General features: G+C 36.8%; 5 protein-coding genes across 7 annotated transcripts; 2 read left to right on the top strand and 3 right to left on the bottom strand.

The window, feature by feature from the left end:
• The first annotated feature begins 6704 nt into the window (after positions 1–6704).
• LOC109008119 (putative disease resistance protein At1g50180) lies at positions 6705–11512 on the top strand. The gene is made up of 3 exons (XM_018988101.2): positions 6705–6869; positions 7461–8524; positions 9676–11512. Exons 2-3 carry the CDS (start codon positions 7468–7470, stop codon positions 10914–10916), a joined length of 2298 nt encoding a protein of 765 aa, XP_018843646.1. The 5' UTR covers positions 6705–6869; positions 7461–7467; the 3' UTR covers positions 10917–11512.
• Positions 11513–36789: 25277 nt separating this feature from the next.
• On the bottom strand, positions 36790–37194 carry LOC109015229. Its single transcript, XM_018997708.1, has one exon. It carries the CDS (start codon positions 37192–37194, stop codon positions 36790–36792), a length of 405 nt encoding a protein of 134 aa, XP_018853253.1.
• Positions 37195–50286: 13092 nt separating this feature from the next.
• Positions 50287–52813, bottom strand: LOC108988706 (laccase-11-like). The gene is made up of 6 exons (XM_035691770.1): positions 52680–52813; positions 52424–52575; positions 52081–52325; positions 51881–52009; positions 50792–51715; positions 50287–50603 (listed from the first exon to the last, which is right to left on the bottom strand). Exons 1-6 carry the CDS (start codon positions 52776–52778, stop codon positions 50473–50475), a joined length of 1680 nt encoding a protein of 559 aa, XP_035547663.1. The 5' UTR covers positions 52779–52813; the 3' UTR covers positions 50287–50472.
• A 7268-nt stretch (positions 52814–60081) lies between these two features.
• Positions 60082–63246, top strand: LOC109019593 (tubby-like F-box protein 5). Of its 2 annotated transcripts, none has more exons than XM_019001921.2 (5): positions 60082–60504; positions 61135–61529; positions 61624–61711; positions 62085–62214; positions 62302–63246. In XM_019001921.2, exons 2-5 carry the CDS (start codon positions 61173–61175, stop codon positions 62975–62977), a joined length of 1251 nt encoding a protein of 416 aa, XP_018857466.1. In that variant the 5' UTR covers positions 60082–60504; positions 61135–61172; the 3' UTR covers positions 62978–63246. The 2 variants fall into 2 exon arrangements, with proteins under 2 accessions (XP_018857466.1, XP_035548181.1); XM_035692288.1 differs by having other exon boundaries at positions 60111–60504; positions 61095–61529; positions 62302–63198.
• Positions 63247–65472: 2226 nt separating this feature from the next.
• Positions 65473–71517, bottom strand: LOC109019592 (U-box domain-containing protein 5-like). Of its 2 annotated transcripts, XM_019001919.2 has the most exons (6): positions 70928–71517; positions 70048–70125; positions 69248–69433; positions 68681–68788; positions 66849–68017; positions 65473–66538 (listed from the first exon to the last, which is right to left on the bottom strand). In XM_019001919.2, exons 2-6 carry the CDS (start codon positions 70102–70104, stop codon positions 65776–65778), a joined length of 2283 nt encoding a protein of 760 aa, XP_018857464.2. In that variant the 5' UTR covers positions 70105–70125; positions 70928–71517; the 3' UTR covers positions 65473–65775. The 2 variants fall into 2 exon arrangements, with proteins under 2 accessions (XP_018857464.2, XP_018857465.2); XM_019001920.2 differs by lacking the exon at positions 69248–69433.
• Positions 71518–72089: the final 572 nt, after the last annotated feature.

Below are 72089 nucleotides of genomic sequence, written 5' to 3'. Positions count from 1 at the left end.
TTTAATTCGATGGAAGGTGGAGGCCCGAGTTCTTCGAGTGGAAGATAAGAGAGCAAAGGCAAACTTATGCGCATGTTGAACATGATCATGTTGTTATTGGATTGGACGATAACCTGAAGGAAGTGGTGGCATGTTTGACAGAAGAGGTCAAATATAAGTACAGAGTCGTTTCCACATGTGGTATGGGTGGTCTTGGAGAGACTACTCTTGCTAGGAAGGCTTATCATCATCCACAAGTCAAGAGTCACTTCGAATGCCGAGCTTGGGCATGTATCTCTCAACGATGTCAAAGAAGAGATGTTTGGGATGGAGTTTTGATTAGTCTTATCTCTCCATCAAAGAGGAGAGAGATACAATTCGAAACTTGAGAGATGAAGAGCTTGCTCAGAAACTTTGTGAAATTCAGCAGCAAAAGAAATGTTTGGTGGTTCTAGATGATATCTGGAATGCTGAGGATTGGAACAGTTTACGGGCTGCCTTCCCAATTGATGCAAACAGCAGAATATTGCTTACGTTTTGTAATGAAGACTTGGCTTTGCAAGTAGCTCCAAGGGGCCCCCTTCACAAATTAAAGTTTCTAAACGATGAAAACAGTTGGGAATTGCTTCAGAATTTAGCAATATCATGGAGATCAGAAGGTATATAAACAATATCTAATTCTCATTCGCTAGATTTTCTGACAGTGCATTTTTTATATGAAATGATTGCTGGTTTAGTCACGGTATTATGTTTTTCCCCGTTATTTGACTAACATATTGAACAGGACTTAAGAGAGAGAGAGAGAAAAAAGTGGTTTGCACTTTCTTTAACAGTCTAGTGCTTTAACCTTTGTTTGTTAAAAGAATGAAATTTGTTGATAACCCACCCCTTATCTCCACAATATTTCTTTAGATGATTTGAATATTTCAGCTGAGGATCAAGATTACGGAGCATGGGTGAGATGATTTAAGCCTAATGGATTAAGCCTTGAAGGTTTATATGAGTATTGAGGAATTTTATTAAGTAAGTTTGTTGTGTTCTGATAACTTGATATTTTGGGAGGTTGATTATATTGAGGTAGTTGATTTGAAACAATAATTTTTCTATGGCAATGAGAATTTGGAGTCTATAAATATATAATCGATATATGTTCACTTGTACATGTATTGACACGTGTAGGAGTTAGGAAACAAATTCCAACTCTCTTCAGTGCAAATGCTTTATCATCGCTACCCTATCACGATATTCCCGAAATAGAGCACGATTGTGATATGGGTTCTCAAAATTAGAGTTAGATTCATGATCATCCCTCTGACCCTCTAGGTTTTGTGCTTCTAGATGTTGTTTTAATTCTGCTATATGCCTTTGCAAATATGCAATAATCATGTCCTGTAAGTTATGATTGAGGTGAGGGACTTCCTTATTCAAAACCTGCCCAAACCAACCACGACCTCTACCACTTGTCATGAAAACTAAGTGTAGACCACACCAAAAAGATGAAAAATAAATATATCATGTTTGTCTTTCCAAGTCTAAAGTACTTGGTCCCTTACACTTCCCATACTTGGTGTTGGAACATCTCTCTATTCTTTTTAGTCTACAATCTAATTGTAGACCACATGGCTCGTTTTGACAAAGTTATATTCTAGTGCATTTTGAAGAACTTATTTTCCACATTCTATTCATAAAGTATGTTCCATAAAGTCTCATAAATGCTATCCAAAGGTAGGGGTGGGCAGCGGGGCCCCGCCCCCCGCTACCCTGCCCTTGCATGGGCGAGGGGTGGATTGACCACAACGGGGCCCCGCCCCGCACTCCTCCCATTTTTAATGTAAAAATTTATAATTTATAATATTTATATAAATAATTTATACAAATATATTGTATATAGATATATGCAATTTGTTAAAAACTTGAATTCAATTTCAAGTTAATGGATTGCCTTGGCCTCTTAGGTCAATCATTATATAGGAGGTCAAAGCAATACAATAGTGATAGTTAAGCAATGTGGGACTTAACCGTCAAGTCTCATGTTGCTTAACTATCACTATTATATTGCATTGACCTCCTATATAATGGTTGGCCTAGGAGGCTAAGGCAATCCAAAATATAACTCTAATGAGTTTATATTTTTTTTAATGTATAAATTTCAATTTATACTTTAAATTATATTATAATTTAGGTCTAAAAAATATTTTTAGACTAAAATTTTTTAGACAATGGGTTGAGCAGGGGGCGGGGTAGGGTGTGGTTTCAACCCCTCCCCCTGGTAGCGACCGGGGGCGGGGGGCGAGGTATAAACCCCCCACCCGCATGGTGTGGGGCGGGAGGCCGGGAGGGGGTGCCCCCGCCCCGCACCATGCGGGTAGCACCCCTATCTAAATGGGGAGAGTCTACACCTTAAATTGACTAATAGTAGTTGAACCAAAACTAAAGAGGTCTCTTCTTGCTAGACATATAGGTTTGATCAATATAGAGAGATTCAGTGTCTCTTTATTGCCAAAACAGGCAAGCAAACTACATGGATCTTATTCCTTAAGTTCTTATAGAAAAAAATCATTATTCTATTCATTATAAAAAAGGATAAGTAATAAAATGGACATACAAAGAGTTGAGCAATGTTATGTTCAAAGGAGATTCTATTTCCAAGTATTTAGGCACTAGTATAAAGTTTGACTTTTGAGGTCAATGATAACTCATTTGGGAGTAAGTTTCCTCACTCACACACTCACATAGACTTTGGCCATGATGAATTTGTGATGTGTCCACACTTACTTTTTTGCTCTTTATTTCAAATAAGAAAGTATGAACATCTTTCAAGGTTGGTTGTGTGATTGGTACATTGTGCTTGGACACTTGGTGCATTTAGGCAAGTGATTTGGCTTTAAGGCAGTTAAGTTTCTTAAAATTGTTTTTGAGGGTGTCGGTCAACATTTATGTTATTTTATTTATCTTTCATTTTTGTGATTTTTTTTACTTCTCATGTTTTTAGCATTTGGACATTTTCTACATGTGCATAAAATATTTTTTTGGCCCTCATGCTTATGGTGTCTGAGAGCTTTCACTGAATTTTTTTTTCTTATTATTTGGAAGTCTAAGTCCCATTGGGACTCAAAGTCTTACTGTTGTAAATGGCATAGTCACTTAAGAGGGACCACCAGCCACTTTGAAACACTCATGCCTGATACTTCCTAAGACCCATATCCCCCACAGCTTCACATTACCCCCACGCTTCACACCCTTCACATCTCTGCGTGCCCTAGCTAAACACTATATTGCACGTCTCTTGTGCTCTGGAGTTGGTTGTGCGTTCAAAATTGAGAAGACCTCATCTTCTACTTGAGTCTTAGTCATGATAAGTGCTCTATTGTATTATCTTTTCTCTTCCTTTCTAGTTCTAAGCCACGACGTACACCCATTTGGGATTGTTAGCTTTTGGTGTGATTTGAAGCTTGGAGTTTTGTGTTTGGGCTGTGTTTCATGCCTATTGTGATTTGGTCATACATTCTTAATGTATTTAGGAAGGATTTTTGTGGGTTAGTGCATTATATAATTCGGTTTTCATGGGTTGCGCACCAGGTGTTTGATCTTTTGTCTCAACTAAAAGTTTTAGGCATGCTGTCAATTTCTTTACATGCATTCATGCTCATTCATCATTTTACTCCCATTGCATTGTAGAATTGAGGTTATTTGTGGTTGTGGGAAGGTCTTCGATTTTTGTGTTTGGGCTATGTTTTGTGCCTATTGTGATTTGGTCATACAAACTTAATGTATTTAGGAAGGATTTTTGTGGGTTAGTGCGTTATATAATTTAGTTTTCATGGGTTGCCCACCAAGTGTTTGATCTTTTGTCTCAACTAAAAGTTTTAGGCATTCTGTCAATTTGTTTACATGCATTCATTCTCATTCATCATTTTACTCCCATTGCATTGTAGAATTGAGGTTCTTCATGGTTGTGGGAAGGTCTTCTCAAGAGTTTTACTCTCATATTCCCACACGATAGTCAACACGAGTCTAATTCTAATGACGAGAAGGTTTGAGCCTTGGCAGATTTGTGACAAAAACGGGTAGTCATAAATGAATTTGCTTAGGGAGAGTTGAATGAATTTGCTATTGAGGGGGAGCTGAATATCTTTCGGTTGTTGTTCTGTTTAAGATAATTTTATATTGAGAGGGAAACTAAATTTTTTAGTTCATTTTTGAGCTAGTTTGCAAAAATTACTTTAGAAACTTTTTAATCTGTCGCGATTTCATTTAAGTTTATTTTTCTAGACATTATTTTGATGGTCCACTAGAACATACTTAAATCTAAATATTTAAACTTGTGGATGTCGATGACACTAATCTTAGTCATTGTTTTATGTTAGTATTTTTTATTTGTGATTGTTTACTTGAGATTTCTACTCAGTTTCTTGGTTTGCTGGTTGTGTTTTGACAGGTGTATGTTACATTCATCAAATGTTGATTTTGTTACCAATCTGTCAAAGGGAGAGATTGAAAATGCAAAGTTCAAGAGTTTGACTAGAACTAGGTGACTAAGATGATAGACATCATCTTATGTTGAAATTTGTATTTTGGATGAATGTAAAACAATTTGAGTTTATCTAAAGTTTGTTTTTATTTTATCTAGAGGTTGTTAGGAAGTATTTTAGATAAGTCAAAGCAGTAACATTCGAGTTCCAAGATATTGATTTTATCTAGAGAAGAGTTCAAATGTGAAACTGCCATTATTGAGAAGATAAGTTTCAAGCGTCAGCAAAACTGTCAGTAGAGTTTGATTGTGACTTGGAAACTATTCCAAAAAGATATTTAAGTTGTCCTATGAATTAGGATCTGTAGAGATTCAGTTATGGAGATTTTTTAGAGCACTTTACAGTGCTTATTTTGGTGGAAAAATTCCCTTGAGAATTTTCCTGTTGTTTCTCTCATAAAGTGTGATTGTGCTCCATGTTGGAGATAGAGTGATCTTGTTTTAGCCATTGGATTAGTTCCAGAAGAAAAGTCAATATGTGAATATCGTCAGAGGTTCTGGCTACTACTACTGTAGAGACAAACGAATGTTTTGTCGTGTCAAATAAGATAGTCAATTGACAAATATTTTATAAATGAAACTTACTTGTAATTGATTTTTAAATAATAAAATTGATTTTTCTGAATTTGGCTATCTCGTAGGGTTTTACCTTTAAATAGTTTTTTAAAGGGTTTCCTTTCGTTTTTAATATTGGTGTTATGTAATTAATTTATTTTTTGTTAAGCATTTTCTTATTATATTATTGCATGAATGTCAACTAACCAATTATTTGAGTGAATTGGTAGATCTTTCATTGTAAGAAAACTGCTTAGTTGTGGACAGTTGTTTCCTGCAAATGTGACTATTTCTTGTTAAAATGAATTTATTTTTGTCGCAATTAGTTATTTTTATCGTAAATAATTCGTCACAAATACTCATTTATTTTTAGTGAATTTACGTTACAATACAAGAATATTTAAGGAATTTTAGTGGAGTTTAGGGGCTTGAACTTGAACTATAGGTGCAAGGAAGAAGAATAGCAAGCAACAACAATTCATCAAGCTGAGCTTTCGCTCCTAAAGATCTCACTCTCATCTTCGAAAAGCTCATTTGCTTCTTACTATTTGGCGCTTCTTTAACTCCCTTTTCCGTCCATGGAAAACCTTTTGTTTTTCAATTTATTTTCTTGCCCTCTTCTTGGATTCCAATTAGTTCGTAGCAATTTTTGTCTTTAACCTTTGTTATATACTAATAAATTAGTTAGTTAGTTTGAGTTTTATTTTATTAATTTGTACTAAATAAATAAATCAACCGTGTTTGGTATGAACTTTGCAAGAGGTAGCAAAAAGATGAGATCTTAGTAGAATATATGCTTCACGGAAAAGAAAGTTTTCTTTCTTCGGGATCTATCCTCTGTGAACTATTTTCAGGAATATGGCTCCAGTTTTTATATTTTAATTAAAAATAATGTTATTTTATCTTTCTATTTTAATTTTTTATTTTGACCGTTTATATATTTATTTATTTATTTTTAATTTTTTTCTTTTATTTACGGATTATGTAAGTGATTATTAGTATATTAATATATTTTTTAATTTTTTTAAAAATTTAAAAATATTAAAAAATATAAAAAGAAAAAATGATAAAAATTAAAAAAGAGAATTTGACATATAGGCATGCTTAGCAGTGACTCTTTAATTAATAGCCATGCAGTTAAGTTGGTATGCCACCACAATTGGTACCCTTTTTCCGTACAGTTTCTCAATAACTGTAACACAGCCCTTTCTCTTAATTTGAATGGGTAGAGATAGGTTTTTATTCTATTATTATTTATCTACTATTTAAATGTATTTTAAAATTTTTATTATTTTTTAAAAATATTTTTTAACATTTTTAATTATTAAGAAAAAATTAAAAAATATATATAATTTTATTAAACCTTACTTCTTTAATTATTAAATAAAATATAAAATTAAATATAAAAAAATAATAAATTGATAGTAACAGAATAATAACCTATTATTATTCAACTTGAATTCGGTTTCCAAGGTTTTCAAATAATTATAGAAAATGCTAGTGCGTTCTATAAATTTATTTTCTCATTTTAATTTTAATTGCTCATATATTTTATTTTATTTACTTAATAGATAGTTGGATCAAGACCTCGATATAAAATATTGTACGTATCCAATCGCCGCCTTTTAGAGATTTTAATTTTTCCTTCCCCCTTCCTTCCCTTCCATCCCCCTCCCTCCCTCTCACGAATTCTTCAAGCGAGTCCTCATCCCTCGAACTTCACCGATTGCAGCGTCTTTTCCCTTCCCCACCCCCTCCCTCGCACGCAGCACTGATTGCAGCGAACATCTTCTCACTGTCGTTGGTAAATTTTTTATTTTTTCACATGCCATTTTCTTTTAGATTTTAGGGTTTGATTTATGGGTTACAGTCGTGCGTTTGATTTATGAGTTAGCTGTCGTGGGTTTGATTTATGGGTTAGCAGTCGTTTGATTTTCTCACTGTCGTGGGTTTTCTTGGTTTTCTGGTTTGATTTTCCCATCTTTGCCCAAGGTGACCTTGCCTCCACCAGCAAGAATTTGTCCTGCAGGCTTCTTTCTTCATTGCAATTTCGTATGTACCGATTAATGAGATGATGGACACAAACATGTTCCTTTCTCTTCTTAATTTACTAGTGATTCAGTTACTGAACTATTAACTGGTTTTAACATTAGAATTGCCAAATATTGCACGTATCCAATGGCCGCCTTTAAGAGATTTTCTTATTTTTGAAACCGCGAGGACCCTCCTTGCTGGACGATCTGTTTGCACGCAGTTTTGGTTGAATCCTCTCTTGGCGTGATACCAAGCGTTGCACATCAATAACATTATACTTTCTTGCAAAACTTGAGCCGAGAGTTTCATCCAAATCTCTAATATATCTTCTTCTATTATTCCTATTTTTTGTGACGAGCAGAAGAGAAATGGCAGAGGCTATCGTCTCTATTGCTATTGTGGTGGAAAGGCTTGATGATTTGCTCGTACTAAAAACAATATCCTTGCACGGGGTGAGTGACCGAGTTAAACTGCTACAGGATGAGCTCAAACTGATCCAAAGTCTCCTAAAAGTTGCAGATGCGAGGCAAAATGAAAGAAATAATAGTGTACGCCAGTGGGTTGCAGATATCAGAGATGTTGCTTATGACGCCGAAGATATTATTGAGAGGCATGCCCTCGAAGTTGGCTCCAGAAAGGGAGGAGGCAAACAAAACCTCCTCAAGAGGTTTGCTTGCATCTTGGGAGAAGCAAAAGCTATTTTCCAAACTAACTCAGAGATTGGTAAAATAACAAAGAGAATTTCTACATTGAACTCACGTTTACAAAATTATGGCATAAAATTTGATTCGATGGAAGGTGGAGGCCCGAGTTCTTTGAGCGAGAAGATAAGAGAGCAAAGGCAAACTTATGCGCATGTTGAACATGATCATGTTGTTGTTGGATTGGAGGATAACCTGAAGGAAGTGGTGGCATGTTTGACAGAAGAGGTCAAATACAAGTACAGAGTCGTTTCTATATGTGGTATGGGTGGTCTTGGAAAGACTACTCTTGCTAGGAAGGCTTATCATCATCCACAAGTCAAGAGTCACTTCGAATGCCGAGCTTGGGCATGTATCTCTCAACGATGTCAAAGAAGAGATGTTTGGGAAGAAGTTATGACCGGTCTTATGATCTCTCCATCTAAAGAGCAGATAGATGAAATTCGAAGCATGACAGATGCAGAGCTTGCTCAGAAACTTTGTGAAACTCAGCAGCAAAAGAAATGTTTGGTGGTTCTAGATGATATCTGGAAAGTTGGGGATTGGAACAGTTTACGTGCTGCCTTCCCAATGAATAATACGGACAGCAGAATATTACTTACCTCTCGTAATGAAGACTTGGCTTTGCAAGCAGATCCAAGGGGCCGCCTTCACAGATTAAAGTTTCTAAACGATGACAACAGCCGGGAATTGCTTCAAAATTTAGCAATATCATGGAGAGAAGGTATATAGACAGTATCTAATTCTCATTCGCTAGATTTTCTAAGAGTGCATTTTTTATATGTAATGATTGCTGGTTTAGTCACGGTATTATTTTTTTCCCCGTTATTTGACTAACATATTGAATAGGACTTAAGAGAGAGATCAGAAAAAAAGGTGGTTTACACTTGCTTTAACCTTTGTTTGTTAAAAGAATGAAATTGGCCCATATTATGACAATACTAGGTAGCTTATTTATCATTACCGTAGAAGTTGATTGTTGAAATGATAATTTATGCATGCAACGGAAATACAAGATATCATTGCTTTTGCCGATTGGACAAAACTACCTTTCCAATGGAAATCTTTCTTCCATCTAGAGAAGATACTAGCTAGTTTATTTAGTATCGGACCATCCATATATAGCAGTCATTTTGATTTTGCTAAGTTATGCCGAAATTCTTTTTGACTATAATCTTGTTTTGGATTATAGTTTTGAAACATGTTTCCTTTTTGGCTATTTTTACTTTTGGGCAATAATTAATTTGCAACTTAATGATCAAGAATTTTTGCCGTCTTGCGGCTAGAATTGGTTGGTTTCACTACGAAAAATGAAAAAACCTATTAGGTTGGTCAATGATGAGTTTATGTTATTAGTCTGAATGAAAAATTGACACATTTGTTTTTTGAAAATTACACATGTATTTATAAGTATGAGAACATACATGTTGATTTTTGTGATGAGAGGATTCAAGAATATCCCATGAATCACTACATATGAAGACCTTATCTCTTTGTAAGTGGAAGAGATATAGTCATATGAGTGAGGAACAACAATATTTATATAAATACTGTAGGGCTCACACTGCATATGTCTATCTCTCTTAATTGAAGGGATATTTTTTTTTAATACAAGACAATATTACATTGGCTGAAAGTGAAAACCATTTAATAACGCAAGTATTTGATTGATCAGGAGGGACAATCTTTCAATAACTATGCATACTCTGCTTTTAGTCCATATTTTTCAATGGTTTAGTCACTTTATAATTAGACATTGAAAGCTTTCGAGCCTTAAACTAGGGCCATTATTTTTTTTTTCTTTTTTTTTTTTTTTTATGTTGGCTCAATATGCAAGATGGAATGATATTGTTTACGTTGTTGTTGGCTATGCAGATTCTGAAATCAAGGAAGAAATGAGATTTTTAGGAAACGAGATGGTTATCTATTGTAAGGGTTTACCATTGGCGGTCATTGTATTAGGAGGACTTTTGGCAACAAAACAGACATTAGAAGAGTGGGAACAAGTGCAGAGAAATTTTAAATCATACCTTCATCAACAGAAAGATCTTGGAATAAGCATGATTTTAGATCTAAGTTATGATGATTTGCCTTCACACTTAAAATTATGCTTCCTATATTTAGCCCATTTCCCAGAGGATTTTGAGATACGGACTAAGGAGTTAATTCATATGTGGATGGCCGAAGGTCTTATACCTCAAATGCAACACACTGGAAAGGAAACACTGGAGGATGTTGGAGAACGATATTTACAGGAGCTAGTTCAAAGGTGTATGGTACAAGTAGGAAAAAAGAGTTCAGTTGCAAGGATCAAAACTTGTTGTCTCCATGATCTTATGCGAGGCTTTTGTGTGGAAAAAGCTAAATTGGAAAACTTTCTCAACGCCATCAATATTAATCACGAGTCCAATGAAGAAATAGAAGCTCCCATTGGTGTAGTTCGAAGAGTTGCTATCACTGGTGGATCAAGTGATCCCGTGAGACTTGGATTTATACTTCAATCGACATCCCAAAAATATTTTCAACTAAGGTCTCTTCTAACATTCTCTGTGCCTTTGAAAGATCAGAAGTCTATGCTAAGGAACTTCAAATATCTTAGAGTCTTTAATTTATTAATGAATCGCGAAGGCTCTGCGGTGATGGATTTCCCCCCTGAGATCAATAGTCTCATACACTTGAGATTCTTATCTATGAGGAATACTGGTGTAAGAAGTATCCCATCTCTAAGAAATTTGAAGTGCTTGCAAACACTAGATTTGCGATCGACACATGAGGAAGTTAATGTGCCAAATGATGTATTCAGAAATATGGAGCACTTGCGGCATCTGTATCTACCTCGGTTATCCAAAGTCAGTGGGAAGTTGCAACTACCTAATACTAGTAAGCTGCAAACACTTGTGAATACTCCTGTTTTCATATGTGATGTTAAAGATCCGACGGCTGGATTTGACGAGTTTGGAAAGAACATAATGCCTTCAAATCTCACATTCAACTCTCTTCGTGTTCTTAAGATCGTTCATCATAGAACTCTCATTCAATCTTCATATGACAGGAGAGTGGATATTATACCAATAGTAACAAGTTGTCCTAACTTATATAAGTTACTCTTTGGGTAAATAGAGAAATTGCCAGAACATGACAAAATCTCTCCATATCTTGTCCAGTTAAAGTTAATTGAGACTCGTCTTGAAGAAGACCCAATGCTGACTTTGGAGAAGTTAAATTAGGATTGTCCACCTTGGGTCTCTTGCCTGCACAGGGAAGAAGATGATCTGTTCTGTAAGAGGATTTCCTAAACTTCAATCTCTCATTCTTTCTCATTTAGATAACTTGGAGGAGTGGTTGGTGGAGGAAGGATCCTTGCCCAGCCTCTGCCATTTGAAGATTGAAAGTAGCGACAATCTCAGGATGGTTCCAGAAGGACTTCAGTTCGTCACTACTCTGCAAAAATTAGAAATCATAGGCATGCCCGTGTCATTCAGAGATAGACTTGGCGAAAGTGGACAGGATTTCTACAAAATCCGACACGTGTCTTCCCTTCAAATTCAAGATTAAAGATTTTACTCAAAAGGAAATATTAATGCTAAATATATATTACATAGCGGAGACTTCATGTACTTAAAATTTTTCAAAAACTTGAACGGAATGCGCAACTGCACGCATGCTATATTCTAATTTCAATGTCTTTCGTACATTTAATTAATTACTTATTTCTTAAGAGCTTCTCTAATCTTGTCTTCATTTGGTATCTTTTGCAGCTCTATATATATAGATATATCTGTAATGAAAATATCTTGATTTGATTATATATAAATACTTGCAAAATTTGAAATCAGTTTTCATGGTGATTTGGGTCTGCATGTCTTGATGATTTGTTGATCCAATGGTCGTTTGGTTTTAAATACCTCATTTAAAGGGAAAATTAAATGAATCCTTATATATTGATATAATTTGATATTTATAATCTTATATGAGCTTGTTGCAAAATCTCAATATGATCTTGTGATGTTGCATTGATGATTTTTTATTAAAGTCATGAATTTTGCTACTTATTGAATGTGTTGTAGCTAACTCTTTTTATTTTTGTCCTTTCAGATGTTTGAGCAACCTCTTATTATCACTTCATTTACGTCCCCTGTACTTTCCGTAAGTTATTGTTAATTTTATTTATTTATTGATTTTTATTAAGGCAAGATAGTTATATTGTATTAAACTAAACAAAGAGAATTCTTGGTAGACAAAGCTACCTTAGTTACAGACATATAACCTAAGGGTCTTTTCCACTATGAAAATTCAAAAGACGGTATACTTCCAAATAGACATTTTGAAGCCGCCCATTACATTATATTATGCACATATCGATTATGATCTCGATGAAGTTTTTTATTTAATACACTAACTCTCAAAAGATCGAAGTAATCTTGTGTCTTTATCTATAGGTTCGATGATCCAATCAGTAGCTTTCTCAGAATTTTTAATCAATTTAATAACTTCTGAATCAGCTAATTTCTTTATCCGGTGTGCCCTACTGCATGCTATATTTTAATATAATGTCTTTCGTACATTTAATTAATTCCTTCTTTCTTAAGAGCATCTCTAATCTTGTCTTAATTTGGTATCTTTTGCAGCTCTATATATCTGTAATGAAAATATCTTGATTTGATTAATTATAAATACTTGCAAAACTTGAAATCAGTTTTCATGGAACTAAAATAAGTTGGGACGTCGTTATCACAATCTAGGCGTTGGAATTTGGAATAAACTTTATGTAATATAATACTTTCAGTGTCTCGAGGTTTAATTTTATGTAGGATGGACCAAACTTTTTAGGACTGGACTCGTCTATTGTGCCTCATTCGGGTTCGATGAGCCTTTTGGGCTAATGGTAAAGAAAAGATCAGTCGAAATAGTTGGGATAAGAGAGTGGATTTAATAACACCAATGGTAACGAGTTGTCCTCACATATATCAACTACGACTCCTTTAAGAAAATAGATAAATTGCCACCACAAATTTTGTCCACATCGTGCCCAGTTTTTTATTTTTATTTTTCGAAAAAGGACCAAAACTATGAACGAGAACATAAACCAACCAACAAAAACAACCCAACCCAAAAGGAAAAAAAAAAAAAAAAAAAACCTACCTCCTACATTTCCTGATATACGAATAACCTCCCTTATCCAATCTAATGATCCCTCTAACGATGGAAGGGAGATCTGACAATGAGGACCAAAAGCCCCGAGTATCCTTTAGCACCCCGTTTTGCAAGACCATCTGCAATTCCATTTACCTCTTTGTAAACATGAGCTAGAGAAAAATTAATACCATTTAACCAGTGCTGAATCTCTTCCTAATAGTCCTCCATATACCATAAACCACATCGCTGCATCTTCAACCAGTTGATAACAAGAAGCGAGTCCATCTCGATTTCAACTCTCTGCCAGCCCAACCCATTAAGTTGATACAGCAAAAGCACTAAGCATTAAGTTGGCCCAATTTCGCTGAATTACGAGCACGTCTATGCCAACTTTCAACCCTTTCTCTCCAGGTTCTACCCTCCAAACACGGCATGCCAATGGACAGAGAGACTATACGCCAAATTTTCTCCGCAAACTCACCACGCGCAAAGACATGATCAAGGTCTTCATAGCCACGAGATCCACAGCAATCACACCGAGACACTAAAGGTATACCAACCCGTCGAATTCGATCATCCAGAGGTAAGCACGCATGCATTGCCTTCCACATGGTTACTGAAATTTTCTTTGGTAGAGCCGCATGCCACACCCATTTCTACCAAGGAAAATTCGGGTCTTTTGTGCGTATATAATTCCAAGCACTACGAGTCGTAAATCTTCCATCTGAATTCGGCAACCATATTAACAAATCAGTACCACTTTTTATGCTTCCCAACTGCTCAAGCAATTCCTTTGTTTTTTCATACCCCACAAGCTCAATGAATAGCTCCACATTCCATGACCTTCCAGACTTGCACTCCTCCAATTTAAGATTCGGCAAATCTGTGACCTGTTGATTATCACAAAGAGGCGCATCACCAAACCATCGATCTTGCCAAAAATTGACTTTACCATCTCTTACTTTCCGCTTTGAGTTTTCATGCACCCGAGGAATTGAAAAAAACTATAGAGGAAAATAAAATGCTAACTGTTTTTCTTTACAATGCAGCAGAGCTGCTTAAATACACATGTTCCCATAATTGTAGGGATTGAGACATAGAAAGAAACAATGTGATTAGATTACATTCAATCAGAATAAATCTAGATAAGGAAACTAAATAGAGAATAAATCTATACAAGGAAAGTTGATATCTATACAAGGAAAGCATCAACTGTCTTGCTGTCTTGAGCATGGTCTGCATGCGGGCCTCCATCTGAGGCTGAATTAGTGGCTGAGATCAAGCCTTTATCTTTGTCAATTGAGCCTTGATCTTGGTCAGCTGAGTTTCTTCTAACATCTCCCTGCAAGCTGATGGGTGAGGTGGTCACTCTCAGCTTGTCTCTAAGTAGTAGAAATCGTGCTGAAGTAAGTCCCTTAGTGAATATGTCTGCCACTTGATCAATGGTAGAGAGATACCTGGTTGTGATGTCTTTATTAACAACTTTCTCTCGAATAAAGTGATAGTCCACCTCTATATGTTTAGTCCTTGCATGATACACTGGATTTGTTGCCAAGGACAGTGCCCCTAAGTTATCACACCATAGGGTAGGAGCTGTACCGAGAGGCACTTGCAGTTCTTTTAGAAGCATCCTGAGCCAATAAACTTCAGCTGTGGTAAGTGCTAAAGATCGATATTCAGCTTCTGTACTTGATTTAGAAACCACAGTTTGTTTCTTGGCACTCCAGCTGATTAGACATGGTCCTAGATATATGGCATAGCCAGTGGTTGACCTTCTGTCATCTGGGTTACTAGCCCAATCTGAGTCACTGTATGCATTAAGAGTGAGTGATCCCTTGGTGAATAACAGTCCATGATTGAGTGATCCTTTGAGATACCGTAGCACTCTTTTGGCTGCTGTCCAGTGGACTGTGGAGGGATTGTGCATAAACTGACAAAGCTGATTGACAGTGAAGCTTATGTCTGGTCTTGTCAAAGTGAGGTATTGCAAAGCTCCAACAAGTTGTCTATATTCAGTGACATTTTCCAATGGATCACCATGATGCTTAGATAACTGAGAGCCTGCTGGAATAGGGGTTTTAGCTGGTTTGGCTTCTGTCATTTTGAACCGAGAGAGAAGGTCCAATGCATACTTGGACTGTGATAACAACATCCCATTGGTCAGATATTGAACATGTATCCCAAGAAAGAAGCTAAGAGAGCCAAGATCCTTCATTGCAAAATGTTGCTTAAGACAATTTATGAGACCTCTCATTGCTGCAGTATTATTTCCTGTGAGAATTATGTCATCTACATACACTAGCAGAAATATGTGTATGTCAGAACAATGATAAACAAAGAGAGAGTAGTCCACTTTAGATTCTTGAAATCCAAAAGCAATTAAAGTGGTGGCAAGCTTGTTGAACCAGGCACGAGGGGCCTGTTTAAGGCCATAGATGGATTTGTGTAGCTTGCAAACATGATTTGGATATTTTTTATTTTTAAAACCAGCTGGCTGTTCCATATAAACCTCCTCTTCAAGTGTCCCATGGAGAAAAGCATTTGAGACATCAAGTTGTCTCAATGGCCAATTGTAATGAACAGCGATTGCTAAGATTGTTCTGATTGTTGACACTTTGACTACTGGACTGAAAGTTTCAGTGTAGTCAATCCCATCTTGTTGCTCATACCCTTTGGCTACAAGTCTAGCCTTAAATCTGTCTAGAGATCCATCAGCTTTCTGTTTTATTTTGTACACCCAATTATTATGAATGACATTCTTGGTGGGAGGTCTTGGACACAAAGTCCAAGTGTGATTGCATAAGAGAGCATCAAACTCTTCTTGCATGGCTTGAATCCAGTGGGGTGACTTGATGGCTTGAGAATAAAGATGTGGTGTAGTTGGTAAGGTGGTATTAGGAGTCACTGTATGCAAAGCCATGAGAGGGTGTTTGATGACTGAAAAGACTTTGTAATCAGGAAATGCTTTAGTTTTCCTAGAACCATCCTTGGACCTGGTAGTCATAGGATGTGTAGAAGCAGCTATGGTCTCAATTGGGGGTGCAGTAGGGACTGCTGTGTCCTCTACTTGAAGTGTTTCTGGTATGGAGCAGGCAGTAGAACTCATTTGTTCCTCAACTTGAGGTGGTTCTAAAGGAGAACTGAAGTTGGGAGACATTTGTGGTTCAACAGAGGGATCAACAGATTCAGCAGGTGGTGCAATATTGACAGAGACATCAGAACTTTGTGTTGATGTAGTGTGGTAAACAGGTAAGATAACATCATTTGAGTGTAAAGTACTAACCTGTTGGGGGAGGTCTCGTGCAGAAGACTTGAGCAGAGATGGTTTCCAATCCTGTGCTGGAAAGGATTGCTCATCAAAGATGACATTCCTGCTGGTCAGAATTTTTCCTGTCATGGGATCAAGACATCTATACCCTCGATAATTGGAGCAATAGCCTATGAATATGCACTTTTTGGATCTGTACATAAGCTTGTGGGTGTTATAAGGTTTGAAAAGAGGATAGCAACAGCAACCAAACACTTTGAGAAAGGAATAATCAGGGACTTTGTTTAGCAGTTTGGTATATGGACAGTTATCTTTCAACACAAGGCTAGGCAATCTGTTTATGAGGTAAACAGAGGTGTTGAAGGCATCTGTCCAGTAGGTATTTGGCAATTTAGATTGAGCTAAGAGAGCAAGACCCATCTCAACTATGTGTCTATGCTTTCTTTCAGCAAGACCATTTTGTTGGGCAGTATATGGACAAGATATTCGATGGTGGATCCCATTGGCAGTGAGAAATTTTTTGAATTGAGTAGAAAGAAATTCACCTCCACCATCAGATTGAAAATTTTTAATTTTCTTAGACAAAAGATTTTCAGCTTGGCATTTAAATTTCACAAAACTGTCAAAGGTCTCAGATTTTGTCTTGAGAGGATAAATCCAAGTGAACCTTGAGTAGTTGTCAATGAACACAACATAGTATTTAAACCCAGTTGTAGAAAGAACAGGAGAAGTCCACAAATCAGAATGTATTATTTCCAAAGGTTCATTGGTTACAATTGTGGAAGCAGGAAAAGGAAGATTTTTGGCCTTGGCTAATTGACAGGCCTCACACAAGACAGAATGTTCAGTAGACTGAATGACAGGAATGTGAGCAAATTTTCTAATTTTATCTAAGACTAGAGAAGCAGGATGTCCTAGTCTTCGATGCCAAATATTGGCATTTGCAGAGACTCCAAGGAAACTAGTGAATTTCTTGACTTTATTGATAGACTTGGAAAGTTTGATTGGATAGAGGCCATCTCTACTTGGTCCTTGCATGAGAGTCTGCCCTGTGATGTTGTCCTTCACAAAAAAAATGAGTATCAGTCAGTTTAAACCAACAGTTATTATCAACACAAAATTTCTGAATAGAAAGCAAATTGGCTGCTGCATTAGGACAATGAAGAATATTTTTGAACTTGAAAGGTTTTTGAGAATGAAAAAGTGTTGAGGAACCAATGTTTAGGATAGATAAACCTGAACCATTTCCTACAGCAACTTCTTCATCACCCTTGAATTGTTCTTGAAGAGTGAGATTCTCTAAATCTGCTGTGACATGATTGTTTGCTCCACTGTCAGCAAACCAGGGTTGTTCTTTTGGTTCAACAGAATTCATTCTTGCAGCCATGGCAGCCAACTGAGAAGGAGGATGCCTCCCTTGATAAGAATAGTTCATCCTATGGTAGCAGTCTAGAGCTTGATGTCCCATCTTTCCACAGATTTGGCAAGGTCCTCTCTGGTTTGTTTCATTCTTGGGCTTGTGCCCTTCTGATTTCTTAGAATAAGAGTGTTGCCTCTGCTGTCCAAGATTCTTTCCCTTGTAGTTAAAAGATTTGGGCTTTTGTGAGTAAAGGGCAAAATTACCAGAGTCACTTGTTTGCTGCTGTTGTTGATTCCCAAGAAGAATTTCATGGTTTAATAGCTCAGCTTGAAAGTCTTCAAAGGCCATAACAGACTCTCTAGTAGCAAAGTGAAAAGATGTGATGAAGGCAGTGTAAGTGGGATTGAGACCACCCAAGACATAGGAAATAAGGTCATCATCATCCACTGCCTTTCCTGCTGCAGTAAGTTGATCAGCAAGGATTTTGGCTTGTCCTAAGTATTGAGTACAGGTTTGTGATCCCTGACTCAAGGATTGAAGCTGTCTTTTTAGGTAGGCTATTCGGGACCTAGACTGTGAGGCAAATCTAGTTGCCAAAGAGGTCCAAACTTGCCTAGAAGTGTGTAAGCCATAAACTGAAGACAACACACTATCTGACAAGGTGGTATTGAACCAACTGAGAAGGTATTGATCCTTCTTTTGCCAAGATAAAAAAAAATGGGTTGATCTCGGTTGACAAGTTTCCTGAATTATCAGAGAGAAACTTTGGTGGGCATGGCTCAGTGCCATCAACAATACCCATGAGATCATGACTACGCAACACAGGTAGGAACTGTGATACCCAATTTAGATAGTTGTTACCATCTAGTTTGATAGAAATAAAATGAGTGATACTTGGTAGAGATAGAGTAGAAGAGGAGGAGGAATTACCAGAGTTTGACATGATGTTAAAAGGAAAAGGATCAGAAAAGGTATTAACCCTCGAGGGGCTCTGATACCATGAAAAAAACTATAGAGGAAAATAAAATGCAAACTGTTTTTCTTTACAATGCAGCAGAGCTGCTTAAATACACATGTTCCCATAATTGTAGGGATTGAGACATAGAAAGAAACAATGTGATTAGATTACATTCAATCAGAATAAATCTAGATAAGGAAACTAAATAGAGAATAAATCTATACAAGGAAAGTTGATATCTATACAAGGAAAGCATCAACTATCTTGCTGTCTTGAGCATGGTCTGCATGCGGGCCTCCATCTGAGGCTGAATTAGTGGCTGAGATCAAGCCTTTATCTTTGTCAATTGAGCCTTGATCTTGGTCAGCTGAGTTTCTTCTAATAGGAATATGCTTCAGGATTATTTTCCAGAAATTTGTGCCTTTTTGAGGATTGATCACTCTAATATGGTTATTTCCAACATATTTAGCAAGAAAAAATTTAGACCATAGAGAGGAACCATTTAATATATTCCAAGCCAATTTCATGTGGAGTGAACTTTGTACTTCATGCAGATCATGAAGCCCCAAACCCCCTTCTAAAATTGGTTTACAAAGCTCTAACCATGCACACCATTTTTTCTTAGCTTTGCCATCCTTTACTCCCCCTAAAAAGGTGCTCATAAGCCTTGTAATTTTCTGAATAACAGCCTTTGGAGTCTTCAATATAGATAAAGAATGCACTGGAATACTTTGCAGGACATGCTTTATTAGCAATAACCAAGCCCCACTGGAAAGGAGTCTAGCCTGCCAACCTTCTAGCCGAACACGGATTTTATTTATCAAAGCTTCAAAATGAGATGTCAACAATCTGCCAGAAACAATTGGCACACCCAAGTATATAAAGGGAAAAGACCCTTCCGAGAAACCAGTAGTGCGAAGCAATAACCGCCATCGAATAGTTGAGATGTGTTTGGAAAAGAAAATGGAAGACTTTCATTTATTCACCACTTGGCCAGACCAGCTATCATATACCTTTAGCACCTTCATAATGTAACGTGTGGATCTCTTTCCCCCATTAGAAAATAACACCACATCATCCACATAAAAGCGAGTGTAAAACAATCCGTAGTGTACCTCTTGGATGGTAAAACGGCACAATCATACCCAACTCCACCTGTTTTTTAATCATTCTAGTAAATATTTCTTCAACTAGTGTAAAATTGCTAGGAATTGTGAATTGAAAAACAGAAAAAGAATTGGAAAACAGAAGATATGGAAGAGAGAACTTTGCTTCTTCTCGTTAGACGAATGAAAAACATAACTTGATCATTTTAAACTATACAAAGCAACCTAGTTATTGTAGGTTGTTTCTTTGATTTCCATGAGATGAGTGAGTCACCAATAAAAACTGTAAAGCCTGTGATACTTTTCCTTGAGTCGAGACAACCCCCCAATCACTGTCTGAGTATGCCTTCAAATGCAATGGTGCTGCTGCAGCCAAGAAAATACCCTGTCTAGGTGTGGCTTTAATGTACCTAAGTACTCTTTCAGCTGCTTGAAGATGTAATGTACTAGGATTAGCCATGAATTGACTCAAAGCTTGGACTGAGTATGCCAGATTAGGTCTGGTAATAGTTAGATATAGAAGTCGACCTACAAGCCTCCTGTAGGCAGCAACATCAGTTAAGAGTGGAGAGGAATCATGTGCACTCAATTTGAGGTTTGATTCCATGGGGAATGCCACTGGTTTGGAAGCAGAAATCCACTATCTTCTAGTATATCGAGAGCATACTTCCTTTGACATAAGGCAATACCTTTCTTTGATCTTGCTACCTCAATGCCCAAAAAATATTTTAATTCACCCAAATCTTTAATTGTGAATGAATCATGCAAATACTTTTTGACAATAGCAATCTGCTCAAGGTTATTGGATGCTAAGATCACATCATCAACATAGATTAATAGAACCATGAAACTGTTTGAAGTCTGCTTAGTGAAGAGTGAAGAGTCTGATTTGCCTTGAATTAAACCAAACTGGATTAATGAGGCTGACAGTTTTGGGAACCACTGTCTTGAAGCCTGTTTTAATCAATACAAACTCTTTTTAAGTTTGCAAACTCGTGGATCATTAGGAGAAGCAAAACCAGGTGGTAAGTACATATAAACTTCCTCATTTAATTCTCCATGCAAAAATGCATTATTTACATCAAGTTGATGTAAATACCAACCTTTTATTGCTGCCACAGCTAACAGCACTCTAACTGTTGTCATTTTAGCTACAGGAGAGTAGGTATCAAAAAAATATAATCCCTCTTGTTGAGTATATCCCTTAGCTACTAATCTAGTTTTACATCTCTTAACACTACCATCAGCTTTGAACTTAACACGATAAACCCATTTGCATCCTATGACAATTTTGTTTGGAGGTAAGATAGCAAGATCCCAAGTTTTGTTAATTTCAATGGCTTTTATTTCTTCTGCCATAGCATGTTTTCACTCAGGTTGAGAGATGGCCTGTTTAAAGGTTTTGGGTTCAAATATGGTGGAAACAGCAGATACAAAGATTTTGTATTTATGAGACAATTTGGAATTAGAAAGAAAGATTGAGTAAGGCTTACTAGAAGAACAACTAGGAGATGATTGTGCAGCTGAATGTTTGTGAGTATTGTAGTTTGGTAAATTTTGAAAACAGCAGAAAGTATGGTGTTTGATTATTAAGAATCAAGGAAGGAGTTCTATTGATTATATGTGTGGCAGTTAACACACAGTCAGACTAGTATGTTAAAGGTAATTTTGACTAAAATAAGAGAGCTCTTGCAACATTGAGTAGATGTTGATGCTTTCTTTCAATTCTACCATTCTATTGAGGAGTTTCTACACAAGATGATTGGTGTATGATGCCATATTTTTAATAGAAATCTGGCATATTGAACTCTTGACCATTGTCAGTCCGAATGGTTTGAACTTGTGTATTGAATTGATTTTGAACATAGGAAATGAAATTGTTAATCAGAACTCGAGTATCTGATTTAGATTTCATAAGATATAACCAAGTAAATCTTGAATAATCATCTACAACAGTAAGGAAATAGGAATATCCAGAATAAGATATTGTGGGAAAGGGGCCCCAAATGTCAAAGTGCACCAACTGAAAGGCTTTATTTGATTGAGTAGTTGATATAGAAAAGGGAAGTTTCTTTTGCTTGGCTAATGGACATACTTCACATATATGATTCTTTGAAGATGTTACAGAAGAATTAAATGAATTACTTTTATTCTAGAATTTAGAAGATGTCCTAACCTAAGATGCCATATCTCAGAAATGGCATTACAAGCTTTAGTAGAATTTGAAATATAAGGTAAACTGATTGGATTAGACTTCTCAATTTTTGTAGCAGCATGTACGTGTTGTAAGTGGTATAAACCTGACTTGACTTCAGCAAGTCCAATCATCTTCCATTTGTTGAGATCCTGCAAAACACATTTGGATTCAAAGAAGAACAAACCAAGTGGGTTATCTTTTGTCAATCTTGAAGAAGAAATAAGAATGATATTGAATGCAAGAACATAAAGTGCATTATATAGTGTTATATCAGGTAAAAAAATGACATTTCCAGTAAAATTAACTGGAACAAATTGGCCATTTGGAAGGTGGACTTTGTAAGGTTCAGTGGACATTTTTATAGAGGTAAAAAGATTAGGACAGCAGATCATATGATCTGTTGCCTCGATATCTAAAATCCAAGTAAAGGCGTTCTTTGAATTATATGTTGTATTACATATTGGAGAAATACCTGAAATTGTTGCAATATTAGGAACTGGAGTGGAGTTGATGTTTGAATTGGACAAGCTATAGGCAAGAGTAATTAAATTTTGAATTTGCTCTTGAGAGAAAATAGTATTAGGATTACTTGCATCTTGCTCCAAATATGAAACATTGTTTGCAATAGGTAATTGTGAAGTTCCATTTCCAGATTGAGCAGAAATTGATCTTTTGCCTCGAGGACCTTTCCAGCCAGGGGGATAGCCAATGAGTTGGAAGCACTTATATCTACTAAGTGACCATAACAGTGGGAACATATTGCATCTGTTTTGCCTCTTGGTTTCTGAAACTTGGTAAGATTTGATGAATTTTGCCTCTGAGGCTGTGTAGCAAACATGGCATGTGAGTCAAGAGAAATACCAACAGTATTTGATAATGATCTTTGGCTTTCTTCTTGCAGTAACAGAGAAAAGACCTTGCTCATTGAAGGTAATGGAGATTGAAGCAGCAGTTGACTACGCAATGCTGAATAAGAATCATACAGACCAACCAAGAATTTCATTACATAATCAGCTTGCTGGCGCTCGGATAGATTCTTCAAAATTTCATAAGAACATCTTTCAAGATTTCCACAATGACAAACTGGAATTGGGCGGTAGTTGATGTATTCATCCCATAGGGTTTTGAACTCACTGAAATATTCAGTGGCAGACTTTGATATTTGAGAAATAGAGCTAAGCAATTTTTCCAAAGTGAAAACTCTAGGACCATCACTACGAAGATATCGAATCTTGAGGTCCTCCCAAATCTCGAAGGCACTTGTGAAGTAAAGAAGGCTTCCACGAATTTCTTTGGAGATTGAATTCATTAGCCAGGACAAAACCAGGTTGTTTGCCATAAGCCAAGCAACTCGAAGTGTTTGATTCTCAAAAGATGGTTGAGATAAGCTACCATCAATAAATGCAATCTTGTTCTTCACTGTAAGTGCAATGGAAACAGAGCAACTCCATGCTACATAATGCTCTCCAGTGAAGATTTCAGAGACCAACAAAGCACCTGGATTATCAGATGGATGCAAGAAATAAAAGCTTGAAGAATTCTCAAAAGGATTCATTCTTGGAGGAGAAGAACTTGAAGAATTTTGGATAGGAGGAACAGAATTAGAATTAGATTCTGTCATAAAAGCAGACAGAGGAATCAAAGTTGCAACGGAAACTTTATACACGATGATACCATGAAAAATTACTAGGAATTGTGAATTGAAAAATAGAAAAAGAAATGGAAAACAGAAGATGTGGAAGAGAGAACTTTGCTTCTTCTCATTAGACAAATGAAAAAATGACTTGATCATTTTAAACTATACAAAGTAACCTATTTATACAACTTGAGGTACAATAAAGTAGGTTATTCTGAGGCTAACTAACTTAACTGTCAAACTGGATTAGGAATTAATAAAGTCCCTTGTTTGGCTTCTTAGGATTTCCTTTCCAATTCCTTGATATGGTTTTCTATATTCCAACAACTAGAATAAATAAGTACGGGGAGATGGGATCCCCTTGTCTCAACCCTCTCCTGCCTTTAAAGAAACCCTTAGGAATCTCATTCACAACCACATAGAACCATGAAGAGGAGATGCATTGCCTAATAAGAGAGCAAACAAATTCGAAAAAAGCAAACACTCTCAAAATATCCAAGAGAAAACCCCAATCAACACTATCATATGCCTTCGCCATATTAATCTTTATAACCACATTCACCCAAAACGTAGGCTTGTTAATGGAATGTATTAATTCTTGAGTCAAGCTTATGTCAAAATGCTTCTACCCGGAAGAAAGGCCACTTGTTTCGGAGATATTATTTTGGTTAAAAATGGAGAAAGCCTATTAACCAAAATTTTAGAACACACCTTATAGAACATCGACCATAAACTTATAGGTCGATATTTGTCAAAAGTTGTCGGATTCTCTACTTTCAGAATAAGAACCAAAAAAGTAGCATTGAAAAAATGTGGAAGCTCCATACCTGTAAAAAATTCTGCCACTGCTTCAACAACCTTTTCACCCACAATTTGCCAGTAGGCTCGATAGAATCCCGAACCAAAACCGTCAGGACCCAGGCTACTATCAATTGGAATGAAACAAAATGCTTTGAAAACTTCCTGCGAACTTGGCCTTCGACTCAACAACTCATTCTCCTCCTACGTTATCACCTCTTGAACCAAACCATGAAGAATCAGTTCCACCTGCCTATCAAAAGCTTTCAAAAAATTAGTACAAAAACTTATGGCCCCATCATGAATCTGCTTAGGTGTAGAGAGTCTAGATCCGTCTTCTAGAATCATTTCCTTCACAATTTTATGATTTCGACGACTCACTCATGAAAAAATGCACTACTTCCTTCCCCTACTTTAATCCATCCGTGTTTCGCCTATTCTGCTAGACGTTGCTCTTCTCTTTCCTACCAAATTGAAAGTTCAATTTGAGAAGTAGTTAAATCCAACTCCACCTCCTCCGAGAACTGAACTTGTAGACTCTCCTCCAGTCTTTTGATTCTATCTTCTAGCATAGCAATATTAGTCTCAGTCCAGCCAAACACTTGTTTATTCCATAATCTAAGAGCCCCTTTTAAACGTTTAAGCTTCACTACAAGGTTATTTAACCTTGATCCCGGCAACTCACCATTGCAAGCTTGTGAAACACAATCAAGGAAAGTCGGATGGGACACCCACATTTGTTGAAATTTGAAAGAAGGGTACCCATAAAGAACCACCTCCTTTTCCAACATAACCTGCATTGGAGAGTGATCTGAAGATGTACGCAGTAGATAAATCAAATGAGCATCCGCAAAGACATCAAGAGCAGCAACATTAAGAAAACATCGGTCTAAACGTGCCCAGCTTCTAACATGGGCAGCATGCCCATTACACCGTGATAAATATTAGCCTTGATAAGTCTGTAACCCATTCCATATCATCATCACCGCAGACACACACATCACAGTAGTGTTTTCATACTTATTCTAGAAGCTCACTGTAGGTACGGTAGTTGGTTATTCTCTGCTGTAAATTGTTGATCTCTGCTGTAATTAGTTACGTCCGTATCTTGTGATTTGCTTGTACTGAAGTCTATATATAGACTCTGTTAAGACTGAATAATATTGTATTGAAGTATTCCTTCTTTTAGTCATTTTATCAAACATGGTATCAAGAGCCTTTTGACAAAACTGTCCATATTGATCCATGGCTCCTTCTTCTCCTTCTTCCAACAACTCCTCCTTCTCCCACATAGTCACCACCAAATTAAACACTGATAATTATCTTTTATGGAAGGTTCAAACATCTGCATATTTACGGGGTCAAGACTTATACTCCTATGTAGATGGTTCTCTCCCTCCTCCACCAGAATTTCTTCCTCCTCCACAAGAATTTCTCACTACTAGCACCGATTCAATACCCAAACCCAATCCCCAATTTCTGTCCTGGCGTCGCACTGATCAATTTGTTCTCAGTGTCCTTTTCTCGTCTTTATCAGAGTCCATTCTGGGTCATGTTCTCTCTTCCATCACAGCTTGCGATCTCTGGACCAAACTCTCCTCCATGTTCTCATCTCACTCACAAGCAAAAGAGTTTCAGGTAAGATTTCAGCTCACCAATCTCTCCCGTGGAGACCAATCAATCTCCGAATACTTTGGCAAGGTACGTCTACTTGTTGATACCTTGGCTGCTACTGGAAGTATTATCTCCGATAAAGAACTTGTAACCTACCTCTTAAATGGGTTAGGATCATCTTATGAGAATTTTGTCACTTCCATTACTACAAGAACTGACCCTCTGTCTTCTCATGAACTCTATCAACTGCTTCTCATACATGAGACTCGTCTTTCTCACAATACCATCTCTACGGCTGAAATGTCTGCAAATTTTAGTTCCTCAACACCCCGTGATCAGAGGGGTCGTGGCTCTTATAGAAGTGGTCGTCAAGGACGAAGCCGAGGTCGTTTCACCTCCAATGGCAGAGGTCGCCCTTCCACCACTTCAACACCACAGCAGAACTCCTCCCGAACTATCTGTCAAGTGTGCAACAAACCAGGCCATGTAGCACTTCAATGCAGAAATCGTTTTAACCTCTCGTATCAATATGAAGCTGCTCCAACCTTCTCAGCAAACTACACTGCTCCGAGCTCCATTCCAAATACATCTTGGTATCCAGATTCTGCAGCAACACACCATATAACAAATGACATGGCCAACTTGAATCTATCCTCAGAACAGTATACTGGTGATGAAACAATTCGTGTAGGTGATGGTACGGGTCTCCCCATTCATAGTTTCGGTAACTCTTCCCTATCCACCTCAACTTCTTCTTTTTCTCTGCGCAACCTATTACATGTCCCTTCTATAACAAAGAACCTTGTCTCTGTGCTTAAATTTTGCATTGATAATAGCTGTTTCTTCGAATTTCACTCCTCTCACTTTTCTGTAAAGGACTCTCAGACAGGGAAAACCCTCCTCACCGGACCAACACGTAACGGCCTCTACATATTCCCCACCACGGTCACCAGATCCTGTTTCAAATCCTCCTCTCCTTCTGCGCATGTTGGTGAACGTACATCCATTGCACAATGGCACAGGCGGATGGGTCATCCTTCTCTTACACAAGTGTCTCGCATCTTGCACAACAGACGTTTGCCCGTGTGTCCAACTGATTCTCTTTTTCAATGTCCCGAGTGTCCTCTAGCAAAATCACATCAGTTGCCTTTTACTTCAAGTCGGACTATGTATAATGGGCCCTTAGAGTTAGTTTGTTCAGACTTATGGGGTCCAGCCCCTTATGTTTCTCATTCTGGCTTTAAATATTACATATCCTTCGTTGATCATTTTACTCGTTTCACATGGATCTTTCCTCTTAAACTCAAATCTGATGCTCTTCATATATTCTCAATATTTTTACCTCTTGTTGAACGCATGTTTAAAACCAAGTTGATTACCTTGCAAACAGATGGAGGTGGTGAATTTAAACCCATCACCTCTATGTGTCAAAAACTTGGTATTACACATCGTCTCTCATGTCCTCACACCCATCAACAAAATGGGCTTGTCGAGAGAAAACACCGCCACATTGTGGAAACTGGCCTAGCCTTATTGGCTCACTCATCTCTTCCTTTTACCTATTGGGCCGAAGCCTTTGAGACTGCAGTTTATTTAATTAATCTGCTTCCCACTCCAACTCTCAAAAATAAATCACCCTATTTCATGGTCCACAAACGAGAGCCCAATTATAATTCTTTAAAAATATTTGGTTGTGAGTGTTGGCCAAATTTAAGACCATATATACAAAATAAACTCAATTTTCGGTCAACTTCATGTCTCTTTCTAGGATACAGTACCACCCATAAAGGGTACAAGTGTCTAGATCTGAAAACAAAGCGTCTTTACATTTCTCGTGATGTCCTTTTCAATGAAACATCATTTCCCTTTCACAACACTCGGCCCAATACCACATCTGCTCCCATCTCTTCAACACAAGCTTCCTTACCCATTCTTAATTCTTCCTTACTCGGCCCATTTCCAACTACTCAACCATCTAACCCTCCCTCTTTACTTGGGCCCGCTCCAAATCAACTTTCACATTCTCCCTCTTCGTCTTTACTCGGACCCGCTCCAACCCAACACCCACATCCACTCTTATCATCTTCAACCTCGAGACCCACTACGACTTCACCAAATCCCGAATCCTCTGCACTCGCTCAATCCACTCAAGCTCCACTTGCTTCTCCACCTATTCTTGTTCCTCCACGGTCGCCCATTATCACTCGTGCCACAACAAATTCCTCTCGACCCCGTGTTTTCACTGACGGCACCATTCCATATCCTACTCGACAGTGTTTCATCACCACTACCTCTGTTCCTGATGATCCTTCCAGCTACTCCATTGCTTCGAAATTCTCAGAATGGCGAGATGCCATGGCTCAAGAGCACGCTGCACTTCTCCATAATAATACCTGGAGTCTAGTTCCTCCTATCACTGGTTCTAATGTGCTTGGATGCAGGTGGGTATTCCGGACGAAAACCAACGCTGATGGGTCATTTGAGAGACGGAAAGCACGGCTTGTTGCCAAAGGATTTCATCAGCAGCCTGGAATTGACTACAATGAGACCTTCAGTCCCGTAGTCAAGCCCACCACTATACGCCTCATTTTATCCATTGCTGTTACTCGCAAATGGCCACTGCAACAATTAGACATCCAGAATGCCTTTTTGCATGGCACCCTCACTGACAATGTCTACATGCAGCAACCTCAAGGGTTCATCGACACAGCTCGACCTACGTACGTGTGCAAGCTCCACAAAGCCATTTATGGCCTCAAGCAAGCTCCAAGAGCCTGGTTTGCTCAACTCAGCTCATGGCTTCTACATTACGGCTTCACTGCATCTAAGGCTGACCCGTCCTTGTTCTTTCTTCATCATTCTGATCTTACCATGTTTTTGTTGGTTTACGTTGATGACATTGTCATCACTGCCTCTAACCCGACAGTTGTTTCCTCTCTTACACAAGCTCTAGGCACTGCATTTCCTGTGAAGGATCTCGGCGCCCTCTCCTTCTTCCTTGGTCTTGAGGTAGACTACATCACCAATGGTATTCTGTTAACTCAAAGAAAATATATTAAGTCCCTTCTTGCTCGCAGTAACATGTTACATGCTAAACCGATATCTTCACCCATGGCTGCTTCTCTCAAGCTTTCCAAGTTTGATGCACCAGCTTTCGATGATGTTACATTGTACAGAAGTCTGGTTGGGGGCTTACAGTATTTATCTTTAACTAGACCCGATATCTCCTTCGCCGTTAACAAAGTATGTAAATTCCTTCACTCACCAAAAGAGTCACACTGGCGTGCAGTTAAAAGAATTCTCAGATATCTCAAGGCCACTGTTAATCACGGACTCATCTTTCATCCCCAATCCAGCTTCACTCTTCAAGCCTACTCTGATGCAGACTGGGGTGGCTGTCCTGATGACAGACGTTCTACAGGAGGATATTGCATTTATCTCGGCAAGCACCTAATTTCATGGAGCTCTAAGAAGCAGAAAACTGTGGCCAGGTCTTCAACAGAAGCGGAATACAAGGCCATTGCTGCCTCAGCTGCCGAACTCATCTGGATTCAAACTCTTACTCGTGAGCTTGGAATTCATCTTCATCACACTCCCATTCTCTGGTGTGACAACCTTGGAGCAACTTATCTCTCAGCCAATCCCGTCTACCATTCAAAGACAAAACACATGGACATCGATTACCACTTTGTCCGAGATAGAGTTGCTGCTAAAACACTCCATGTCTCCTTCATCAGCTCTAAGGACCAGATTGCAGATGTTCTTACCAAGCCTCTGGTTGCAGACAAGTTCTTACACTTTAGATCGACTCTCAACGTGGTTGACACCCCCTTGGATTCGAGGGGGCGTATTAGCCTTGATAAGTCTGTAACCCATTCCATATCATCATCACCGCAGACACACACATCACAGTAGTGTTTTCATACTTATTCTAGAAGCTCACTGTAGGTACGGTAGTTGGTTATTCTCTGCTGTAAATTGTTGATCTCTGCTGTAATTAGTTACGTCCGTATCTTGTGATTTGCTTGTACTGAAGTCTATATATAGACTCTGTTAAGACTGAATAATATTGTATTGAAGTATTCCTTCTTTCAGTCATTTTATCAAACAATAAAATCTGTCCACTCGCCTGCATGTCAAACAAGCCACAAGCATCCACCCAGCTGTTAAATTCCTCTATAGCAATATCTGATCTTGGCCTACCCCTGGTCAGATCGAATTATATTGAAATCACCCATAACTAACCAGGGGAAATTTTGAGTATAACCAACCAGTAAAGACTCCCAAAGCCGCCAACGCTCAACATAATAGCATTTAGCATACGCAAAAGTGACCCGAAATTCCTTCATATTTTCCTTTATCCGAACAGTCACAAACTGATCACCCATAGCCTCAATTGTAACATCAGTGTCCTGAGACCAAAAAATCCATAACTTGCCACCTAAATTTTCATTTGAACAACAATTCTCAAATCTACATCTATATCGCCACAATAAGATTCTGGACTGACTTACCATCGGCTCAGCAATAGGCAGCACTTTCGGACTCCGCTTATCAATCAACTTTTTTAGACGCCTACGCAAGGTACCAAGTCCATTGATGTTCCAATACATAAATGGAGTCTTCATAGATTAAGTTTAACGGGCCTGCTAATAACCCAAGATGATCCCCTTAACCTTGCTCCTCCCCCTTTGCCGTTATTTCCTTGAGAGACCTCAAAATCAGACATCACATGTTTTCCTTTAGTTTATGGTGGGTTGAAAATTTTGTTTTTCAAAATTACGCTTGTATTTATTGTAAGTATGAGAACAAACATGCGTATTGATTTTTTTTTTATGAGGTGATTCAAGAATATCCCATGAATCAACTTCTTGTCAAGATTTTGAAGACCTCAAGTGGAAGAGACAGACTCATATGAATTAGGTCCTACAATGTTTATATAAATACTTAAGGGCTAACTACATATGTCTATCTCTCCTAATTGAAGGGATAATGTTTTTAATATAAGATAACATTACATTGGCTGATAGTGAAAACCATATAATAACGGAAGTATTGAATTGATCAGGAGGGATAATCTCTCAATAACAATGCATACTCTGCTTTTAGTCCATATTTTTCAATGGTTTAGTCACTTTATAATTACACATTGAAAGCTTCCGAGTCTCAAAATAGGGTCGATTTCTTCTTTTTCTTTTTTTATATGTTGGCTCAATATGCAAGACGGAATGATATTGTTTACATTGTTGTTGGCTTTGCAGATTCTAAAATCAAGGAAGATATGAGCTTTTTTAGGAATAGAGATGGTTAGATATTGTAAGGGTTTTCCATTGGCCATCGTACGAGGAGCACATTTGGCAACAAAGCAAACGTTAGAAGAGTGGGAACAGTGTATCAAAATGTTAAATCATACCTCCATCAACAAAAAGATCTTCAAATCAGCACGGTGCTAGCTTTAAGTTATGATGATTTGCCCTTCACACTTGAAATTGTGCTTCCTATATTGAGGCTATTTCCCAGAGAATTTTGAGATACACAAAATTTTGAGAATTTTGTGCTTCCTATAATCAAATGCCTACAAAGGGAAGAAGATGATTTGTTCTGTAAGAGGATTTCCTCAACTTCAATCTCTCATCCTTGCTTATTTAATTAACTTAGAGGAGTGGGAGGTGGAGGAAGGATCCTTGCCCAACCTCTGCCATTTGAAGATTGGAAGTTGCACACAACTCAGGATGGTTCCAAATGGACTTCAGTTGGTCACTACCCTGCAAAAATTGGAAATCATAGGCATGCCCATGTCATTCACAGATAGACTTGGCGAAGGAGGACAAGATTTCTACAAAATCCGACACGTGTCTTCCCTTCAGATTTTACTCAAAAGATAATAATGCTAAAACAAGTAATCTATATAGCAGTGTACATATATATTATATAGCGGAGACTTCATGTACTTAAATTTTTCAAAAACTTTATCGGAATCCTCAACCAATGTAATAACGAGTACTTGTATAAAAAAATATGTTTGAAGTTCTTTTTTTTTTAAATATATATCTGAATTTAAACTCAAAACGACAACGTCCCACCTGATTTTCGTTCCATGAAACTGATTTCAAATTTTGCAAGTATTTATATATAATCAAATCAAGATATATATTTTCATTACAGATATATAGATACCAAATTAAGACAAGATTAGAGATGCTCTTAAGAAAGAAGTAATTAATTAAATGTACGAAAGGCATTGAAACATTATTCTAATAAAAAAGGTTATAGGTTATATATGGTCGTAATAGGAAGATTTTAAGATCTATTTTGGGTCTGCATTTCCTGAAGATTTGTTGATGCAATGGTCGTTTGCTTTTAAGTACCTCATTTAAAGGGAAAATTAAATGAATCCTTATTGATATAATTTGATACTTATCTTATATGAGTTTGTTGCAAAATCTCAATATCTTGTGATGTTGCATTGATGATTTGTGATAATTAAATTCAATTTTTATTGAATGTGTTGTAGCTAACTCTTTTATTTTTGTCCTTTCAGATCAGCTGGAAGTGTATTCATGTTCTAATTAATTGAGATTTGCAGGTGATCGATGAGATGAAAAATGCTCGAGTTATATATATAAATATAAATATAAATATATATATATATATATATATATATATTCTATCTAAATAAGAGGTTTGTAGCTGATCTCTAACATGATCATGATATCATTTCATGTGGGTGCTTAATTGAAAATTATATTTATTTTAAACTTTGATGTCGTTGTAAATTATGATACTTTATGCTTGAGAATATATATATATCTATATATATAAATATATATATATATATATATATTTGTGAGAAGAGAGTCATCTTTTACTGAAAACTATATATGTTCGTATTGGAAAGTATGTTTGAATCGTGAAAGTTTTATTATTTTAGTCGAATTTTGACTCAATTTTTTTAACATTTTTTAAACTAGAAAAATAAAAATATTTTCTTTCAATTAATTAGGTTGGCATTCGGCCGTGGTTGGTTAGTTGGACTTTCAGTGTCCTAGAGTGATTACAACTTGTTAAGGAATTGTTAAAGCATTTTTAATGTATAAACTGTAGGAATTGAAAGGCCAAGTCATTATTATTCGCCTACTCTTTTTTTTCGTTTGTTTTTTATTTATCCAAACAAATTTCATCTTTCGTTTGCATATGGTTTTCATTTTGAAGAACCCATCGATATGAGTTTTAAGTAAGGAATATTTTATATACCACACCATCATTTTATCTTCATTCTATTATATAAAATGTAATATATTTATCATCATTAAATAATTCTTTATTGAATAATTCTTTATCACCCAACGGTGATAAATGTGCTACATCTTGTATAGTGAAATAAAAATGAGATGATAGTATAGAATATAACGTTACTCAATTAGAATTCATAAGCACGCGCGTACTCTTCATTCAAAGATAGACTTAGCAAAGGATGACGAGATTTTTACAAAATACGACACGTGCCTTCCCTCGAAGTTAAACGTATAAATCTTGTAAGGTAATAACGCTAAAACAAAAGTTGTATTTTATATTTAAATAATATTTAAAAATAAAATACCTCAAAATACTTCGTTACCCAAAATTCCTCTTATAGATAAGTCAAAAATAATATGTTTTCCTTATCTCGAGGTTTAATTTTATGTAAGATGGTTGAAACTCTTCTTGGAACAGGCTTGTTTCACTTGATGGCATTACCTCTTGTGTCCCTTATCTCCAAACTTTGTTTGTTTTTAGCATTAAAATCTTATAAATCTTGTGGAGAGAGAAAAGATGACAAGCCTACTCTTTTGTTTTTGTTTTTTTTTTTTTTAAGGAAACTTTTCCATATATCATAAGTTCAAATCCGATCGTGAATATAATTGGGAATAATCCCACCTTCAACAGATGAAATAGAACTCAAAAGAGCACTTTTTGCAAGAGCATGAGCAGCCTTATTTCCCTCTCTTCTAACATGTCTTTCTGATCATGTCTCAAAATGAGTCAATTGAACATGTGTATCTGCTATAAACATTCCTGTGGCATTCATATCAGCACCCCTCTTGTTGATAACTTGAATAACAAGCTGAGAGTCACCCTCTAGGATGATGTGTTTAAGATCCAGTTGAATACCAAAACAGGTTGCCTCCATAGCCCCCATTGCCTCGGCAAGAAGTGCATTAGGGAAAAGAGACCTATTAATTCTAGAGGTTGCCAAAACCATCCCATTCCAATCGCTGATTATGATACCAATAACAATCTTGTAGCTAAATTTGTCCATAGCAGCATCCCAATTTATCTTGTAGACATGAGCAAGGGGAGGGTTCCAAGTAGTGTCACCTGCACTTGTGTCTCAGTCACGTCTGTTGCCTTAGCGTTCAAGTCTCTCAAATCTTGCAACATAACCTTAGCCTGCTTAGCAACTAAATTTGGGCACTTAACTCATTTTGAAAGAGATAACTGTTTCTTCTTATCCATACTCTTTTAGCAACCACTACTAACTCCTCCACTAACACCTTGCCACCAATCGAGTTCAGTTCTGTAATGAGGTCCCTGAAAGACTCTATTGCAGAAGAGCTTTTCTGTTGCTGTTTAGAACACTAATGCCAAACATCTTGGGCAGCTGGGCAAGTCCACAAGGCATTAATTAATGATTCCTCCTCTTGCAAACAGATAGGACAAGTAGACTGCTCAACTATTTTCCTCTTGTGTAGGTTTTGATAAGTAGGCAAATCATCATTACAGGCTCTCCAAAGAAAAATTTTATCTGGAAGAGTGATTTGCAATTTCCATAAGCTTGACCAAAACTAATCTTGTTGGTTACTACTCGATGCCTACCCTTTGTCAAAATCTCTTTTATCTCCTTGTGCAAATGATATGCACTTTTGACAGAGAAGGATCCATTAGCAGTCCCTAGCTAAATAATCTTGTCAGCACTGTATTGAGACTGATAGGAATATGCTTGATCAATTATGCTTGTTCATGTGAAAACAAACTCTCCACCACATCATTCTTCCAATGCTTTGTATTTTGATCAATAAGCACACTAACAGTAGCCTTAGAATCCAAGTGCCTCACTGCAGATTGGAACTCTGTAAGTATATGGCCTTGGGATCCACCTGTCCTCCAGGATTTTTATGTCAACACCATTCCCTACCCTCCATCTTGTGCCTCTTTCCAAAATGATTATGCTCCTCCAAATAAACGAAGGTTTGTATCCCACCATGGCCTGAAACATCAGTACCTTCGGAAAGTATTTTGCTTTCAGCACTTTGGAAGCTAAAGCTTGAGGATATTGAAGCAATCTCCGCCCTTGTTTAGCCAACATAGCTAGATTAAAACTGTGTAAGTCTCAAAATCCAAGACCTCCAACAGCTTTTGCCTTTCCCGTAGTACTCCAAAAGATCAAATGAACCTTTCTTTCATTTTCAAGCTGTCCCCACTAGTAGTTCTTCATTACTTGTTCATCTCTTTCAAAAGGGACCAAGGAAGCTTAAAAACAGCCATGTTGTAGGTTGGCATTGATTGCACCGCTGTCTTGAGGAAAATTTCCTTGCCTGCTTGAGATAGCAGGTTAATCCTATTGCTGCTGAGCTTTTATCTAATTCTATTCAATATAACCTTGAAAGAATGGGTTCTTGATCTCCCTAAAAAAGTTGGGAGACCTAGGTATTTTTCATAAGGCTAGGTGGACCTCACTCCTGCAATGCTTAGAATAGTCTCCTTGTTCTACTTAGGGGTGTTCCTACTAAACTGGATGGTTGTCTTCTCTTTGTTCAATCATTGGCCAGAGGCTCTTTCATATGAGTTAAGCAAGAAAATCAATCTACTACATTCAAGTGAATTAGTCTTGCAAAAGAGTAGGCAATCATCTGCACAAAGCAGATGGTTAATGTGAACACTGCCTCTAACAATAAGGTTCCGAGCTATGACTTTAGGCTTTTCAGCATTATTGAGCATGGTGCTCAAGACCTCAGCACAAAGAATAAAGAGGTAGAGAGACAAAGGATCTCCCTGTCTAGCACCTCTAGAAGGCCTAAAAGGCTCTTGAGGGACACCTTTCAATAATATAGAGTAGGACACTGTTTCAACACATTTCATTACCAACACTATCCACTTTTGAGCAAAACCCATCTTCCTTATCACCTCCCACAAAAAGTCCCATCCAATTGTCATAAGCCTTACTCATGCCCATTTTTAATACCCTGTAGCCCTCTTTTCCACTCAACCTGCTATTCATGGTATGCAAAGCCTCAAATGATACAATAATGTTATCTGAGATTAGCCTTTCTGGTAGAAAAGCTGATTGTGTTTCAAAGATGATATCATGTAGAACAATCTTCAATCTGTTGGACAATCTTGTAGATAACATTACAAAGTCTTATGGGTCAAAAATCAAATACTTTGGAGGGGCTTTTTAACTTAGGAATGAGGGCAATATTAGTAGAATTAATGTCATCTAGCAAGCCATCATAATTAAGAATGAAAAGGGCAACCTTACATACCTCATTTTCCACTGAGCTCCAACGATTTTGATAGAAGGCAGGTGGGGAACCATCTGGCCCAGGAGAACTGAGGGGACTCGAACTAAATATGGCTTTTCCACCTCTTGTTTTGTGAATTTCCTTAACAGAATAGCATTCATATCTTCTAATACCTATCTATCTAAATGCTACAGGCAATCTAAAATCTGATTAGGGCATGTAGTTGTAAATAAGTCTTTGAAAAAGGATTGGAACTTTGCATTGATGTCTTCAGGAGTTACAGCCATTGAACCAGCCTCATCTGCTACCTTCCTTATGGTATTTCTTTTTCCCCTTGTCAGCTTTTTGAAGTGTTGAAATCTGGTTGAGCATAGCATGGATCAGTTTTTTAGAATTACCCACTACATCCTTGTTCTAGCTTCTAAGCTTTTCTTTAAATCTCTTTAAACCCTTTGTCGCCATCTCCAGTTTATTGTTAACCAACCAAGGCCTTTTCCAAGCTTCCTCCACTACTTGGTGGCAATCCTTTCTTTGAGCCCAACAAGCCTCATATCTGAATGGCCTCTCACCCCTCACAAACTCCTGTCCACCTAAAGCAATTGACACAAGAATGGATCTGTGATCAGAGCTACTGGCAACTTCTGTTGTCACATTTGCCCTACAAAACATCTCAAGCCATTTGACATTAGCACAAGCCCTGTCCAATCTTTCCTTGGTAAAGTGAGAGCCTTCCCTATTATTGAACCACATAAACTTATCACCTTTGCAACCCATGTCACTCAAGCCACTATCAATAAGAGCCAATCTGAAATCTTCCATTTGAGGGTAAGGCCTGGAACCACACCAAACGTTTCACCATTGTGAAATATTTCATTGAAGTCCCCTAAGCAAAGCCATGCTTTACTGTCCTCAGGTTTAACAGCTTGTAATAAGTCCCAGCTTTGCTTTCTTTTCAAGGCCATAGAATGGCCATAAAAACCAGTAAGAAACCATTCAGTCATAGCACCCCCTATTTAATCTTGAGAGAGATGTGATGATGGGAATAAGACTCCAATCCCACCTCCACTAAATCATTCCAAAGAAAGGCCAAACCACCACTAGCACCTTTGCTGTCAACTACAAAACAGTTAGGAATGCCTAACTTATTCCTCAGTTTCTCCACCTTATATCTACCACACTTAGTCTCCATTAAGAAAATGAGACTATGGAACTTAGAATTCACCAAAAGGTGATGTTCATGAACTGTCCGAGGGTTCTCAAGCCCTCGACAGTTCCAACTTAGGTAATTCATGGCTGTTAGTGGTGCTGTAAAGCAGCCACCACCAATTATTCTTGCTTGACAACCATTTCAGGACCACCCTCATGTTTAAGTCTTTTCAGTGGAACTGAACTACCAAAATGACATCCCCCTCAACTTTTCAAAGGGGTTGAAGCACATCCCTTGCTTATTTCATCATTGTCACTGTCCAATAAAAGAAGATGCTGCTCTCTAGCTCTCCTCTTCCATGTAGCATGTTTTTAGGAGCAGTCAGTTGCTTAATCTGGTTTGAAAAGAATTGGTTAAGGGAGTTCACCTGAGATGCAATCAAAGGGCCTAGTACAGCAGAATAAAGGCTCTCTTTTTGAACATTAGAAAACATGTCCACATCAGCATACACCCCCGAGGTCCCACTTTCCTTTTCCACATCAATGTACTCAGGACCACTTTGAGATTCAGGCTTGACGGATTCCTTTTTGGTCAGATTCTCATTGAGATTGGCTTTTACCTTAAACTAAGCCACAATAGGATCCTAAACAATCATTTCCTCCCTTAGCTCCTTTCTAGCCAAGTCAAAATTCCTTTCCTGTAATAGTTCCTCCTTTGTCTCCTTGACAGTAGGCTTGATAGAAGAAGCTTCCTTAAAATCAGGAACCTGTTAGCATTACCAAAAAAAACACTTTTCTCCATTGCCAGCGCCCTCTTCTGGTCAGGTTGCTCATCCCTTCGGCCACCACCCTCATACCTCTTCGTGGTGGTGCTACCAGCTTTTGGGGGGGTGGGGTAGCTCTCAGCCAAGAACCTACTCCATTTTGTTTGCCTCCCTACTACCTCGAGACTCCTTGGTACAGCCACCCTCCTTATGCTTTATGGCTCCACAGTTAAAACAAAAAGATGACAGCCTTTCATATTTAACAGGAAGTCATAATTGTTTATTATCCATCTTCTGGAATCTACCTCTGATAAGGGGCTTGGTAATGTTGATTATGACTTTTACACGTAGAAACTATCCCCAAGCATTGCCTGCAGCACCAGCATCAATCTCTAAAATTTCTCCAATTCCATAACTAAGTTGCATGCCAACATCACTTGTCATACAACCCAAAGGCATGTTATGGATTTGTATCCAAAAGGACTCTGCAGAAAAAGACATCTCCTTTGGAGGAATAGACCAATCAAGATCCTCCATACAAACCAGCATTCTATCAAAAGTCCATGGTCTATCCCTGTAGAACTTTAGATTTATCATTTTCATATTGGAACTCTACCAAAAACTTGTTAGAACCCATCTTCTTGAATTGTATCCAACGTATAGTTTTCCAAACCTTTGACATGGTTACCTGAAGTGCTTCTTTGTTGATAAGTTTGTCAAAGATAACCAAGGCCAGAAAACAGAACTTCCCTTGGAATACATCCCTATCCACTTCTATGTTGGTAACTGCCACTTCTTGCTTCTCCTGAGCAGTAAGATTGAAGCCTTACAATAGTTCCTGCAATTTTGTTGCCATCTTTGCCTCTCTAGACCAAATCTGAGAGACACCCTTTGCAAGAAGCAAAGACAAACCTCACCCTTCAGAAGGAGAGGACCGATCTAACCAAAAAGCATCCATTTGAATCTACAACTTTCTAACCGTGAAAAATTCACTTGTTTTTGTGGATCTACTTTTTTTATAACAAACTTACGTGAGGATGACAAACATACTTAAAGATGTTTTATTGGTTTTATACTTTTACACTTTGGACAACATTTAAAAAGCAATTAATCATTTGAGAATCACCAAAACCATATTTCATTCACAAGATGTAACACCCTGATACCCAATAAAGACATTTTTAGAATTTTCAGGAACCGGAGTTCTACTAAACAATTTCTTCGTAACAACGCACCAAGTACAAAAGATCCCATAAATAAACAAATTAATCTTGATTAAATATTTAAAATCCAAATGAGACTTTGTGGAAGCACTTATTTAAAATCACTAAAGTCTCGGGTGCTTATCAAAATAATTTGCTAAACAAAAATCATAATTAAGCAAAACATAATCTGTCTAGGCCTCTGCCTAGCCTCCTTGGGTCAAGTCTTGTCCTGCAGTCTCATCCTCATAAAGATCATCACCTGAGGTGGTTTAAAAGCATAAAAATATAAAAATGAGTCGAATACTCAATAAGCAATACATCATACAGTAAACATAATAAACATAAGGTTTATTAAAAATATGCATACTCTTAAAAACATACGTAAATAACATGAACATGAACATGAACTTATCTTTCACTTGTCATAGGTCGGTACCCAATGTTGACCCCCGTGAGTAAGAGTTAGCAAATCTAAGTAGACTCTGATTGCGCCCGTGGCCGCTGGTTGTAGAATCCATATATAAGGAATACATATTGGGTGCACTACCAGCATGTACAACCTGGCAATGTAATATGTCCATAACATATTGTACTGTCTTCATAGCATAACATAGACCGTTATATATCATATCATTCATACGTCATCATAATCATACTTACATACTTGTCATATCATATATTTCAAATGAAATCGCATTCCTTCATAACATTCCGTGATACATATTTTCTCACATAAAATCATGATTTTTCATAAATATTTTAATGCATAAATCTTCACATAAAATCATGCATGGCTTTTTATAAATTATTTTAATACATAACTCTCATATAAAATCATGACTTTTCATAAATCTTTGAATGCATAACTCCTTTCATAAAATCATGATTTTTCATAAATAATTTAATGCATAAATCTTCACATAAAATCATAGATTTTCATAATTTTATCATGACTTGGGTAAGTAAAAATGGGCTTCCAATGGAGGGCATACATGCATAATATGTTTATAAAAGACATGTCGTTTACCATACATACATGTAAAGATATGATCATGTTAGTTACCTTGCAGCGCTAATCCACTATTTCCGACTCGTAATCGGTCACCTATACAATAAACGTGTAATTTCTATAAATTTTTCAATTGTACACGTATTTAACTATTTAACCCTGAAATACTAAAATTAACATATTTTAATTCCTCAATACTTAAAATTCTCCTAATCCCTAAAATACCATCATTTCCCTAAATTCAACGACATCCAACTGATATTTACTTACCCTAATTTTAGTTCAATACAAGTCTATTTAAGAAACAAGCCTATCCCACTTAAGTGATATAATCGTTGCTCTAATAAAATATTACCTAGCACAAAATGATTCAGAACCCAAATATAGCCTAATAACATCATGTTTATCTTCATGATAATTTAAAAAAAAAAAAAACCAAGCTCCAAAGAAAACAAGCCTAGTATGTAAACAAACCCGACTATAATTAAGATCCTAATACACATGCTTAGGTTCATTACATTACAAACTAAACTAAAAGGGCAAAATTGTCATATTGTTACAAACTAGAATCTAATATTTTCAGAGCCTGGAGCTTCTTTCTTTTGAAACCATGTAACTACGTAAAGGGATAGCATAGGCTTACCGAGAGCTAGGCAATGCAACGTGAGGCTGGGTTGCACTCGACGGTGGCAAGTGCAATGGCAAATCTAGCGAGTTGGGCGACTATGCAACTCTGAGAGAGAGAGAGAGAGAGAGAGAGAGAGAGAGAGAGAGAGAGAGAGAGTGATGAAAGAGAGAGACAACGTGATGAGAGAGAGAAAAAGAGAGAGATAATGGAAGAAGGAAGCATGGTGTGAGGGAGAGAGAGGACTCACCGTGTGACCATGAGAGGCTTGCAACGGACAGTGGGTGCCGAAAAACTCTTGGCGGTAGTTTTTTTATGGGGTCCCAACTAGTTGGCCTCTCGTGAGGGTGGTGTGCAGTGGCTCTTGTTAGGGACATACTTGCTCCATTTTGAGGGGCCAAGAATAGGGGAGGATGGCAGCAGCTTGTTGGCTCTCCAAGGGCAGTTGCGTAGTGTCTCCGCTAGCTGGGCAATGAGGTGGTCAAAGAGAGGAGTTGCGACGTGATTGGCTTGGCTTCAGGGTAGCGAGGCTGCGAGACGTGCCTGGTGGCTGCCATGGCCAATGTAACTAATCTGTGTCGTTTGCTACACTTCATGTGTGGTGGACGTTCTCGCAGAACAGCTTGGCTGCGATCGTGAAGAAGGTGTCTTGCGAGACAGTTGTTTGTCTCTTACGAGGCTATTATGTCGTGCGACAATGGTCGACATGTAGTCTCGACAAATTGTGGAGCTTCCGTCATCGGCAATGGGGTGCAAGCATAGGTTTGACTACCTATTGTGATGTGGAGTTTCCTTCAGGCTAGTTCTATGCAGTGGGTTCCCGGTGGCATGCAATGGTTTGATGCATGAAAGAAAGACTCACGGTGGAGGACTTGGGGGCCTGGGCGTGCTGCGTGTTGTGCTTGCTAGTTCAGGTTTCATAGTGACTTATTCGATAGGCTCTTTATGGGTTTTAACTCATTTATTAAGTCTAATAAAATTATCCATATTTTATCCCTAATAATATACGAGTCTTTACTCAAGGTCCCCAACTTGTAGCTTTTACTTCGAGGTCAACCCGAAACAAAATCTCTCATCAATTACATGTACACTATTATTTATCATTAGAGAATATCTTCTAATCAATGCTTCCGTTAAAGTCTTAAAAACAGCCCAAATAAATGGTTGTCATGTCATTATCCCATGATACTTATACTGAACCACATAACACATGATCCTCCACTTTGCAAATGCTCATGGCCTTGCCCAAGAACATCCTCAAAACTAAGTTTCTATTCTAAAAATTTCCAAGACCCTCTCTATCCCAAGACCCTTGATTTCTTCTCAAACAAGTTCTGTCACCCACCAAGCTCCCTCACCGCAGTCCTTTCTGCAGTTTCTACACAAGAAATATTCTTGTGTGTTTTGTTTTGTGGTTTGCTAATTAATTTTAATGGAGAAAAGAAATTATTTTTAGCATTTTTTATTGGAGACTGGGGCTACGAAAGCAACCAGACCTCTTCGATGGTGATTGCTCATGGTATTTCATGAAAAGGGCAACTTTTAGAGGTTTAAATTTGCAAATTCACATATGGGTTAGATTTGTAAAAGGTTGGTTTTTAGGCTAAACTTCACTGGTGTCTATCACCCAGATCATGAGACTGTTCCTTGATTTTTTGTGAATACTTATCTTCTTTAAGTGCAAAAAACAAAAAAAAAACAAAAAAAAAAAAAGATGAAGAATGGAGAAAAAGGGTTAGGAGCTTGATGGAGGACTTAAGCTTGAGGAAGAAGATGAGAAAAGAACCTGCAAACGAGAGCCCCTGCCAGTTTTTATTTTGATTTTTTTTTTAATATAAGCCGATTACCCGGTGGTTCCCCACCGCGGTTGTACGTAGCAAAACTGCTCACGATATTCTTAAAAATTGATCATGTAATATCACATCACTCTACATATCCATTTCTTGCACATCTTTGTCTTAATTTGCACCTCCTCTCTCTTGTACTTTCCATCAACTTGTATCTATCTTTATTACAACTTCATTAGCTATCTCTTGAACTTACTCATTTCTTTTACTTCCTATCAGTTTTCTCTTTATATATATTTGCTTAAATCTGTTCGGTTTTCAAGTAATAAAAAATACTCAATATTTAGGTTATTAAGACAATTAGATAACCGGCCATCTTAGTATTAATTTTTGTCCATATATAAATGTCGTTCGGTTTCAAGGTTGTTCAGCTCCAACTCACTTGATTTCCAGCTTTCATTTCTTTTACATTTTCGCTTATTTCTATATAAATCTTGGTCTTATTATTGAATAAGGATAACCAATTGTGATCTTTGAAGTCATTGATCCTACTCTGAACAACAATTTGAAGTCATTAATTAATGATATTTCAATCAACGCTTCAATTTTTTTTAAAAAAATCCATCAGATTGGATGGTTGTGAAATTGTCCTAAAACGTGTTTCCAGAGGAAACTCTTTGCGGCAATGTTGGTGGTTATGGTGACCATTTCTTCTGTATTAAAAGCTATAACAACTGAGAGTCTGAGACCGCGTACTCTAGTGTTTATGCTACAGTCACCGAATCTTGTCCCGAAAGATGTCCTGAACAGTGTATTTTATTTTTTCATTTTTCTTTTCATTTTTTTCATATATTTTTTTAATCATCATAAAAATTTAAAAAAAATAAAAAAAAATTCACAATGTCATTAAAAAACACTTCCTTAATCATTAAGTTAAAAAAAAATTCGGGAGAAATGTTCGGGACCGATTTTCGGGATCCTAAGCATTTCTCTTAGCGCAAAATCAGAAGTTGTCGTCTTGGTGCCTACTTTCTTTACATCTCTCAAGGTTTTGACTTTCAAGTTGTTCTTTGGATCAGCTATAATGGTCCATTTCTCATGACTACGAGAATGTTAGGGTTCCTTGAGGAAGGGATAGAGGAGGATGAAAGGATGATTCTGTGTAAGGGGAAGAAGCTTCGGGACTTAGGGGAACTGAAGTGAAAGTGAAAGTGAAGTGAAATAGGAGGAACTCTATACACATCATTTGCTCCAAGACTGGAATGCACCGTTTGGGAAGAGACTTGGAGCGCACCGTTTAGTAAGAAGACTTGTCGTTTAGTAAGCAGGCAGCAGTGCCGTTTAATGGCTTTTTCATTATCGTTTTCATTTGCTTTCTATTTGCTTTCTGTTAGAATAAGGGACACGTGTAAGCAGCTTAGGTGATGGTTTGTTAGGCTGCAGAGTATGTAACCCGTAGTGGGACGCTGAAGGAATCATCTGAAAAACGTTTGAAAGAATTGTCCTTTGTTTTGGAGGTTAAGGGATGCCTCGAAGTACCCTAATGGCTCACTGGTTTTCTTAGTGCCTTTTATCAAACAGTTTGTTTGCATCTTCCTTTCCATCCATATTACATTTTACTCACTAGATTTCTCCATTACACTCATACACGAAACAATATCCTTACAATTGGTATCAAAAGCCTACGATTCTAATGGCAGAAAATACACATTCCAGCAAGCAAACCTAGGAGACTCTTAATCAACATGACCAACGTTTACATGAGTTACAAGAACAGATGAAGCAAATGAATGATATGCTCAGAACTATGATGGGAACTAAAACACAACTACAAGCCCAGCTGGCTCTCCGTGAGCCACCACCTAAGATGGAAAATGAAAACAAAAGGCCATTGTAGCGTGGAGTCAGGCTCGAGTTTCCTCACTTTGATGGTCAGGATCCGGCAGCTTGGATCTTCAAGGCTTCTCATTATTTTGAATGCCATCAAACAGCTCCTGCTCATCGACTCCTTATGGCATCATACCACATGAATGGTGAAGCTCTTGTTTGGTATCAAGATGCTGCAAACACGGGGCAATTTCAGTGTTGGCAATCCTTCATTGAGACCCTCCAGCTGAGGTTCGGCCCCACAGCTTATGATGGCCCCATGGAGGCCATCACAAGGTTGAAGCAAACCTCCTCTCTTACAGAATATAAGTGTCGGTTTGAAGCTCTCTCCAATCATCTAAAGGGTTTACTCGATTCTCATAAGTTAAGTTGCTTCCTCAGTGGCCTCAAGGATGAGATCAGACTCCCTCTTCGCATGTTCAATCCCATTAACTTGAATGTAGCATATCGCCTCGCACGAATTCAGGAAGAGTATTTGGTTAGTTCCAGCAAACCAATAAAACAATGGGGAGAAAAAAGTAGTTCGTCTACTTTTAATGGGGGTCAAGGGGCCTATGCAAGTTCAATTTACAACAAATATAATAAACTAGCAACACTGCCAACAAGAGTTTATTCCACACAAATGGATGAAAAGAGACGCAAGGGGCTATGTTACCACTGTGGAGATAAGTGAAATCCCTCACATGTTTGTAAGTCCCCTAAAATTTACCTTATGCATGTTGTTGATGATACTATTGCTGAGAAAATAGAAGAGGTTTTTTATGATTCACATTATTTGGTGGATAATGTACCCAAAATACAACTTGAAATCAACCCAGAAATTTCACTTAATACCCTCACGAGTACACCCGGTCCTACCACTATGAGATTGAAGGGAAAATTTGGCTCATCTTTGGTGATCATTTTGGTGGATACATGAAGTACACATAACTTCCTGGACCCCTCCATTGTGACAAAAAATAACCTGTGTATGGATGGGTCTGGTCAATTTAATGTGAGGATAGCTAATAGGGAGATTTTGCAAAGCCCGGGAAGCTGTAACCAAGTTTTTACATCTATCCAGGGCACTACTTTTAGCCCTTCATTTTTTATTTTACCCATTGCCGGTTGTGATGCTGTGCTGGGCATACAATGGCTAAACGGGTTGGGGTCCATTACTTGGAATTTTTCTAACCTCAATATGAAGTTCGAGTGGGAAAACAAGTGGGTGGAATTACAGGGCATTTAGCCCAGTGAGGTTACCTTTACAAATGAGGATGCAAAGTGTTTGGTGAGTACATTTCACAAGGGTAAGGGACTCTTTTGCAACTAATAGCAATGGAGGTACAAAGGCATATAGAAAATTGTTGTCCAGTAATCACCAAATTGCTGGATTAGTTATATCAGGTTTTTCAGGAACCTAAAGGACTCCCACCCATCAAATCCCATGATCACAAAATAGTGCTACAGGAAGGCACTAACCCCATTTCCACTAGACCATACAAATATCCTCATTACCAAAAGGTCGAGATTGAGAAAATAGTGTATGAGTTACTCACCTAAGGGGTCATAAGGCCCAGCAATAGTCCCTTTTCTTCACCCGTTTTATTGGTCAGGAAGTAGGATGGGAGTTGGCACCTCTATGTTGATTATAGAGCACTTAACTTAACCAGTAGACTGTAAGGGACAGATTTCTCATTCCAGTAATTGATGAATTACTAGATGAGCTCCATGGTTCTTTGGTTTTCTCTAAATTAGAGTTACGATCTGGCTACCATCAATTTGGGTGATTCCTGAGGATGTGCCTAAGACGGCCTTTCGTACACACGAAGGCCACTATGAATTTTTGGTAATGCCCTTTGGGCTTACCAATGCCCCGTCCACCTTCCATAGGCTTATGAACACAATTTTCAGACCATTTCTGTGCAGATTTGTATTGGTGTTTTTTGACGATATATTGGTATATAGCAGATGCATGGAAGATCATTTTGGCCACTTAAAACACGTCTTAAGGACCCTTCAGGAACATTGCTTGTTTGCTAAGAGATCCAAGTGTCTCTTTGCAGCACCTGAAGTTGAATATTTGGGCCACATTGTTTCGGGTAAGGGTGTCAAAGTAGACCCTAAGAAATTAGCTACTATGCTTGAGTGGCCAACCCCTAAAAATATTAAGGCCTTACAAGGTTTTTTGGGATTGATGGGGTAGTATCAGAAATTTATTCAGGGCTATGAACTGATTGCTGCCCCTCTCACTGCCTTATTAAAAAAGAATTCATTATCATGGTCAGAGGGGCTGCCAAGACTTTTGGGGATCTTAAACAGGTTGTCACTTCACCACCTATTTTAAGACTTTCATATTTTTCTCAAACCTTCACTTTGGAGTGTGATGCAAGTGAAGGGGGCATTGGGGCTGTACTGATGCAGCAGGGGCAGCCAATAGTTTTGTTCAGCAAAGCATTAAAGGGCAGGGCTTTAAACTTGTCTACTTATGAAAAAGAGCTCCTACCTCTAATCACAGCAGCACATAAGTGGCACCCCTACTTATTGGGCCAAGCCTTTAAGATCAAGACGAATCAATAGGCTCTTAAGTACTTATTGGAGCAAAAGATGGGGACCGTGTCTCAGCAAAAATGGATTACTAAGCTCTTGGGGTATGATTTCACCATTGAGTACAAACAAGGGAAGAAAAACAAGATTGCTGATGCCTTGTCTAGAAGGCATGAAAATGACAACTGTATGGAGGGCTCCCTGGCAGTTCTCACTTTTCCTACTCCACTAGGGATTGAGGAACTTAAGGGTACTTATGCATTCTCTCAGGAGCTGCAAGAGTTATTGGTCAAGTTTAATTCAGGCCAAGAACTTCCTAAAGGGTATTCTGTTCAGCAAGGTTTAATATTAAAGAAAGGGAGAATAGTAGTGGATCCCAACTCAGCTTTCAAGGGTAAGGTGTTGAAATTCATACATGATTACCCCCATGCAAGTCATTCGAGTTTTCTTAAGATATATCACCGTGCCAAAAGGGATTTCTTTTGGACAGGGATGAACAATGATATTAAACGGGCAGTCCGTGAGTGTGATACTTGTCAGGCCAACAAACATGAGACTATTCCCTATCTTGGCCTTCTTCAACCAATTCCTATACCTAAGCAAGCTTGGGAAGCTATATCGTTGGACTTTGTGGAGGGATTACCTAAATCCCAAGGGGCTTCTGTTATTCTAGTGGTGGTAGATCGCTTAACCAAGTATGGTCATTTTACTACTCTCTCCCACCCTTATACTGCAATAGTGGTGGCTGAGAAATTTTTTCAGGAAATTTTCAAACATCATGGCATGCCCAAGACTATAATCTCAGACAAGGATCCTATATTTCTCAACTCATTTTGGAAATCTCTCTTCCAAATGCAAGGCTCTCTACACTAAATTACAGTTCCGCGTATCATCATGAGACGAATGGGCAAACTGAAGCCTTGAACAAAACCCTGGAAGGGTACCTGCGATGTTATGTAGGGACTAAGCCTAAGGCGTGGGCTCAGTGGCTCTCTATGGCCCAATACTGGTATAAAATGTCTTACCACACAACGACTAAAGTCACGCCATTTGAAGCCCTCTACGGCTACCCTCCCCCTCAGTTGGCTACTTACATTCCAAGCACTACCCCAAATGTTTCTGTGGATTCCCATCTACGCACCAGAGAACAACTCTAGACACTACTCAAAAACAACCTCACAGCAGCCCAGTCAAGAGTAAATTTTATGCTGATAAAAAATACACTGAGAGAGTATTTTCAGTAGGAAACTACGTTTACCTCTATTTACAACCTTATCGCTAGAAGTCAGTGATGGCTCGCCAGAACTTGAAGCTCTCCCCAAGGTTTTATAGTCCTTTCTGTGTACTCCAGCGGCTCAGTCAAGTGGCCTACAAGCTGGATCTACCCCCAAGCTCACGGATCCACCCGGTTTTTCACGTTTCATGCCTGAAACAAAAACTAAGGGCTCAGATCTATCCCTTACCAAACCTTCCACCAACTAATAACGAAGATGAAGTCTTACCAGAACCTAAGGAAGTGATTGATAGGCGATTGAAGAAAACAGGCCACCGCGCCACCACTGAGGTCTTGGCTAAATGGTTCGGAATTGGCCATGAGGATGACAGTTGGGAGTCTTTGTGGAAGTTAAGGGGACTTTACCCACACTTTGTGGGCAAGGTGCTCTAAGGGGGGAGGATTGTTAGGGTTCCTTAAGGAAGGGATAAAAGAGGACGAATGGATGACTCTATGTAAGGGGAAGAAGCTTCGGGACTTAGGGGAACTGAAGTGAAAGTGAAAGTGAAAATGAAGTGAAATAGGAGGAACTCTATACGCACCATTTGCTACAAGACTAGAACACACCGTTTGGGAAGAGACTTGGAGCGCACCGTTTAGTAAGAAGACTTGTCGTTTAGTAATCAGACAGCAGTGCCGTTTAATGGCTTTTTTATTATCGTTTTCATTTGCTTTGTATTTGCTTTCTATTAGAATAAGGGACACGTGTAAGCAGCTTAGGTGATGAGTTTGTTAGGCTGTAGAGTATGTAACCCGTAGTGGGATGCAAAAGGAATCATCTGAAAAACGTTTGAAAGAATTGTCGTCTGTTTTGGAGGTTAAGGGATCCCTCGAAATACCCTAATGGCTCACTAATTTTCTCAGTGCCTTTTATCTAACAATTTGTCTGCATCTTCCTTTCCATCCATATTATATTCTGCTCACTTCATTTCTCAATTACACTCATACACGAAACAATATCCTTATAGAGAAAGGTAAGATGACGTACGATTCATTTCTCATGACTACGAGAAAGTTAAGAGAATATAATAAAATTAAAAGGTTTATAATCTTGTAAGTCATTCAGCTAAAAATTAAATAATTAACTATATTGACGTGGTATGCCACAAGTGAAAGAAATTTAAAAAAGAAAAAAGAAAAATTTAAAACTAAAAAAACATGTTTAAAGTAAAAATATAAAGACAAAAGAAACAAAAAAAAAAAATTCAAATTCAAAATCTTAAAAAAACATTATCACTTTAAAAAATTCAGATTTAAAAGTATAAATTAAAAGAAAAGAGGGTACTACGACAAGTGGGGAGCAAGAACATGTAAGTAGAAATAATGGTATTTGTATTTAGACCTGGTTTGTTTTCACGAGCAATATCATCTAATCATTACAATTTTTTTAAATTTTTAAATAAAATATAAAAATTAATTTAACTTTTTCAAATTCTATAACAAAAATTATGTTAAAAAATTATATTCTAACAATATTTTATTCAATTTTTAACTTTCATCTCAACTAATCTCATATGTGTAACCAAACAAGGCTTTAGGCTTCACAAAAGTTTGTCAAACCTTATTGTGTTACATTTGTAGTACCTATAGCATTACTCTAGGAGCTAACTTTATATAAATATATATATATATATATTTATGTATATGTTTTTTGTAAGAATTAAAAGTGTCACACTGCACTCAAACAATCAAGTAATATTGATTATACACTTCGTGGAATTTATTACATTTTGAGTTTCAAGCAAATCTGCAAACCATTTTTTTTTTTTTTTCCCTAAATTTTATCCTCAAGAAACATCCGCAACTTTTGCAGGATGAAAGCAAACTGTAGGTCCCACATAAAAGGATTTCGCATACAAATTAATCGTACAACAGCTAACATGGTGGAAGATCCTTGGGCGGAGGCAGAACAGATTGATCTGTTCCTGGTCCATCTTCAACTACAAATGCAGTTTTCAATCCCCAACCAGTGTGAAGCTCCAAATGGCAATGCAAGAACCAAACACCTGCATGGACAGTCGATTCAGAATTAGCATTAATATATGCAATGATGCTAATGGCAAGCTTTCTAATTTTTGGGTGCATTTATTTTCAAATACAAATCCCATCAAGTTTGTCAGCGTACGAAATTCATGTGAAAGAAAAGAGCTAAATAATTTCACAGGTACTGAATATCTTGGATTGTAAGTACTACCAGGATTATCAGCCCTGAACCGGATAGCAGTCCAACCACCAGTGGGAACTCCAACTGTATTTCTTTCAATAGGATCAACCAAGTTGTAATTTTTAGGATCTTTGTCATGATCAAAATTCCCAATACCCGTTCCAACAACAAAGAAGTTATAGCCATGGAGATGGAATGGATGTGACTCAACCGTTAGAAGATTGGTGTCTTGAAGAACCAGCTCAACTGTAGAATTAAAAGCAATCTTGCTAACCCTTGTGCCTGTGGCAGTGCCAAGATTGACTGTAAGTGGTGCACCGGTATAGTTGAAAGGAGTTGGTGGCTTGTCAGGGAAATCAGCTCTATACACTCCTTTAATGTTGAAGTAGTGAGCTTGGAGAAGCCCAATTTGAGGCATTGCAAAGGAGATATTATTCAATGAAGCAAGGAGTTTGGTTCCATTGAGGCATGTTGGGCAAGAATTTTTGCCAAAACCAACAGTGTAAAAGAGGTTTCTATCAATTTTGAGGGGAACATTGGCTGGATACTGCTGAGAGTTCAAGCTCTTTAGCTTCTTGACATAGCTCAAAGCAAACTCTGTGTCATTGGGTGCTGGCAACTGGGGAAGAGAAGGGAGAACAGTGTTTGGGACGCCTTTGTACTGGAGAATTGCAGTGGCGGTTTTGTTATCTATGGAAAGGGGAACATCCATGAAAGCCCTGGATGCCATGAAATATCTTCCAGGGACTTGGTTAGCTTGGACCAGGACGTTTGTGGTCTGGCCAGGCGCAATAAGTATAGCTTGAGTAGTAAATGGTTTTGCATAAACAGCATCTACCTCCACTACTGTCATGTTGTGTCCAGCAATAGCAAAGAAAAGCTCGTCGTTGAGGGCAGCGTTGACGATCCTCAGGAGATATGTTTTGCCTAACTCAACCTCGATCACAAAAGTATCTAACACAAGTAAAAAAAAAAATAAAGTACAGATTCAAGGACTCTGAAAATTTTGGTTTTATTTAGTGCCAAGAACTACTCCTTGACCAAAAACTGGTAACTTTTATTTTATGGCATGTGAATGCCTCAAAGCCTTTTTTCAGACAAGTATATATGCTTGCGTACGTTTTTCAGAACATGGAAAGAGTGGCCCCGGTTTTCCATTGATTGTGTGCGCATCGGACATATTTGGAGGCGTGCCCATGGTTGTCCCTTCCTTAACAACTTCTTCCACATCTGCATGCCACCATTCTCCTGCAGAACAAATACAAGAATTACAGAACTTCATGTCTATCATTTGAAAGGTATATTTACTTCAAACTCACCTAATAGGACTTCAACTTCCTGGTGCGGCTGTGGGAAAGGAAATGGGTTTCCTTGTTTGGGCATGATGACAAATGCGCCATAGACTGTGGCCCTTAGCCAAAGAATATGCGCATGCCACCATAATGTTCCCCTTTGGCCTGTGACATTGAAGTCATAGATGTAGCTATTCCCAGTCTGGATTGGGCACTGAGTGATGTAAGCTGGTCCATCTGCCCAACCATTTCGATATTGCTTCAGTCCATGCCTACAAGAATCACCAAATTAATGACATGAAGAAAAAAGAACAGCAAAATTTATAATCTTTTGTTGTTCTCTGCTTTCGTTATTGGCAAATTGCCCTACCAATGAATTGACATGTTATATTGTGCATGATTTGTTACGTTGATGAGAACTCTATCTCCCTCTCTCACATATATAGTCGGCCCTGGGAACCTCCCATTAACGGTTACAATGGGTTTTGCATGGCACAGTCTACTCACATTCTTCACTTGAATCTGAGAAATGGAAAACACCGAAACCTTCATAAATACAACGGCCCGATGCTATCTATATATGCTTGTCCATGTAATATGAGTGCTCATGCATGTAACAAACTCACATCAAATTGGTACTTCTTTATCGCAGCTTCAGCTGGAAAAAAGATAAAGCCAAGAAATGCAAAGAAAACGAAGGTGAACCCAGAAAAAGCTCTACCCATGATTTCGCCTGTCAAAAAGAGCTTTTCGAGTAGTAGTACTGTTTGTATGGATGAGACATGGATCAGACCGTAAAGCTTCGAGGTATAAATATGAATGTGTAGAGGTAATCAATGGTTCATGATTGTCTATGATCAGTTTGTTAAAGGTGAAGGGGGTCATGGATTAGGTAGGAATTGTAAAGATCTGTACATCAAAGCTTGTAAGCAAAATACTGAAAGCAACTACATAGGCTGTTAACTGACGTAGAGGCTGAGATTGCTGAAGGGAGAAGAGGATTTCAGAAACATCATAGTTATGAAAGTTCATTTATTTTTTAACTTTTAAACTTAAATATTTGAAGATTTTGGGCATCATGAGAGCTACATAAAGCCAACCAAAACCCCATATGTAATATACAATCTAAGCTTTACCGTCAAGGAAAAGCAATTGAAAAGGAGTTTCTGATCTTTGTGCTCTGCTCATGGAATCCTTGGCAATATCAGAATCAGGGTTAATTTTTCAGTACTGTAATTCAGAAGAGTTTTCTTTCTTTTTACATAAAGTAGTTGTGGGCTATTTATTTTTGCTTGGTAAAGGGCTCTAATTCATATTAAGCAGCTTGTTCGAGGAATTTCATATTGCTTCCGACCATGGAGTTAAGTATATATGTTCTAAAGGTGAAGGAATTGGAATCTTAAAGCAAGGGCTATAGAATACATGAGTAAATGTTTTTCTTATAGTGATGCATCCAACCTCTTTTCCCCTCTCTATATAAAGTAACTCTGGATTATGTGATTAGGAGATCAAATTTCAGAACATCAAGTACTGCATATCCTTGATGTAATGTGCTGTTTCCAAATCACTGTTGGTTGCGGAATTTTAAGTAGACTAGTAGTTATATGACATTAATAGATTGTTCAAACAATTAATTGCACCTGAGAGCAGTTCGGTTTCTTTGCCAACAGATAATTCTTTGAAAAAATAAGCTGGGAATTTGTTGGGGGTATGATAATATTTTTAAAATTATTTTTTTACATTTTCGTAATTATTTAAATTATTTTTTTATTATTACTCAAAACTATAACAAATATGAGCATGAGAGAAAGTGTAGATGATTGAAAGAATAATTTATTTTATTTGTTAGAATAAAATATTTATAAAAAAAATGATTTAGAGATGAATAGTAACTCCCTATATGAAAATTGTAATGATTAGATAAAATGAATTAAAATGAGATTGGAGCCTTCTTATATCCAAATCGGACCTTAAGAAATTAGGAATTTTAGGCATCCGGATGGGAATGCTCTTTGTATCCATATTGATATTCCCTATCTGCCATAAAAAATTAAAAATTAAAAAAAAAAAAAAAAAAAAGAAAGATTTAAAGTGTATGATGAAAAAGATAAACTTGTTGGATTGCAACTTGGGTTGGGCCAACTATGGTCTAGTGCTCATAAAACCCATACTCTTTTCATGAAAAGCCCAAAATAGAGTATACGTTTTACCTACACTAGACCTTTGCCAGATATATATGAGCTTGAGAGAAAAATAGAGTGTAGGATGCCAATTAAAAGACTCACCGATGCTCTAAACCTGTAAATAAAATATTAGACTTGCAAAGAAAATTATTATAGAAATTATAAACTAACCAGGTTTTTTATACAATAAAAAATAGGTTGATAATTTAATTTATTGCATCAAGTTATATTAAATCATTTGTAAATAAGTTTTTTGGTTTGTTGTGTACTATTGGACCATTGGTGGGCATGTGATCATAGTTACCATTCATATCATGTTGTAAAGAAAATTAGTGAAAGGGAGAAATACAAGTAACACTTTCTATTAAATTAATAGTATATATTAATAAGTTGGAATGGCAACTAGCCATTACTTTTATTTTAAAGTGTAGGACTCTAGAATTGTATCAGATATTAATTATTTTAATAATTTATTTTATAACAACAAATGTGTCACTTCATCAAATTCTGAATTTTGTATCTAATTAGATTTTTAAAATTGAGAAATGATAGTTGCAGTAGTGAGTACGCAAGCGCCGCTCAATCACTTTGAAAAAAGTGAATAACTAAAGGACTCACATGAATAAATTTAATTTTTTAATAGTAGACCCCGATATTTTTCAAAACGACTGCACGGTACTTATGCACTTCAGGACTGAATATAGTATTACTCTTTAAAATTCACACAATTGCCTACAATTTCAAAGAAAATTATTAAAGGAGTAAAATTTTTTAGATAACAAATTTAATTGTAATTAATTGATGACACCAAATAAATATAATAAGAAAACAGTCGTATATCTCCCCCTTTTGGTGTGCAGCAATTCCCGAATCCTCTTGCAAAATACGATGATTTGGTAAAGCCCATAGGCTCGTGGGGCAAGTCAATTGTGTCAGCTGGCAAGAGGACAGAAAGGATTTAGATTGATGTATATGGCTACCCAATGGTAAAGAATGTGGCTGCAGCCCCTGTCAATTTTCACACGTAAAAGAATGATCATGAATGCCATGGAGACTACTCTCATGAATGTCGTCCACAACCTCCAACCGATACCAGCCCGGCACTTGCAAGCAAAACTCGAACACAAATCAAAGCACCCAACGTCGATCGTTAAAAGTGGAACAACCTACGTGGGGCTCCACGCACAACATCAACCAACAAGACAACAACTAAGCGTGGACAATAATTGTCTACTCGATCCTTTTATAGCTTTTCACGCCCACCAACTGTTTGATGTCACGGTAGTAATATATCTTCCTGGTCTCCGACGTTCTAAATGCATGGAACTATATTGGGGGAAGGCATTCGAGTCTTTTTTTTCTTTTGACACCCGTATACAATAAAGCCAAGGATGCCAAGACAAGTTTCACCTACTAATGACTCGCACGTGTACTACGAGTCTACATGAGAATATTGATCAGGTTGTATGCCATTGCCTTGCATATTTATGTATATCAAAGTAGGAACTCATTCATTGTTCAAACCATTTTTAGAATGAAATACTGTCGTTTAACTGTATATACTCTTACAATTGTCTGAAATCCTAAATCAAGACAGCCTTCATGATACGTCACATCTCATCTCAAATGCATATAGCTTAATGGGAAGTATGTATGTTAAGCATTTTTGGTATAGTATACCAAAAATCGGACCGTATTCGATGTGACTTGACATGGTATGTAATTGGGATATTTTGATGCTATCCAATTTTGTATTATTAAGGTTTATGATGAAGATATTTCTTGATATTTTAATTTGTAAGCACATCATGGAGGGTTTGAGCGGTAATTCTTGAAAAAATTTATAGATATTCATTCACTTCTGATGACGGGTATCTTTCAAGTGTTACTATATATGTTTAAACATTCAAGCAAACCATGTAAATTAAACTTTTCATTTGTGAATGTTGACGTACAAATATTGTTCCCGAATATCAACAATAAGGATGTCACTGTTAATAGGTAGGAAATCTCCTTAATTCCACGATGATCAATGAAAGGTTAAGAGAGCTCCTCAAGTACTCTCACAATAAACCACAGCAATAGTGCCATAGTGGGTGATGATCATTCTCCAGAATTTAGACCTTCCAATTGAACTTTCAGGATGTTTAATGCTCTTAAATGGTATAGTTGATATTCTTGGTTGGCTATCCTTAATGGCATCCCACTGGCTGATGTAGAATGCATCACCAAACTTTTGGCTATCCAAATGAGATTGTTAGCTTGTTCTGCGTGCCAAAAAGAAAGAAAATGATAGGACGTTTTATACAAATATAGCACATTTTTTATTTAGGAAGAAATTACAATTTGCAGACCCAAATTGTCACCTATTTCTCAACACGCATGCTGAAGGTTTACTAATCCAATAAATTCGATACGTAGAAAAAACCTATCAATTCAGCTTTTTGTAATTCCGAGTGCATATGACCACTTTTTTTTAGCTTAAGAGGTGAAGTAAAAAATAGTGAATAATTTACGAAGGGAAATACTTTAGTGACAAAAAGGATTACATCGATACGTAGAAATACTTGAGGAGCTCTCTCAACCTTTCATTGATCATTGTGGAATTAAAGAAACAAAGGTGCTCAGTTGGTCTCCTCCCCCACCGGGTTTCCTGAAATTAAATGTGGATGGTGCTATATTCTCTGATCAACATAGGGCAGGTATTGTGATTATACTTCGGGATGAAAAAGGCTGTGTGGTTGATGCTTGTAGTAAGTTAGAAGGTGATGTTGTTTCTCCCGAGTTTATTGAGTCAAGTGCTTTGCTGAGGGGTTTACAGTTTTGTACTCAATGGGGTGTTCCAAAATTGGTGTTGGAAACAGATTGTTTGCTTCTTGTAAATGCTTTGCAATCCCAAACTAAATTTCTTACAGATTTTGCATTTCTTATCCATGATATTCGACGAATGCTGAGGGGTTTTCAAGAGGTTCAGATTTTACATGTCAACCGGATGGGTAATGTAGCAGCTCACCAATTAGCGAGAAATGCATGAAATGTTGAGGATATTGTAATGTGGTGGGGATCTTGTCCTTCTTTTGTATCACAAGTTGTATGGCTTGATAGAAACAATGTCTTGTAAGGACTCTTTTATTTGGAATGAATGAATCATTGGTTATAAAAAAAAATAAATAAATAAATAGTAATTCTACAAATTGATGTAAATTGATGTAATTTATCAAATTATAAAATTATTTTTATTATAAAGTTTATCTAACAAATCAGATTGAGTCACGTTAATTTGTGAGATTATTTTATGTAATTTTTTTATAAATATAATAATATTTATTTATAAATAATAATAAATAATAGTGATGTAGTCTAACTAAACATACTTTTAAGAAATTATGGTGCATTGCACCCAAAATATATTTTTTTAATTCAATTATTTATTAATCGGACTTCGTAACTTGAAGCGCAAAGTGGCTTTTAGGAGAGTGAACAACAAAATGTTCATTGATCCTAGATAAGATACAGATCGGTGGCAAATGTGGTCCACTTAATAAAGAAATGGCTCACTTCCACATGGGTTGATCATTTGAAAACGAACCAGAAACCTGAAATTACTCCTACTCCTACTACTAAATTAATAAGCACTAAAGCTTACAATCTGTTATCGAAGTCCTGAGCTCAAGAATACTCACAGATAAGAAGAGGATGCATGCACCAGCAATCAGCATGAGTATTTTATACATAGAAATCATATATCCAAGTTTTAAATGCATAAATTTTATTTATTTTAATAAGGTCTACATTTTTATAAAATATTTGTACATTTAAAACTTGTATCTCACATTACTTTATATATATATATAATAAAAATAAAAAATAAAAATTCTCTAGAGTTTTTAGTCGAATTCTAAAATTTTTTAGTAGATACATAAAGTAGACTGTATAATATTAAATATAACGTAAATAATTTACTTAGATAATTATACATATTGTAAAGTATACTCTATATATCTATCTATCTTATCTCTAGACGTTAAAATTCAATTAATAACTCAAGAAAAAAAACAAATTTATAAATAATAGTGTAGTTCAACCTGTTAGGGTATAATTACTCATAAGTGCATGTTCCCATGCCACTCGGGAGTGGATAGAGAAAGAAATAGAAAAAAGAAAAAAAGAGACTTTTTTGAGCTAAAGCACGTGTAGGTGTGACTCCTGCTGGGTCCAATCTGACATTGGTACTCTCCACCATTAAATGTTGCCCTCACATGCCTTACTTTGACCCACGCTTGGAGGCAAGAGCTCTTCTTTTTCTTTCTTTATTATTTTTTATTTTAGTTTTTGCGATTAATTTTAATTCATCTATTAAATATAATGATGCTTGAATTTAGTTTTAAGAAAATATCTGTTTTTTTTAGAGATAAAATTAATGCATAAAAAGTAATTTTACGTATAATTATAAAGTGTGTAAATATCACGAATAGTTGAGAAAGAAATGAAGTTTATTATTAAAAAATTAATTTTTTTAATATAAATCTCATATTTTATTTATTTTTTTCAAAACGATTACACGAAAGTTATACAATTCATAATTATAAATATATTTTTTTTATATTTAAAATATGAAATTAAGATTGAATTAAATAAAAAAAATTAAAAATAAAAAGATAAAAAGGAGGGAAGACATGACCCTTATATGTCGTCTATTATTTGTCCCTTAAAAACGAACGTGTCTTCCCGAAATCAATCAGCCCGATTTGCAAAATCTATTAATCAAAGACATCTTACCAACTCATCTTTTCATTCTTCAGAGTTAAGTTCATTGAGTTTAATCCTTTCCTGATAGGGATTGATAATTCAGTCTTATAACTTCCTATTTCTCAAGACTTTTTTAAATATTGTCTCTTCCTTTTAATAGTTTTAAAAACTATCAACTGCTCAAATAAAAAATAAATAAATAAGTAAATATAGTAAGATAACAGAAAAAATTAAAAAAAATTATATATATATATATATATTGACACACTCACCACCTTATTGAAATAGTCCAAAAATCATGAAAAACTATTAGTATTTTTAATTATTCTTTTTTATAGTATAGTGTGTTGGACTTTCAGAAGGATTCGTTGTAGGATTTTGAATTGAGCCATGTAATGGAAGCTTGGACCGATAGTTGTAACCCGCTTATTAGAATTTGCTTAATATATATTGTATTAAATTCTTATAAGATCGTGGCTCTATGTTTTTTATTATCATCTGAAATAAAATTTTATACAATTTCGTAAACGTAAACATATTATTAAATCACATAAACATTATGTCGTGTAAGGTTTTGTATTTTTTGGTTTTTGTTTTCTCTTTAATAATATAGTGCAGCGTATCAAAATAAGTATTCAGGATATTACTTCTATGATTTATTATTTAACAAGTGTTTTTTTCTAAAAAAGAAATTAATATCATGTTAATTTTAGTATTTATTACTCAATAAATACACGAAAGAAAACTAAATTAAAGATGATGATTGCCACGTGCATCAACTTATTTGGAACAGTATGAGCAGAACAGACCCTTGATTCCTTGATATTAGTTTTGATTTGATTGCAAGAGAAGATGAAATAATTAAAATTTAAAGTAGAATAAAATATTATTATATTATTATTATTATTATTAAATTTAAAAAAATTAAATTATTGATTATAATTTAAGTAAAAAATTAATAAAATTATAATAATAAGATGAAATTATTTTTCTATTTAATGGAATTTAAAAGTGTGTTTGAATATTGAATTGATTTTAAATATTTTATAAATAATAATAAAATATTCTAAAATAGTTACTGTCTAAACTAGATCTTAATCTAATCCGATTTAAAAAAGAAAAGCAAAGAGAGGAAGAAAGGGAGGGGGCCTTGGATCCGGTTTTTAAGGGGGAGAGAAATTCTTATGGAGGGTCCTCTGCTTTAATCCAAAGGAAGAAACTGAGGCCCTCCGGTGTTGGTGGTAGCGTTCGTCTTCGCGTCGGTGCTTGAGCCGGAGCCGGAGGTTCTTGTGGTGGTGGCGTGGGCGGGGACTACGACGCAACAAGTGCCACGCTGGGGTGGTGGCGATTTCGAGCTTCACCCTGACGGAGCCCCCACCATTTCTCTCTCTCTCTCTCTCTGATCCCGGTTTCTAACTGGTTTCTCTGAATGATATTTGTGAAATGAAGGTTCTAGATTTTTGAGCTGGTTTGGGGTCCGATCCGTGTGTTTTGTTGTTTGGAGTAGCTGGACGGATAGGTTGGTTGTTCCGCGATTATTTGGATCTACATTTTATGTTATTCGCTGGGATTATAAAGCTTTGTTCATTTTATTCATCAACGATTTTGTTTTTCAGGTTTTTTAATTTAATCTTTAGGAGTTGATGGATTTCACTGATATTTCTTCTTTCTTCTTGTTTTGTTCTTTAACCAAGTTTTGAGAATTTTAATGGGTTTGGGACGTTACGATTGGATTCCTATATTGTTTTCTGAAACTTGTGCGATATCTGTGAAATCTATGGCAGATTGGGAAAAAAACAAAAAAAGCTTTGATTTTGGGTTTGGAAAAAAACCCGCATTTTTATATTTTTTCCTTCAGTAATTTACCTAACGTTGTTAATATTTTGTATTTTAGCTAATTTAGCGGTTTAATTGCACTTAAAAACCTACACAAATGTATGTGCTATAGCTCAGATTTTGAAACTAAACTATACTTGAATTTATACGCAGAACATTAAAGAGTGGAAAAAAAAATGAACAACAGAAAACTGATAACATTGTAAAGCTACGATTTTTTTTTTTTTTTTTACCTTTTTCTAAGTTTCTCAAATGGGTTTAGCTGGTTTACAGGTTTTTGCTACATCTTCTATTGTTTTTTTTCGGTTTGCAGTGGAAGAGTGAAGGAGAGGATTGATATGATACATTAAGATGTCCCTTAAAAGCATTGTACGTGAGTTGTGGGAGTTAAAGGATGGAATGGGGAGCATGTCAAGGCGGGGAGGGGAAAGGAAGCATTGGCATAGAAAGAGAACGTCACATATTGCTCCTGATCAGGCACCACCACCCTCATCTGAAGTAATTCAGCAGGGCCGGTGGTCGAATTTACCGCCTGAATTGCTCTTGGACATAATCCGGAGGGTAGAAGAGAGTGAGACATCCTGGCCTGCTCGGGCTGTCGTTGTCTTTTGTGCTTCTGTTTGCAAGTCATGGAGGACGATTACTAGGGAGATTGTCCAAACTCCCGAGCAATGCGGAAGGCTCACATTTCCTATCTCATTGAAGCAGGTAGCACTATATTGCTTTTCTATTTTTTTTTTTTTTTAAATTTGAAGTTTATCGTTTTATTATTCCGGTTGACTCTTTCTGTGCTTATGAATAGCCGGGGCCTCGTGAGTCTCCAATACAGTGCTTTATCAGGAGGGACAGAGCCACTTCTACATATTGTTTATACTACAGTCTGGTGCCTTGTGAGTAGATTTCTCTTTGTTTATTTCTCGATAAAGTTAAGCTTATGAACCTTTGCATTATTGCTTGAGAATGTTGAAATGTAATTTTTTCTGGTTTTGATATCTGGAATTTTTAGATTACAATGTCTGGAGGAGATGTATACATTAAATGATTATTGTTATTGTTATTGTTATTGTATAATCTTTTTTTGAATTATTCGGTAGGGGAACTTAATATAGCGCACTCTATCTATGAGTTTTTTTCTTCTTCTTTGAGAATTCATTAGTCTAAAAATATCGGCTTGTTTGAGAATGATTAGTTGGATAAGTTGGTAGAATAAAAAATGTATCAGTTCATGTATGGTTCTCACTTGTGATTTTATTAAATGGACAGCTGAAGATGAGAGTGATAAATTGTTGTTAGCAGCCAAAAAGATTAGAAGGGCAACAAGCACGGATTTTGTTGTATCTTTGGTCGCAGATGACTTTTCTCGTGCAAGCAGTGCATATGTTGGTAAACTGAGGCAAGTCGTAGCCATTACACTTGCTACCTACACCTTTCCCTCCCTTCTTCATTTCCCCCAAAATTTATTGACAATTGTTTTTTTCAGGTCTAATTTCTTGGGTACAAAGTTCACCATATATGACAGCCAACCTCCATGTGAATCCACAGTTCAACTAAATAGTCGATCCAGTCGTAGATTTCATTCTAAGCAGGTGTCTCCGAGAGTTCCAGCATGTAACTACAGTGTAGGGACGGTCTCCTATGAGCTCAATGTTCTTCGAACAAGAGGGCCAAGGAGAATGCATTGCGTCATGCAGTCCATACCTGTCTCTTCTATTGAGGAGGGAGGAAAGGCTCCAACACCAACATCATTCCCAAACTCCTTTGATCTGCAGCAGTTTTCTCCTCTACCAGGTCCAAAAGGAAAAGATATGGTCACAGATTTCAGCTCAACTAGCCTCTCAGAGCCGTCAGTATCCATCCAGAGCTCAGGAGAGCCACTTGTTCTTAAAAACAAGGCTCCTAGATGGCATGAACAGCTGCAGTGCTGGTGCTTGAATTTCAGAGGGCGTGTTACTGTGGCTTCTGTCAAGAATTTCCAGCTTGTGGCATCTGTTGGTACATCCCACAATGTTTCAGCTGCAGAGCAAGAAAAGGTAATCTTACAGTTTGGAAAGATTGGAAAAGATATCTTCACCATGGATTATCGCTACCCACTCTCTGCCTTCCAAGCCTTTGCTGTCTGCTTGAGCAGCTTTGATACTAAACCGGCCTGTGAATGAAACCCATGTTGATTGGAGATCGTGTTCTCCAATTTGCTGAATTTCTTCTCAAAATTTTGGGAATATATAAATATGATCTTCCTGGAAATTCATCATGCATGGCCTTTCACAACCGAGAGAATCTTGTACTGCCAGTGGTTTTCCTTTCTTCTTTTCGACTTTTATGTTGTTCCATCACTTAGAACTGCTGAAATTAATTTAAAAAATAAGTTAGTGAATTATATCTCCATAGTCTAGTGGTTTGATTAAATTGTCACTTCTGGTTCCAATCCTGGTTGATTTATTGCTCTTTTGGAATCATCTTAACACGTGGGTTCTGCATCTAGTTTCACCTCTAGGATAATATCTTTTTTGTCTCAACCATCTGTTATGGTATCTTCCCCAATCAGTAACCAAGGTAAGAAACAGTGAAACACACACTTAGCAAGTTAGCATCATTTCCTTGGATTATTTTGGCAAAGTAACGAACGACATTGACCGGACCACGTTGAGAGATATATCGAATTTATCGATCTAGATTATGGTTAGCCGGTTTTAGAGTGACTGTGCCCCCACGATGTAATCTCTGAATTTCCTTGGGCCTGCTTTGTTTACTAAGATGAGATGAGATATAATCTTCATAATTTTTTTAAACTTTCACAAAAAATATAATAAATAATTTAATTTTTTTAAATTTTAAAATAAAAATAATATTTTAATAATATTTTATTTAACGATCAATTTTTATCTTATTTTATCTATTTAACGAAACGAGGTTAACACAGGAAAGAAATGGTGAAGACAGGACTTTTTTAATAAATGGTGAAGTTATTGTCTCACATTGTTGTTTATTTTTTGTAATTCTCTTTCTTTAGAAAAATAGAATGAAAATATAAGATTAAATAGAAGTTAGATTTATTATGGCATTGTCTACAAGGAAAGAAAAAACTAATTTTGGAAAATTGAATAAATGAAAAAAAAAAACATGTAATGATTACTGTTTAGTCTGTTGTATTACTCTTATCTTAGGGATAAAATATTAGTAATATATATATATATATATATATATATATATATATATATATATATATATATTTAAGTACATCTCTGTTAATATATCAAATTAAATAATTCTTCCCTCCATTTTCGCTATTTAACCCATGGATAGTGCTACTGGGACGATGGTCCCAACCGATGGTAAACCGATGCAGTTCATTTTCGGAGTTTTTTTTTTTTTTTTTCCTTTTCTTTCAAGTATTTTTTTTACATTTTTAAATACACTTTTTTTTTTTATAAAAAATACATAACTTAAATAATATTCACTTTTTTTAAGAGTTTTGCTACACAACCTCCACCACATTCCACACTTCACATTTTTTTTAATTTTTAAAATTTTTAATATTTTTAAATTTTTTTTTTTTTTGAGTTTATTCTTTTTAAATTATTACAATTTTTTTATTAATTATTCATATAATAATATTTGATAAAAAAATAATAAAAATTAAAAAAAAATGTGTAGTGTAAAGTATTAAAAAATTGTGAAGATTTTTTGTAAGCATTTCCCTTGACCCATATATATGTGGGAGAGTACTATGTCCAGGAATCGTGCAAATTTCTTGATTTTCAAGGCAAATTATAAAATAAACATTGTTTGACCGAAACAATGTTCGGAGGGACGAGACCACATTGGATTGGATGGGGACCTTAGGATAGGGTTCGTTTGGTTACACAAAATCAAATCATCACATCTCATCTCATATAATTATTATAATTTTTTTAAATTTTCACATAAAATATGATAAATAATTCAACTTTTTTAAATTTTAAAATAAAAATAATATTAACATTTTATATTATAATAATATTTTATTCAACTTTCAACAAAATATCTCATCTCATCTCAACTGCGTAATCAAATATGGCGTAAATATAAAAGGCCCAATGCTTAGGCCCAATAAATTGCAGAAATTTGGGAGAAATACTGATAAAAGGAGGGAGTGTTGTGGGAGGATTCGTTTACTTTGCTTTGGACATCCATGACAATGCTACTTTCAACGTTCATATATCACAATTTAATTTATAGAAGGATTTTATTTTATACCCAATCGAACTATTCCATATCAGCTTTATGGAGGGTGTTTTTCATACCGGCTTATAAATATAATTTTTCACTAATGCCTCCCTCCCCTCTTGCCGGCACTACTGATATATGGGTAATGCAGTTTGAGAGGTTATAAGGAGGTGAGGACAACCCAGAGGGAACTTCAAATGCACCTTCAGAGATCGAAGGGTTTCAATTTAAAGCTATGATCATATTAATTTTGTGTACTAATCCAGCCCCATGAGCAATAACAGCAGCCTCCCACAAATTCTCGGATTTTATGATGATATTATCAAGCATGTAAGAATACCAGTATGAGAAAAGACTACAAAGATTTGCATTACCAAGTGACATTTATGTTACAGAAGAGATAATCAACTCAGCGTGTAAGATGAAAAGATAACACAGAACCAAAAAAAAAAAATGTACATTTTTGTCAAGTTATTTGCATGGAATATGGCAGTAAATACATGAACAATTAATAACTAAAGCTAACAAAAGCTGCATCTTCAGAACAGGTATTAGATCCCAAAAACCCATCTACCCACAAACTATATACATAGGGAAGTCATTCCTCCTTTCACATTTAAACAAAAAATATCTACAGTAAAAAAGAATCTACAGTCTAGGAGAGGAAAAAAAAAAAAAAAAAAAGAATCTCACAAAGCAAGATATTTCAAATCACCACTAGCTTGAAAATGAGCTCCATACGCTAGTTTCATTTCTTCTTCTTTGCAGTGAAAGAAATGGGTTTTGAGAAAATTGGTATCTTTCCAAAAAATCGAGTTGCCTTTGGTGATTTCCTTTCTTTAGAGAGATTTGGAGGGTCTCTAGAGGCGTTGATATCAGGTTCAGAGTAGTCTCGATCATCAACATACTTGATATCTCTTAAGCACCGGAGCAACTCCAATGCACTCACCCTGCCCTTGTCATTACCATTGACAGATATATCAACAAGAGCAGGAATGACACCCTCATCCATGACCAACTTACAATGCTGAACACGTTGAGAGCATAGTGAAAGGAGAACAGCCACTGCATTTTCTTGATCCTCGTGACTGTCAGAGACAAGTAGTTCAGCAATAGAGGCAATGCATCCATTAGTTTCAGCAACAGAAATCCTAGCCTCCTCCGTACTGCATAAGTTCTTCAATAGAAGTACACAGCGTCCCGCAAAAGGGCTATCAACTAAGAAAGGAACCAGTTTTGGGATGCATTCCAAAGATACAATGTTGGAACAAACGTCACTATTGGAGGACAAATTGCACAGAATTTTGATGGCCTGTTCCTGGAAATCTCTGTTATTGGAGTCAAGCATCTTTAAGACGGCAATTAAAGCATCAAATGATGCAATTTTATCTCCGCAGTACGAGTGGCCAGACAACACTTCCAATATGTATAGGGCTTCTTCTGTTACTGCTGAATTAAGAAAAGTGGTCAAGAGACTAAATGCTCCTTCCCATAAGTATGAGATCCCACTTCTGCATGAGGCAAGAAAAAGTATCTTAGTATTATACCTGAGCTCATGCATAAAGGAAACATAATCATAGTTGAAAAGAAATGAAATTGAAAGCAGAAGAAACAAGAAACAACAATTATATGGTTTGAACGCTCAAATGTTATGGAATTCCATGGTGGGTAAAAATAGATCTAGAGCAGCGAATAAGCTAGAAGCCTAAACCAACTCAAGCTATTGGATTTAATCATGTTGTGTCATCAGGCTAAATATTTAATTCAAAACCCAGTAAATCCAAGGCTTAATAACTAGTACCCATAAAAAGAGTGAGTTACCTGTTTTTGTTCACATATGCCAACAACAACTGACATCCAGCCTTTTGAGCTTTTACATCATGCCGGTCATGTGCATCCTTCAAAAATCTAATTATTGGTTCAGCAAAATCATCATATGACACAAATAGAAAAGCTTCTTCACTGTCATTCAGATGCTTTTTGACATCTTCAATGGCTTTGCATTGGGATTCCCATTCAAGTTCAGCTAATTTAGATAGACATTCCAAATCTGTCTCATGTATACCTGCATTAGATTGATATTTGAGCTCGCCTTTTGTCCACATAGAATTTAAGTTTAAGCCATCTGCTGTCTTAGCGTGTGATGAATCCAAAGTGTAAGTAGTCTCTATAGATCCAAGTGACACATCGCTGAGATCAATCGGTAAGTGTAGATCATTCATAGAACTGCCAAAGCTAGCAATAGAAGTGGAAGAAACTTCCCAAGAGTGAATGAATTCTGGTAGCATGGTTGGGTCAGCAATGATGACTTCATACTTCATGCACCACTTCGATATTAAATCCTTCATGGTCTTGTTTGGAGTCATTGACTGATGGGCCAGCTTCATTTTAGTCTTGGGACATGTATCATTACCCTCATCAAACCACTTCTGTATGCACATCCTCTCAAATGTTTGTCCAGATGCAATGACAACAGGATCATACATCAACTTTGATGATATAGGACATTTAAATTCTTCAGGAGGTGTAGCTCTACTTAAGAAGTCAATTTGAGCCTCATGATGCCGATATACCATGCGCGATCCCACTTCAGTAGACAGGCCATATGCAGAACTCCTACTGCAGTTCTCAAATGCAGACGCTCGTTCATGCTGAACACAGCCACTTGCTGATTGCTCTTGTAGGATCAAGTTTCCATACTTCTTGAATAGATACAAAAGATATTTTAAAATCTTCTTTTTAGTTGGGTCACTATCACCAACTTTATCAAGCAGCTTCTTAATAGATCGTTTCTCTATCAAGATAGCCTTTGGGGATGAAATATGAAGAGCTGAAGCTGCCAATTGAAGAGCTTTAACTTCAGAAGTTTCCACTGAATCTGTTGCAGAAGCATCCTGATGGAGCAATCCTCGCACAGCCTTACCAGCCCGTTCTTCAGATGAATCCAGCATAAATTTTGCATGCCTAAGATCATCCATGATGTGAGAGATCTGTAAATGACATCTCATCATTAGTAACAGAGGCTCAGAACTTTTTTTCTTTTTGTTTTTCTGGAATAAAGAAAAGAAAGAAACTATGGAACAAATCTAGAAGATTGCAACAGGTTGATACCCACATAGTTTCTAGACCAGGAAAACCCCATTAGAAGAATCCTGCTGCAAAATACACTCTGGAACTAAGCAGGCTTCATTAGTCACTGTCAGATTTTTTTAGGTTTTTGTATATGTGAAGGGTGGAGATAATAAATAAAAATTAGGCTGAAAGCATTGGGAATGGGACCACTTCCTCTTTGAACAGGTTCCAGTTTAGATACAAGCATCAGAAACCAGAAAATCGCTTTATGGCACAGTACTTACACCCATATAACTAGCTTTTAAAATATAGTTTAAGTGGCTGGCTTAATATACAATTATATTACTAGCATATTCTACACGTGAGAAAACAAGATCACAGAAATTTGGAAACAAAATATAACTGAGAAGCTGCTCTGATAACAATTTCTTCTTGTATCAATGTATATGCATACACTGCCTCATTTTTCTTTCATTATTGGTTTTTATATATTTTTTTTTTTTTTTTTTGTGGGGGGGGGGGTTTGTTTAGAAAAGAAAAAGAAAAAAGAGAGAGCTCAAAAGGCATGTAGTTTGACGAACCTCTTCACCCAACTCAAGTGGAACCATCGTTTGAACTTGGCCTAAACTTTGCTCCAACAGTTTCCTTGATCTTTGAAATCTTGAGACTATTACATCCCCAGTTACTGCCTGAAAGTCGATTGTGAGCCTTGTCAGCTATGGATCAACCTTTGACTATAAAAACAATATTGGAACAAGCATATAAATATAAATGAAAAAATAAATTGTTAATTCCATCAGTTTTGAGACGGCTATTAGATGTGACAACATAGGAGCGAGGACACACTCTTAATGAAAAAAAGGGGGAAAATAGAGGAGCAAGCTTATTAAAGTGTTATTAAAGTGCTCATCAACAACATGAACATTCCAGAACATATTTGCTCCAATAAAGTTCCATTTGAAACAATGGAACATAATCAGTGGTGCAAAAATTCAATAAAAAAATCTATATCCTCAAGATCAAATAGCTTGAAACATTTCTATCATTTTTCTTTTAGTTTTTCTATGGTGATTCTTGCTTCGGTGAAGTGCAGCAGAAAGCGTTCGCAATAATCTACTTTCTTTATCATTATTGAAAAAATTACAAACCAGATAAAGTTTACTAGACTCGCTGCAGTATTGAAGAAGTAGATTGGCTCTCTCAATTGCACGGTTTAATGAGCATAGTTCCTGTATTCCTGATGAACATCGAGGGCGAGCCAATTCTATAGCTGGAAATATTCTTGATATTCTATCAACCAAATTCTGAAGTTCAGTGCACATTAAACAATGCACCTACAATCATGAATAAATACACAGAATGAGATCATTTGAGTAAAAGTAGAAAATTATTCAAGGACATAATAGAGCTAAGATTTAAACTTCATTCAATAAGATTCACACAGAAACCAAAATGCTTGTTATTATTGATATATAAAACCCTCTCCATCAGGGAAAGAATCTCCATTCTCAGTATAAGTAAACTTTGGCCTCAAGATGAACAGCATATTGTGAGGTTACAATCTTTAAAGTAAAAGCACAGCATATTGTGAGGTTACAATCTTTAAAGTAAAAGCACAGTTTACAGTTCCCAGTTTTGCTTCAGCAACTGGGATCTCCATGACACCATAAAGGAAACAAAATATACTTCTTTCAAAGAAAGTAAAGACTATGCGTGCCTTGTCCATACAATCTTATCCATGTGCTAATTGTATGAAATTTTACCAATAAACAAACCAAAACATATATTAACAGATGAAAAAAAGTGATTAACCCTATTACTGATGATAACAAATTTAAACGTTCTGTACGCATAGGTGCCGCCATTAAAATGCATTTATGCTGCAAATACAATAGGACTCCACATTCAAAAAAACATATTCCAAAGCAAAAAACCATGTCAACAGTACCTTGAAGGAATATGGAATGGACTGATTTTCCACCACCTCAGCAACATCAGACCCCATTAAAAGAGGACTATGTTAGATCTGCATGTTCAACAACAATAGGAAGCATTACATACGTTTTGTTCTCTCATATAAATCAATCCATAGCTTTTAACATAACAGAAGCAGATGTTTGATATCACATATCAAATTAAGATATCTGATATCCATAAAAATGCCAAAACTACGATGACAATTTAAGCAATGACATCCAAAATAAAAACCAACAGAGATTCTCAATTGAAACATAACTACTTAGTTTTGCACATGAAATATACAGGAAATCATTTCCACATGAAGTACAATAAATGCATGGTGTACCAGAGTTATTCATCAAACTCACATATGCAATTTACTAGAATTGCTTCTTTTTTATTTCCCCATGGAAACAACAACTATTATCAACAAATGGCAAGATGATGTAAAAAAGTAAAAAACTAGCAAAACGGCATTACTTCACGATTTTCATTCATTTAACAAAATTAGTGATTGATAAGCACCAGGGTTTCACACGGATGCGATCTGCTCTGCCCACCTTTCTTTCTAACCTGAAGTTTTATTTATAACTTCCCAACAATAAGTATCAATTTTCAAATTTTGAATCTATGGTCATAAGTTACTTCATCATCCTTAGGTGGGAAACCTAGATCAACTGGCTTGAGAGATGAACAATTGGCGGCTGTGAAAAATAATAAAAGGGTCTACTTCAGTTCCAATCTCCGAAAGTGGAAATTAGTAAATTACCCTTGGAAAAATAAATTAATTAATAAATCTGAAGTCAGTAAATAAATTAAACTAAAACGCCCTCTAAGTGATGAGAAGCACAAGAGTAACAAAGCCTTACCCAGTGGAGTTGAAACCAGAACAATGATTCGAAAGCTCTGTCCCGGGTTTACGAGGAATTCTCAGCGAAACAGATAGCAGTTGAACAAGAAAGAGACCCTACTCAATCTAAAGACTCTTGACTATGGAAAATCGCCACAGCCCGGCTCTTAAACCACAATAGTTCCTTCAAATTCCTCCGTAATCCAAACAGACTTTTAACTTTTCAGAGTATCTTCCGCGTCTCTCCCATAGATAATAAAGAAAATATCTGTACGAAAACGGTAAAAAGAGCACATGATCTCCTTGCTCATGACAACCGGTGTTCGTTCGTGGATGAGAACTCAGGGTGGAAAAAGATACAAGAGAAGGCTATTCCACACAAATAGAGACCAAGAATCAATAGAAATTAGAAACCCAAGAATCGATTATTCGAAAGAAGCATGAAAGAGCACGACTCCAAGTCTCTTAGCCGAAAAGAAATGGGTAACCGGAAGATATAGCGAGGGAAAGAAAAAGGTAAATGATACTTGAACACCCAAAAGATCAGTCACAGCAAAGCGTGCAGATAATCTGATTTTCGGGAAAATTGTGCTGCACAACAAAAAGTGAAGGAGAGAGAATGAGTGCGAAAGTCCATCTTTATTGGATGGGTCCAAGACGAGAGAGAGAGAGAGAGAGAGAGCACGACCCGTCAACGGGCTGAATTTGCCGTGAAATTCACCATGGCTACTTTTCCTCGTCCACGATTAGAGACAAAAGACAAGAGAGCCAATCACATTCAGAGAGAGAGGTAAAGCGAAAGAAGCCACCCCAGCGTCTCACGAGACCAATAAAACAGTCAAGGAATTCCGTGACAGCACTGTGATGGCTGTGCCCATTTTTCCACCGTCGATCGAAGAGATCTTGTGTTTTGATGGATCCCACTACACAGTCTAAGCGTGATTTGAGTGGACGGTGACGAGGAGAAAATTGCTGACATCTCAATGCGCCGCCGTGGCAGACTCTATTGAACGCCACTACGAACTGCTCAACGGGAAAATGCTTAATTGCAACATGTCAAAACAACAACGTCCACCAAAAGGGGCAACACTGTAATTGTGAAGTCAACCCAAATACATTACTCTTAATTCGAATATAATAAAAAGTTTGAACCACACAACACCCACACCAATCAATTTCTC

This window comes from Juglans regia, chromosome 7 (assembly GCF_001411555.2).
Source record: "Juglans regia cultivar Chandler chromosome 7, Walnut 2.0, whole genome shotgun sequence".
Taxonomy (NCBI): domain Eukaryota; kingdom Viridiplantae; phylum Streptophyta; class Magnoliopsida; order Fagales; family Juglandaceae; genus Juglans; species Juglans regia.
Note: the sequence above shows the minus strand (reverse complement) of the source record. Positions and strands in the feature narration are given on the sequence as shown.

Bases quoted from the DNA above. Each gene is read 5' to 3' on its own strand.
- LOC108988706 (XM_035691770.1), bottom strand. From the start codon at position 52,778: ATGGGTAGAGCTTTTTCTGGGTTCACCTTCGTTTTCTTTGCATTTCTT. The intron at 52,326-52,423 runs GTAGGGCAATTT...TGATTCTTGTAG, and splicing joins TATAACATGTCAATTCATTG to GCATGGACTGAAGCAATATC. The intron at 50,604-50,791 runs GTAGTACTTACA...CTGTCCATGCAG, and splicing joins GTTCAGGGCTGATAATCCTG to GTGTTTGGTTCTTGCATTGC.
- LOC109019593 (XM_019001921.2), top strand. From the start codon at position 61,173: ATGTCCCTTAAAAGCATTGTACGTGAGTTGTGGGAGTTAAAGGATGGA. The intron at 61,712-62,084 runs GTGAGTAGATTT...TTAAATGGACAG, and splicing joins ATACTACAGTCTGGTGCCTT to CTGAAGATGAGAGTGATAAA. The intron at 62,215-62,301 runs GCAAGTCGTAGC...TGTTTTTTTCAG, and splicing joins GCATATGTTGGTAAACTGAG to GTCTAATTTCTTGGGTACAA.
- LOC109015229 (XM_018997708.1), bottom strand. From the start codon at position 37,194: ATGGAAGATTTCAGATTGGCTCTTATTGATAGTGGCTTGAGTGACATG.
- LOC109019592 (XM_019001919.2), bottom strand. From the start codon at position 70,104: ATGGGGTCTGATGTTGCTGAGGTGGTGGAAAATCAGTCCATTCCATAT. The intron at 69,434-70,047 runs GTACTGTTGACA...TCATGATTGTAG, and splicing joins CCATTCCATATTCCTTCAAG to GTGCATTGTTTAATGTGCAC. The intron at 68,789-69,247 runs GTTTGTAATTTT...ATCGACTTTCAG, and splicing joins AGTCTAGTAAACTTTATCTG to GCAGTAACTGGGGATGTAAT.
- LOC109008119 (XM_018988101.2), top strand. From the start codon at position 7,468: ATGGCAGAGGCTATCGTCTCTATTGCTATTGTGGTGGAAAGGCTTGAT. The intron at 8,525-9,675 runs GTATATAGACAG...TTGGCTATGCAG, and splicing joins AGCAATATCATGGAGAGAAG to ATTCTGAAATCAAGGAAGAA.